The sequence below is a fragment of the Rutidosis leptorrhynchoides genome, chromosome 8, assembly GCF_046630445.1.
Source record: "Rutidosis leptorrhynchoides isolate AG116_Rl617_1_P2 chromosome 8, CSIRO_AGI_Rlap_v1, whole genome shotgun sequence".
NCBI classification, from domain to species: domain Eukaryota; kingdom Viridiplantae; phylum Streptophyta; class Magnoliopsida; order Asterales; family Asteraceae; genus Rutidosis; species Rutidosis leptorrhynchoides.
In genome coordinates this window covers 259406346-259475581 of record NC_092340.1, presented here as the reverse complement: position 1 = coordinate 259475581, position 69236 = coordinate 259406346, and the positions used below count along the sequence as shown (strand labels likewise).

Here is a 69236-nt window from a genome sequence, read left to right as displayed (position 1 = left end):
AACATTTAATTTATCGCAATTTACATTCTCGCAATTTTAATTTCTGCACTGTTCATACTGTCGGGACACATGTATAACAACACGTCGGATTAATTCTGAGACAACACGTTGTATAATGGGTCATGATATATATTTATTTATTTTACGCATTTTAAATAACTGGACACGTATACAAGGTTTCAACTTATCATATCGACCCATCTAAATATATATTTCGGAACGACCATAGACACTCTATAGTTGACTATACAGGGTTGAGGTGGATTCCAAAATATATATATGGTTTGAGTTGTGATCGACACTGAGACCGGTACACGGGTCACGATACGTATTAATTAATTATATATATATATTATATTAAATATGAATATATTGAACTATTGAAACCTTGGACCATTGAACTATTGAACGATTGAACTATTGGACTGCTAACTTTGGACAATTAAAATGAATTAAAATATTGATTATAATATATGAAACTAAACAATTCTTCAAGTTTGCCACTTAATTCTATCATAAACCTCATTCGTATCTTGGCGATTACAATTCGCATTCACAACTTTTCATGATTCTTGAAAACATCTCGATCGGAAAGATGAACCAACCGCACTTCATCTATGGAAGAAAAGATTTACGCACCTGAAAAACTTTCGAATCCAAATTCATAATTTAACACCTATCGTGTTGAATCCTTTGCCATTTATTAGCAAAAACAACTCTACAATTTCTTTTCAGGAAGCTAATTTTGTCACAGCTCCACTTCGACTTCTCAGTGAGACTACTCCTATTATAATCTCGATATTTATACCTTGTCCTTTCGCCGTCGTTACCGGAAAACCTTTTATATTTCACAACATCATCAGCAGATGTACCAGCAACTCGTTATCTCTTTGGCGAAATCCGCAATCAGTATTTTGAAAATCTCGTAACACTTCTCCAGTTATACCTATAATATTTATCCCTAAGAAATTCATACTCCGAATGTGTAGTTTCTGAAAACACCCTGAACTATGAAGTAGTTCTTAAAATGCTGATGAAGCAGCAAAAACTGTAAACGAATTTAGCAATCAAAAGTTGACAATAAAGTATCATGTGTTGGTAAAGCTCAGAAAAAGAGGAAATTTGGAACTGAAAAACGGATTGAGCAAAGTATGAAGGAAGGTGTGGATAAATCACAAGAACTGAATCTGCTTTCAAAGAATCCAAACGATTCAGAACCTGCTGAAAACATTAATAAGAACCCTACTCGATATCCTAAACCTTTCCAGATAATATTCTTCATCATCATCTTATCTTAGATATTATAAGATATCTTCATACCTTCCGTCATGCATATCCACCATATTTCTGGAGATATTTTCACAACTATTCTTATCTGAGATCATGTATCTCTCCGTAATATCTGCGTTACAACATAAAAGAAACTGTGTTAGTTTCTAAATTCTAAAACCTTCGAGTTTCAAATAGGAATGTTCTGAAGCAGTGTTGAGAACTGATGCATGAATTAGTATAATATAATGAAACTTGATCAACTTCATTATATTATAGTAAGACATGTTGAGTTTCTAATGGAATGTGATGATTCACAGTACCATCATCATATGCTATGTTACACGGCTCTTACATTCTATTTAATTTCTAAAAATATCAAGAAAATATTTCTTGATGATTCGGTCTTTTCCAGGATATTCTGTTAAATTGGCAAATCAAAATCGAGCCGTTACCATTTCTTTCTAAGAGCATTAGTTATGTTCATTTCGAATTTCATACCTACGAATTCTGGATCATTACTCGCTTGACTCGAGGACGGGAAGAAGAAACGAAGGGAGTAGTTTTATAGTGAAATATCCGACAAAGAAATCGAAACAGATTGGCGCATAAAATCAAAGAAGATCATAATTCCCATATTCGCCGAAGAATCAAATCTTTTAGATTTTCAAGATTTTCTTTTAAATTCCGAAAATTCACTGTGACTACGTCAAAAAATTAAATCTTTATCTCAATCTCTTGTGACGGCTTCACTTGTACGCTTCATATAATCGAATTGTTTTACCACTATTACTAAATGGTGATAAAACTCTAGCTATCAATTCATATTCGTCATAAAAACATTTTATTGTTAGTCATGACGATCTCGATCAAATTTCGGGGACGAAATTTCTTTAACGGGTGGGTACTGTAACGACCCGGAAATTTCCGACCAAATTTAAACCCTAATCTCTATAGGTTTCCGACACGATAAGCAAAAACCTTATTGTTGAGTCTAGAAAGTCTGAAATCTTTATTTGGATAATTAAGTTACCCTTTGACCATGCCTGACGATTCACGAACAACAATTTATAAATAAATACTTTTATATTTAAATGTATGTTTATATGTATATATAATGATTAGAAATATATCTGGAAATAATATATGACTTAATTATCGGAAATAAATATGTAAAATATTATAAGATAATAAAATATATTATTAAAATTAATTATATAAACAAATACTTATGCGAAATCTATTCTCTAACAACTTTTATCTCGACTTTCTGTTCACTTGTGAATTCATGTCGACAAAAGAGAAAATATCTATATGTTTGACTGTTTGAGATTCATTTCATCACCATTTGCATAATATAAATGCATACATGTACATAATGAAAATTATCACCACACACATCTTCAACAACCACTTTCTCTTTTATTATTGAACCCAATTATTATCTTTGTACTCCTAGTTTCTTGCAACAAGAAACACCTACGACTATCTAACTATTTCACTCTCTCCTAAATTTTACAAGCGTAATTCACCTTCAAACATCGCTAGTTCCTTTTTCTCCTTCCGATGGCGACCATCAAAAACTCGAAGTCCTCTTTTGGTTTATTTTAATACTCTACAACCTCCATCATCGAACCACCTCCCTCACTCTTTCATTTCGGATTATAACCAAGAACGTCATGAAACCATTTGATTTGCTACCGATACATACCATTTTATTTCTATTAATCCGAGAACAACACAAGAATAGCATGACATTCGATCACTCATAAATCACTGTAATTGTTCGTTACTTGCAACCCAAAAACCACCTCCCTCTTTTCCTCGCTTCCATTCTCTTCTTTTTCGGTTTTGAAACCGAGACAACCAACCACAACTTGCTACGAATTTGTTTCTATTTGAAATGAAGTCGCCATCACCGATCACCACAGTACTTTCATCACTTTGATAACAACACCACCATCACCCCCACTTCAATCCACTACCTTTCTATTTATTGTTCGAACCACGACCCAAACCCATTTAACACCACCATCTTCGAACTCTCCAACAAACCACCATCCGTCACCCTGCAGTCCACAACTATCGTACGAAACCACTACCACCATCGGAATATCTCTGTCTCTCTCTTCCATTCCTACTCAAAACCCATTTAACTCATCACCCTTACTCCTAATTGATTTCTGTCTCATCTTGAATAAAACCCAAAACTATCATATGCTTGATATAACTGCATACTATTGCTGCTACGGTATTGATTACCTGCAGAACTCTACGAAACTTACAACTTCTTCTATCTACATATACTATTGCCTTCTTATTTAAAACCCTAAAAATCTCTTCTCTCGACGGTAATAGCCACGAAACCAAATACCTCATCAACCATCAATTTGTTTCCCTCCTGTATGTTTTTATTAGTTGAAAACCCCCACCGTCGCCACTTGAATCTTTGATTAAACTGCTATAACAGTTTCTGTTGTGTTCTATTCGAATATTTTGGAAGAGTGAGATAAAAGGATGATGATAAAGATAACCCAATAATAAAGGAGATGTATTTATGATCCTATTTAATTATTATCTAAACGTACAAAGCACTATCACCTAATATGTCGGTAATCTGTCTGTTTTTGCTAGTGGAACATGACGTGGTGATGATGGAACAAGGAAGAAATCAAAAACCTTTGTTTTTTTACTCCACTGTACGACTTCTTTTGAGTTGGATTGGTTAAAGACTTCACCTATGGATACTAATGGACATATATCCACTGGATTGTATGTTTGGGCTTAGATGTTTGGATCACGAGTTGCAAATCCATCGAAGTGTTTTATTAAAATGATGAATACCGGAACTAACGGTTTAAATAAAATTTCAATTGAATTAAAGCAGAAAAGATATAATAGATGGATGGTTTGGAGTGTTGGGGATAAACGAGAGGTCCTAGGTTCGAAACTCGACCTAGGCGAATTTGTATATTTTTTTTTTTATAAAAAGCTGGGCTGTGGTGAATTGCCTGAGTCTGTTAAGCCAATAAAACACTTGGGCCGAATATTATGATGGCCTAGGGGCATACTAAAACAGAAAGCAGATTAATTAAATTCGAGTGCAAGATTAAATCCCAAAGAGAACATACTGTGGAATGGTTTATGATGTTTTGTATAAGCGAGAGGTCGTGGGTTCAAGTCCCGTCTATGGCATTTATTTTTGGGAAAACCCTTTAAGGTAGTCTTCTTGATTTTAATTATTATTATTATTATTATTATTATTATTATTATTATTATTATTATTATTATTATCATATTATTATCATTATTATTATTAATATGTAATAAGTATTATTAACAAAAATATTATTTTCATTATTATTATTATAAAACTTTTTGTTATTATTATTATTATTATCATTAAGAGTATACTATTATTAAAATTATCATTGTTAAAATTTATGATTATTATTATCATTTCCATTAGAGGTATCATTATAACTAAAATTTTCGAAGTTATCATTTTATCAAAACTATCACTTTTATCAAAACTTAACATTATTAGTAAAGATATTATCTTATCCTTTATTAAAATTTATTTTTTTATATATAAATATTATCATTAATAAAATGATTAGTAACATCATTATTATTACTACAAATAAATATTACAAATGTATTAATATAAAGTTTTAATACATAAATTGTTAAGTATCCAAAGTATATAAATAAATATAGTAAACAAATTATTAATATAAGAAGTATGTTAATAATATAAATGTAAGAACTGGTTAATTGTCATCATGAATTTTAATATAAATACAATTGTTATAGGTTCGTGAATCCGAGGCCAACCCTGCATTGTTCAATGATGTTATATGTATTTTTACTACAAAATACAGTATTGTGAGTATATAGTTCCCTTTTAACTCTAAATATTTCGGGCTGAGAATACATGTGCTGTTTTTATAAATGATTTACGTTATGGACACAAGTGATCAAAAATATAAATTATACGTTGAGTTGTACCATGGCATATCTCTTTATACTTGGTAGCTAATATTTACGTGAGGAGCGTAAACGCTAATCCTGTTGATAGATCTATCGGGCCTGAAAACCCCAACCGGGCTGGACGACCAGCATTTAACGGTTGCACAGTACTTCGTTTCGTTACTACACTTGGTATGGTGTAGGGTTTATTTAAGAGTATGCTGCTGTGATTTAAATGTTAAGTATGGTTACCAAGTGCTCAACGTCTTTTCTATACACGAGGAGTGTATTATGTATAAACTTTAAATCTTGTGGTCCATAGTTATAACGCTGCTAGCATCAAACCTATATATCTCACCAACTTTATGTTGACGTTTTAAAGCATGTTATTCTCAGGTACGAATTAAGTCTTCCGCTGTGCATTTGCTTATATTAAGGACGTTACTTGGAGTCGATCATGGCAATGGGACCAACTGTTGAAGACTTCGTCCGGGAGGATTAGTCGCGGACATTTCATTATATGCCTGACTATATGTATTAAGGGTTGTTATATACAATTAAATATTGACCGAATAGTAATTTTTAGTCAACAATGTACGCTTAAATAAATAATATATTATTAATTTATATAATTTGACATAATTTAACTAAGTATATAAACTTTGTATCACTTTTATTATTTAGTTAATGTATTATATATTTAACTATATAATAAATCCAATTATATATAAATGTAATAATATTTACAAACTTACTAAAACTATAGTTTAATAATTAAAATCATAATTATTATTAAAAATACAAAATACCGAATTATTTATTATTTTTATGCAAAATTTGTATTTATAAATTAAAAAAAAAATATTGACAAATATTCTTGGAAAAGCACTAAATCAATTTGTTTATTTATATAAAAAAATCCTTAAAATAAATTAATTAAAAAAATAAATAAATAAATTACTTTTTAATTAAAAAAATTATAATGGAAAAACTACTTTTATTATTTTATTTTGTGCATTATCCCATGACCTAACATTTAATACTTTTAAATTTTAAAATCCCATTAAAAATTAAAATATTTCTTTTTTTTAATTATTTTATTCTTTTTACCTAATTTTTTAAAGTATAAATACCCCTCATTTCTTATTCAAACTCACACCAAAATTTCTCTCATTCTCTCTTTGAAGAATTACTACTAGTAAGTATTCTTTTCTTACTTTTTACTTTTTACTTTTTACTTTTTACTTTTTACTTTTTACTTTTTACTTTTTACTTCAGTTTATTATTATTATTTTTTTACCAAAACATGTAAATAATTTTATAAATTATATGCAATTAAAAATAAAATAAATAACATGTTATAATTAGTAATATATGTTACTAAAAGTTATAAAAGTATTTTTATGAATTAATATATAGGAATTATAATTAAAATCAAATTAATGAATATATATGTATATACACACCTAACGTGAAGGTTATAATTAAATATAGCGTACAAAGACTATAAACATCACCGCTACTTGTGGCCTAGAGTGATCCTTGTTATCATTATAGGACGCTTGTGGATCTCGGATGCAAAGACTTAGATTCTGGTCAAGAAATCCTGGGCCACTCGGTAACAATAGATCATTCGAGTAACTTGCATGTTAGCAACGAAGTTTGGGCGAGATTGTACAACATCTTTGTTAAGAATTATAACCTGAACATTCTTAAACTAGAAGCTTACTATAAGTGGAAGCTTTCCATAAATAGTAAGTTTCCAAAAATAGAAACTTTTGAGAAATAGGAACTTTTCTCGAAAACCGTCACTGTCAATATAGTTGCTATATTAATAAACATACTTTATGTCAGTTAGACATTAACTAATCAAACGTTACACCTCTAGGTTGATATCTAGATCACTTACTTGCTTTACTTTCCTTCTTGCGTGGAATACTTCAACTGCTATTTAAGGTGAATTCATAGCCCCTCTTTATTGCTAGCAAACTTACTTACTTTACTTGGGGTGAGACACATGCGGTTTTTACTTTTTACAATTTAGACACAAGTACTAAACTGCTAAACTATGCTATACCCGGCTATGTCCGACTAAGTCCCTACAGTGATATTTTTAATTGCTGCTGCATGCTTAATTATTGGGGGTAGGCCTATCGGGAGTAACGTCCCCGATACATTTGACTAAGTCTTTGTATTACTTAATAATGAAATTAAACCGACAAGGACAGACACAACTTGTCATGGGGCAAACTTGAACGTTTAGTCTAAATATCACGCATTGGCATAACTTTTTGATCCTGCGGGAGATCAACTTTTCAAACTAAATCTTGTGGTCTAAAACAACGACAACCTTTTTGTTAAACCTATGAACTTCACTCAACCTTTTTGGTTGACACTTTAGCATGTTTTGTCTCAGGTGCTGTTTGATTCAAGCTCTTATACTTACTGCTTATGTGATGCTACTTGAACATAGGATCAAGAGATATCGCATTTATTACTTCTGCATGTGAACATTTACGTTATTGTTATTCCTGTCATTGTAACGATATTTCATTTTCCGCTGCGTACTCATTAAAGTTAAATTCATCATTTAGTATTGTTCTCGTTTATTATAATATGTTGGTATATTTTGATATTAGTGACGTTCCTTCCCGACCCTATTGGGAGGACGTTACAGCAGCACAGATCGAAGAAATGATCACTGAACGAGTAGCCGTAGCTTTAGCAGAAATGAACCCCCAAGCCCCACCAGTTAACCAGCCCATTCGTAATGGGTGTACTTATAAGGAATTCCAAAGCTGCAAGCCCCACAACTTTAGTGGTACTGAGGGGCCAGTTGGTCTCACTAGGTGGTTTGAGAAATTAGAATCTGTGTTCCGTGTAAGCAACTGCTCAGAGATGAACAAAACAAAGTATGCCTCATGTACACTGTCAGACAGCGCACTAACCTGGTGGAACACACTTGCTCAGGCCAAGGGTATTGACGAGGCTTATGCCACTCCGTGGGAAGAATTTAAAGGGGCCATGATTGAGGAGTATTGCCCCAGGACAGAGATACAGAAAATGGAGGCCGAGTTTTGGCAGTTGAAGGTTGTGGGAAACGATCTTGATGGTTACAACTGTAGGTATCTGGAATTAGCTCTGATGTGTCCCACGATGGTTACCCCGGAGTTTAAGCGGATGGAAAGGTACTTATGGGGACTTCCTAAGACCATTAAGGGAAATGTCACCTCTTCTAAGCTACCTAATGTCCCGAAAGCAATGCGCATGGCGCACACCTTAATGAACCAAATTATCAGCGATGAACCAGAAAAGGCAAAATCCAAATCGGGGGTTAGCAGTGAGAAGCGTAAGTGGGAAAACAACAAGGGAGAGCATATGATCAAACCCCCACTAAGAGGCACAACGATGGGAGGAACCCCAACTCGAACACTAGCTCGAACTCTAACTACAAGGGTAGTCTGTCGCAGTACAAGAGATGCTACAAGCATCACACTGGGTACTGCAACGTGGTCTGCGAAAAATGCAAAAGGACTGAGCATATTGGTAAAGACTGCAAGATCACCACCCTGAATGTGAAGACAAATCCTACTGGACCGAGAAAGTGTTATGAGTGTGGACAACCGGGCCTCTTCAGAAATGAGTGTCCCAACAAGCGAAAGGATGGCGGACCACCGTGTGGCAGAGCTTTCAACGTAAACGCAAGGGATGCCCGTGAGAAACCCGACTTGGTCACAGGTATATTCACTATCAACAATCTATTAGCTTCTGTCCTATTTGATACTGGTGCCGATAGAAGTTATGTATGTAGAAACTTTTTCTCTAAGATAAATTGGTAGATAGTTCCTTTAAAGGAGAGTATGCTTGTAGAGGTAGCCAATGGAAAACTTGAGAAAGTTGACCAAGTTAGCCGAGGAGCTATTATCAACATAGCTGGTGTGGATTTCGAGATTGATTTGATACCCATTAAATTGGGAAGCTTTGATGTTATCGTCGTTATGGACTGGTTGACAAGATAAGGGCCGACATTATCTGTGGAGATAAAGCTCTTCGTATACCACACGGAGATGGTGAGCCACTGATTATTTACGGAGAGAGATGTAGCTCGAAACTGAATCTCATTAGTTGCATGAAAGCACAAAAGATCATGAAGAAAGGACGTCTTGCTGTTTTAGCATATGTGAAAACGTTAGAAACTGAGGTGAAGAACGTGGATGACGTACGAATTGTGAACGAATTTTCCGATGTCTTTCCGGAAGAATTGCCTGGATTACCGCCACCGAGAGCAGTAGAGTTTCAGATCGATTTAGTGCCAGGAGCTGCACCTGTAGCTCGCGCACCTTATCAACTCGCACCTTCAGAAATGCAAGAGTTGCAGAGTCAACTACAAGAACTGCTAGACCGTGAATTTATCCAACCAAGTTTTTCGCCTTTGGGCGCACCTGTTTTGTTTGTGAAGACGAAGGATGGATCATTCCGCATGTGTATCGACTACCGTGAACTCAACAAATTGACAATCAAGAATCGGTATCCTCTTCCCCGAATTGACGATATTTTTGATCAACTACAAGGATCGAGCATTTACTCTAAGATCGATTTGCGATCCGGTTATCACCAGTTGAGGGTGAAAGAGAGCGACGTGATGAAATCTGCATTCAGGACTCGTTATGGTCATTATGAGTTTCTCGTGATGCCATTCGGTTTAACCAACACACCTCCCGTGTTTATGGATCTCATGAATCGTGTCTGCAAGCCATACCTGGATAAGTTCATTATCGTCTTCATAGATGATATCCTCATCTACTTCAAAAGCGAAGAAGAACATGAGCAACATCTTCGTCTAGTGTTGGAACTCTTGAGACAAGAGCAACTTTATGCAAAATTCTCCAAGTGTGAGTTTTGGTTGAAGGAAGTCCAATTTCTGGGTCACGTTGTGAGTGATCAAGGTATCAAGGTTGATCCCGCAAAGATCGAAGCTATCAGCAAGTGGGAAACCCCCACTACTCCGACTCATATCCGCCAATTTTTAGGCCTCACCGGTTACTACTGAAGATTTATTGAAGGTTTCTCTCTGATTGCGCGTCCTTTGACCTCGCTGACTCACAAAGGGAAGAAGTTCATTTGGGAACCCGAACAGGAATCAGCATTTCAAACTTTAAAAAAGAAGTTAACCACCGCTCCTATCTTATCACTTCCTGAAGGCAGTGAAGATTTCGTCGTTTATTGCGATGCTTCGAAAAGTGGATTTGGCTGTGTACTGATGCAACGAACAAAGGTTATCGCTTACGCCTCTCGTCAACTGAAGATTCATGAGTGAAATTACACAACACACGATCTCGAGCTTGGAGCCGTTGTCTTTGCATTAAAGCTATGGAGACACTATCTTTATGGAACTAAGAGCACTATTTTCACCGATCATAAAAGCCTCCAGCACATCTTCGATCAGAAGCAACTGAATATGAGACAGCGTCGATGGATCGAGATGCTGAACTACTATGATTGTGAACTTCGTTATCACCCTGGCAAGGCCAATGTTATAGCAGACGCTTTGAGCCGAAAGGAGAGGATGGCACCTCTTCGTGTTCGGGCGATGAACATCACCATTCATTCGAACCTCAATAGCCAGATCCGAGCAGCCCAAGATGAGGCTCTCAAGGAGAAGAATATATCTCATGAATACTTGAACATTCTCGTTTCTTGATTTGAAGTTAAGGAAACTGGACTCCGATGCTATGCCGGAAGAATCTGGGTACCCCGTTATGGAGATCTACGGAGCCTTATACTTGATGAAGCCCACAAGTCGAGATATTCTATTCATCCTGGAGCGGGCAAAATGTACCACGATCTTAAGGAACAATATTGGTGGCCTAATATTAAGAAGGACGTTGCAACTTATGTTGGGAAGTGTTTGACTTGCTCGAAAGTTAAGGCCAAACATCAGAGGCCTTCTGGGTTACTTCAACAACCGAAAATCCCGCAATGGAAGTGGGAAAGGATAACAATGAATTTCATTACGAAACTACCAAAGACGGTGGGCGGATACGATACCATCTGGGTTATCGTTGATCGTCTTACCAAATCTGCACACTTTTTAGCCATGAAGGAAACTGATACGATGGAGAGACTCGCTCAACTATACATAAAAGAGGTTATATCTCGTCATGGTGTGCCTTTATCGATCATCTCAGATCGCGATCCCCGTTTTGCTTCCAGATTTTGGCATTCTTTGCAAGAAGCCTTGGGAACCCGTCTCGACATGAGTACTGCGTATCACCCACAGACCGATGAACAAAGCAAACGCACAATTCAGACTTTGGAAGATATGTTGCGTGCATGTGTCATTGATTTCAGGAAGGCTTGGGAAAGGCATTTGCCGCTAGCCGAGTTCTCTTACAACAACAGTTATCATTCGAGTATTAATGCCGCACCTTTTGAAGCGCTGTATGGCCGTAAATGCTGATCTCCTATTTGTTGGGCTGAAGTAGGCGAAACGCAAATCACCGGACCCGAGATAGTCCATGAAACAACTGAGAAGATTGTCCAAATTCAAGCGAGACTCAAGACGGCCCGTGATCGTCAAAAGAGTTATGCCGACCTTAAACGTAAAGACTTCGAATTCAACGTGGGTGACCGTGTAATGTTGAAGGTCGCACCTTGGAAAGGTGTCATCCGTTTTGGAAAACGTGGGAAGCTCAACCCGCGATACATTGGTCCTTTTGAAATCTTGGAGCGTGTTGGACCCGTTGCTTACCGTCTGGATCTTCTGACTCAAATGAGCTCAGTTCATCCTACCTTTGATGTATCGAATTTGAAGAAATGTCTTGCTGAACTGGAACATGTCATACCATTGGAGGAACTTACGATTGATGAAAAACTCTACTTCGCGGAAGAGCCTGTCGAAATTATGGACCGTGAGGTCAAAACTTTGAAAGACAACAGGATTCCGATCGTCCGAGTCCGATGAAATGCCAAACGAGGGCCTGAGTTTACCTGGGAATGAGAGGATCAAATGATGCAGAAGTATCCTCACCTTTTCCCAACTCCTCCATCTATCTCAGCTTAAAATTTCGGGACGAAATTTTCTTTAATAGGTGGGTAATGTAACGACCCTGGATTTTCCAACGTATAATTATTAATATTTGCTATTATACTTGCGCTTTATTAAATGTATTTTTATACATTTACTTGTTATCGTAATTGACTTTACATGTCCCGACTTGTCTTTGTGACACGCGTACTTATCACGAATAATATTTTGAATATTATTTACATTTATGATTAATTATTATTAATTATTTTTAATTAACTAATGTTAGTAGTTAATTACTTGGGCTTATTTATTTAATTTGTTAATTACTTAGGCTTTTATTAATGGACATGGACTTGGAAGCCCACCCTACTTTCTTAATGGACTAATTAGCCCATTTTTATGCAAGTATTTCATTAATGATAAACAAGATTAGTTAGTGATATGAGGAGACTAGTTACATGTATACTTACACCTCTTTCCCATGCCATTTAGCTTTATTACTACTTCTAGCTCGCACCATCTCCCCATGCTTGAAAGATTGCTTTTGACCTTCCCATTTTGTTGCTAAAACCGTCGGCCACCTTGGTACTAGGGAGGAGTTCAAATTTTTTTTGGTTACTTATTCACTAGTATTACTTCACTTCTTTCACACACATACTTGCACCACTTCTCTTACTACTCTTTTCTCTCATTTTTCTCTCAAAATATTGTAAGTAACAAGCTTTACTTTCTCTTCTTTTTCTTCCTTAAAACTGCCATCCATCATCATTTACTAGTTGTAGTTTGTTGTTACTTGTTGTTGTTTCTTGTTTATGTTAAAGATCAAGTTTTCTAACTTGTATCTTCATGTAATCTTGGTTACTTCCATCTTTAGTTTGATGAAGAACCAAGAACAAGAATCTAAACTTGTTAGTTTATGGTTCTACACTTAAATGTTAAAAGATTTAAAGTTCATAAACTTTATAATCATACTTGTGTTCATGTTTTGTAGACTTAAATTCTTAAGATCCAAGCTTGACTTGAATCTTCTTAAGTATGAAATAAACATGAACATAATACTAGTAACTTTAGTTTATTTCTTTCTTTTGTAAGTACTTTAAGTTGTGATGTTGTTAAATTTGGTCAAGTATTACTAGTTAAGCTTGATCTCATATTTCTTGAAACTAAAGTTAACTTTATAAGTTCAAGAACATGGAAGTATAACTTTCTAGTTATAACTTCATATACATATGTTGGATCTAAGTTTATATAACTTATGATCTTCTAATTTTGTTGTAAATAAGAGCTTACAAGCTTACATACATTTTTCAAGATGAAAATCTAAGTTTCATAACTTATGGTTTCATTAAAGTGAAGATCCAAGTTCTATAACTAAGGATCTAACTTAAGAACACTAGATCTAGACTTTCTATTCTAGGATCTTTAAGATCTAGCTAAGATCTAAGTTCTATAACTTAAAATCTTGTTTATTTAGTTTACTTTCAAGTTTGTAGCTTAATATTACTATTAGAACTCATGTATGTGTCGGATCTAAGATCTTGATGTAACTTTGCTTCATCAAACTACTTACAACTCTTAAGTGAGTTGTGCTACATATCTTAGACTTACACTAGTGTTATGATGGTCAAAACTTGGTTAAGATGATGCAAACACATCAACGAGTTGTACACTTGAAGCTATACGCATCAAGGATGAGAACCGTGATGAGCATCAAGCACCAAGAACCCACTGAAACACCTTTACTTACTGTTTTTGGAACTGATAAATAACCTAGGCTACTAGAAAATTTGATTTCCAGCTATTTCGGTTCGAGTAGATGATTTTCCGTTTAGACCTCGTCTTAATCCGAGTTACGGTTTAGGATTTATGGCCATCCGAAAGTCACTACACCCTTTTAACGTTGTGCTGAAATTTCTGACCTACTCGCACTTAAAACGTCGCCACGGTCAAACGAAGGCGAGTTTTGTTCTAGAAATTGGTCAAACTCTAGGGGACTCATATACGGATCCATTCCACTGGTCTCACCTCATTTCAGTTTGTATAGAGGTCGTGGCGACTGAACGAAGTCAGCCTTTATTTCAAACTCTATTCTTGATTGAAACTTACTTTACCCTTTTTGATAAATGATGAATGATGATGATACTTAAGACCTAATTTACGTACTTTTAATCCTTTGGAAACAATTTACTGACTTAGTAACTTTTGACTTAGGTTGAGGACCTTCCGGACCAACCACTTGCTTACTATTCCCGCGTATCGACTTTTATTACTTTCCACTGTGAGTTATAGCATCCCTTTTTACTTTAACTATTTTGGGAACTGAGAATACATGCGTATTTTACATTTTACATACTAGGCACGAGTACTTAAACTTTATATATGTGTGGGTTATACAACGGCATAAACTTTCCCCTTAGCTCGGTAACTTTAGTCATTGGTCTTTGAACCGGTGAACGCGAATCTTAGATATGGATCCATAGGGTTTGACATCCCCACTTGGGCTAGTAGCGCTAGCATTTAACGGGTGTTTAATACTTCGTAAACTTACGCACTCGCTAAGTGTACTTTTAGGGGGTGTTATTTACGTTAAGTTAGTTACCAAGTGCCCACGGTTATACATATACTTTTCATACTGTTTTGAAACACTGAAATCTCGTGGCCTACCTTACATTACTGTTATACTTAAACTATAGCTTACCAACATTCGTGTTGACGTTTTAAGCATGTTTTTCTGATGCTTAAGGTTTGGTTGCTTCCGCTGTAGTTGTCATGCTTTGTAGACTCCCGCTGCGCTTATTAGAGATGTCTTCGCATGAAACGTTTATTTTGCATTCAAACTTTATTACTTTTGAACAATGAATTTGTAACGACCATTGGGTCACGTACTTTTATTATCGTCTTCTATTCATAGAGGCACCTTATCGTATGTTAAACATTTGGCGTTGGTTATGACGTCATCTTTTCTTATGAATGCAAACTTATTTTAAAACATCATATAGTGTTTGACCTTGTAATGATCCTGTTGTTGATGATCCGTACACGATGGTCTTGTACGGGGCGTCACAATATTCTTCAGCAACCCGCACGAGCTTACGAAGTGAATATAATGAGACAACTAATGTACACGTGCATCGTGATACACAACATCATTATCGAAGATAATGGATACAATCTTGCTGAGAATGATTGGGTAGTTGAGCCCGTCCAACATATACAACGTACGTGGATCGATAGGTGTGACGCTCGTGCAAGAAGAACAAGGGAGTTACGTGATAGAGAAGTGCATGAAGGCATACGATCTGATTTGGTTGAACATTTGTGGGATCTTCGTGACGACTTATGAATTTTATTACGTACTAGTTTAGTTTATTTTATGAATTTTAATAAATGTAATGGTTTATTTTATGAATTTTAATAAATGTAACAGTTTATTTTATGAATTTTAATCAATTATTTTGTTTTTATATTAAATTAGTTAAATACAATATTTAAAAATCAATTTAAAAAAAATGACACTGAAATTGACACTGTGGACACATCCACCTTACACACTGTCAGTCAATTTCAGTGTCAAAAATGGACACTGAAATTGACACTGAAAAATCGACACGGACACCTCGTGCTCTTACTCACTTCAATTCTACTTATGGGGCTCAAACTCATGAATTTTACCGTCTTTTATTTCGTTAAGTCACTACTCATGTATTCATGCATTTTAATTCCTCAGCCTATTGTAGTTTGTTCTTGTTTTTTTGCTAAAAATGAGTTGTAATCAGGAGAAAACAAGAAAAAGGTTGAGATCACAGGAACACTCCTCAGCCCTTGGATCATTTTTGATCAATGAACCAGATTAAACTACCAAATTATACAGGGAGGGTATTGTCATCATTTTGTAAATACACATCTACGTACGTAGCAAAACCATGAATGTTATCGAGCAAAACCTTCAAAAACCCTAAACAGCTCCTGGCGATGGCGATTAAGGTTTCTCCGGCGAAAAATTCAGTCATCTTCAACCTCGTTAACACCGTTAATTCACTCCAATTTCTGATTATACGATTCCGTAATGTATTTAACTTCGATTCGTAAACAGTCGTTCACTCCAAATTGAAAGGATATACGAATTCGTTCTCAAAATCAATTGATATTCACCTTCAATTTAAGCAAATGGAACCAGAAATCGATATCAGTGATGAAGAACTAAATGAAATCCAGAATGCTGAAGGTATGTGTATTTTTCTTCTTCAATCACATGTGATTAGATATGATGAAACTGTGTTTACTGTGAATTTAAGTAATTTCTTCGTCAATCACATGTAATTTCTTGTAAAAATCACATGTAAGTGTTTTATGATAATGCATTACTGTGATATAAAGTGATAATGATCAATACAATGAAGATAGAAACCGAACTATTGTAAATTTTCAGTTAGTCAATCACATGTGATTGAGTTTTATGATAATACATTATGTGATGTATTTTGTTGTTAAGTAATCTTTGATATGAATGATAATCACATGTGACTTACGATGCAATAAGTTATTCAGTCACTATAACTTATGCAATTTGTTTGTTGTAAATGACTATAACTATATGCAATTTGTTTGTGAATGTTTTGTTGTTCAATAACATGTGATTGTTTTCTTATTCAATCGCATGTGACTTATTATGCAATAACTTATGCAACCACTACAGAACGAACAAGTATGTTATTTGGCTTATTACAGTTTCTAATCACATGTGATTGACTGTTTCTAATCACATGTGATTGCCATGTTATTTGATATATTGGAGTTTCTAATCACATATGATTGTCTTCTTTGACATGTTATTTGGTATATTTGTGTTTCTAATCGCATGTGATTGAAATGTTATTTGGTATATTGAATTTTCTAATACATGTGATAGTCTTTTTTGACATGTTATTTAGTATATTTGAGTTTCTAATCACATGTGATTTACATGTTATTTGGTATATTTGAGTTTCTAATCACATGTGATTGTCTTTTTGGACAGGTACAACATCAAGTTTGTACCATTTACTGGCATAGATAACCACCGTAGGTGTGTCACAGTTACTGCGAGATTGATCAGGGATGAAACAACCGAGCGTTACACATGGATTCTTAATTGCTTCATGAATACATTCGAGAAAGAGCCAAACAACTCATTCTAAACCCAAATTCCTAAACCCTAAACCCTAAACTCTAAATCGTTATGGGGTTCCACATCAGGTCTCAGGCTGCCAAAGTGTTTATTACCAACCTAAACATGGTAATAAGTGAGTCCTACATCAGTTCTGGGGCCCACATAGTCTAGGATCAGAGGTCCGTGTCAAATCTTCACTGGGTTGGCCCATTTTGGTTTGGGATTTGGTGATTGGTGAATTAGGTTTACAGCTGTTGCACCTGTATGATCTAGTTTTGGGAAATTTGACCTTGCCGGGTCAACCTTATAACTCTGATGATACTCCATGTTATAATGTGATGATTTTATGGAGTAATGATGATTTACATATGATTTATTATGATTATGAGAGGATTAGAGTTTTAGGTGTGAATCTGATGGAATATTTAGGGTTTTTAGTAAAGGTTGACTTTTTGAGTCAAAGGGTATTTTGGGAACATAAATGGTGCTTAAAGTTTACTTTGTGGCTTATGATGAAATGCAAACGGAAATTTGGTCAATGTATGCTTATTTCTCAAAATGTTGACCAAGTTGGACTCTCAGTCAAAACTGCAGGTTTAATGAGTTTTGACTTTTTGAGCCAAGGGTTTTTATGGGTTCCTAGGTGGTACTTAAAGTTTATTCTATGGCTAAGGATGCATAGCAGGTGGCAGGGTGTTCAAAGTATATGTAATTTCCAAATTGTTGACCAAATTAGACCTGCAGTCAAAGTTGCTGACCTAATGGAATATAGAAGGTACTCTGATGTGCTTAGGTGCTTATTCAAGATGGTTTTTGGTTTTCTCATTGGCAATTTGGTGACAAAATGCACTAGTATTTCTCCAAAGTGTGCAACTGAGCTCATTAATTTTATTTTGCCCTCACCTCAGTCTGGGATTGTAGTGATGTGTTTTAAAATTATTTGGTATGATTATTGTGTTCTAATTGGTATGGTGCAACAGCAAATCAAGATTAGGATCGTGATTATGGGTTTTGATGTTAATTTTGAAGGACATGGTCAATGGTTATAAGTGTTTCAAGTGAGGTTCAATGGTAATATGAGAATGCAGAGTCAAATGGTAATTTTTTGGTTTTTTGGACTGCAGGGACCAACAGAGTATATATGATGCATCTTCAGATTTTTTGCAGCGCCAGTCCTATGCAGTTTCAAATGATTTGCAGCTCTAGTCCTTTGTTAGTTACTTTTGTTTAGAAATTTGACATTGTTAGTACTTGGGATGTACATTAAAAACTTTTTTAGGTTTTGTCATCTTTGTATGGCGTTTGTAAGTGTTTTGGAGGTCACAAATCTCCCCTCGGGTATACCCGTTGTAATTGTACCTCTTTATTTTCATCTATTGGATTTTTCCGAGGCAAAGTCCCCTTATCCAAAAAAACAAAAAAAACTCATGCTAAACCCTAAATCAAAATGTAGAATGGTTGAATGACCATGTGAGTTCTCAGGGTTCTCAATCCACAAAAGTTCTCATTTGATCCCTGGACTGTTATATAATCATAAAGTTATAGTGATTTACAATTACTTGTAATTCGGGATTGTACAATCACATGTGATTACATTAATTACAATATACACAATCACAAGTTATTGGCAGAATCACAAGTGATTGGCAATGCCTAATCACAAGTGATTGGCCATGCAAAATCACAAGTGATTGGCATAATCACAAGTGATTGGCCATGCAAAATCAAAAGTGATTGACATAATCACAAGTGATTGGTATGCATAATCACAAGTGATTGTCAAATGCAAAATCACAAGTGATTGGCTAACAAACATAACCTGTAGTACCTGTTTAATAAAAATTAATAAACATTCAACAATGAAAACCATCAACAATAGTATATAGAAAAGAAATACAGAAATTAAGATCTAAACTATTACTGTCATTTACCATCCAACAATAACAAGTGATTGGCTAACAAACATAACCTGATCTAAATCATTACTCTCATTTACCATCCAACAATAGTAGATAGAAAAGAAATACACAAGTGACTAGCTAACAAAATAACACAATCTGGAATTATTTTTCACAAAACACTACACTTTTCTAACAACTCCTTTGATTTTTCAACACGGTCAACTCTTGATTTTTGTGCATAAAGAACAACCATCATGTAGTCTTCTTTCGCATGAGATTTCTTGAATTCTTCTCATCATCTTCCTTCTTCTCATCATCGGCACCATTCATCGGTACCTTCACCTCATCACCCTCAACCATTCTAAAAACTTTATTCATTTTACTTTGATAAGATATCAAAGTCTTCTCGTTGGGATAATTCGTCAAACCTTCGGTTATTTTTTTTACAAAAACATCTTCAAGTCATCAACCAGTTTGAACTTCTCCTTGATAACTCAACAATAGTCCTACATATAACATATAAGGCACAAACGTTAGATTATAAGGTGATGCAGTAAATTAAAGCACAATCACATGTGATTGGAAAAGCATAATCACATGTGATTGGAAAAGCAGAAGCACATGTGATTGGAAAAGCAGAATCACATGTGATTGGCAAAACCAGAATCAAAACATAGTAGATAAAAGAAAAATACATATAATACCTCAACTGAACCAATGTTATCCTGTTCATCTTCAATTCGTATAAAACCCTCTCCACCTTCTTCTTTAGGATCAAACTTTGGTGCAAGTTCAAGAATCCCGATGCACGAATACCCAGTTCAGTTTCCAACTGATCAAACCAACTTTGAACAAATTCGCTGTCAGGAATAACATCTAAGGTATCTAAATCAACCCCGGCATATTCAAAGCCAAACACATCTTTGACCACTTCAGAGTCAACCTTGATATCACCCTTCGAAGTCCTAATCACCATATCATCACAATCAAATTGTCTACGCAAAAAGTAGGCAATGTTACCAGGCAATTGTTCAATGTTAAAGTTTAACAAAGAACGAAACCCAAGCTTGCTCACGCATTCCTTTTTAGCAGGAGTAAGTGAATCCATAACATTAGCAAACGGCATAGGAGTGTTCCTAAGCCTAGGAGAAGGTAACTCCTTCAAAACAACTTTTGCTTTAGTTTTAGGCTTCGAATCAGCCTTGTCAACCGGAGCCTTGCGTTTGTGAGTTTGTTTAACTGTAAAACATGTAAAATATTAAATATTAAAACAACGAAAAACTGCATGTTAACATCTAATTGTGACTTTGAAGTAATTTCACTAAATTGCACATTAAAACAAAGAACAATCACATGTGATGGCATTACTTCAATCACATGTGATTTCTGTAAAAATCACATGTGATTGAAAACCTAACAATTACATTCTTATGACAAAAATTACAATCTGATTACAGAACCCCTAAATTGCACATTAAAACAAAAAACAATCACTTGTGATGGCATTTGGTAAACATTAAAACAATAAAAAACTGATTACAGATGATTCTGCTTAAATTGTACATTAAAACAAAAACATCACATGTGATTCTACTTTGGTCAATCACATTTTGCTTTGTCAATCACATGTGATTAAAACATTAAAACTATGAAAAACTGATTACAAAAACCCTAAAAGGTACATTAAAACAGAAACATCACATGTGATTAAAAACACTAACAATTACAATCTGTTGGAATTTGGTATTTCTGTAAAAATCACATGTGATTATAAACCTAACAATTACGTTCTGATGACAAAAATTGTGTAATACTGGTAAATAACACACATAAGATAATCACAAACAAATCACATGAACACGAAGCACTATATCTCTAAAAACCCTAAAAATTAAGAAAACAATGAAAATAGAACAAACACTTGATTGATTGCTAAATAAAACATAGTAAAATTACCTAGAGCTTTGGCCGAAGCATTTGTTTAGCCGGAGCTTTAGTTTTCGCCGGAGCTTGTATTTTGGCCGGAGCTTCTATTTTAGCCGGAACTTGTGCTTTAGCCGGAGCTTGTGCTTTACCCGAAGCTTGTGTTTTAGCCGGAGTTTTAGTCGGAGCTCGTTTTGTAGCAGAACTTTGTTTTTTAGAAGAAGAAGGTTTCGAAATTGGAGATTCGCTTGATTTCGCCATTCGTTATAGATGGATTACTGAAGATGAAACGTTTGATTGTTGATGAAATCGAAGAAACCGAAGATAATTGATGGCGATGAAGAAATTCGAGAGATGAAAACCCTAGAATGGAGATAGAGAGGGAGAGAAAAACGTATCAGATGTGTGTGCAAAGTGAGGAATGAACCAGATGGGTGGAGTGTGTGTACAAAATATTTGAGTAAATTGACGAAATTGCCCCTCCGCCCAAAATTACATATACTTGATCAAGTTAATCTCAGCCATTGATGAGCATCAATCTAAGGGCTAAAATTAATTCCCTCAAACCCAAGATAAAACTTGGACTCAAATGAATATCATTCTGCTAAAAATATATAAATAAATAAACATCCCGTCACACTTTTTTTTAATTCATGCATTTTAATCTGTTCCTTGTTTTTTTTATAAATAAATAAATAAACATCACATCACATTTTTTTAATTATACACGTCAGCAATTGACATTGATCTATTAGTTAATTAATGTATTTCCGCACCCACACTGCCAAATTTTATTTTATTATTACACAAAAATTGCACGTTTGATTTCCTTTAAGTAAAACATATTTTTTTAATCCAACTAGTGATTTTTCGTGCATAAATAATTTTTTTTGGATGTTCTAGCATGCTTATAATAATTGAATAACCGAAGGTTTTTGGTGCAACGATAATTAACTTGATTAATTCACTAACATAAGAATTCTAGCTAATAATGAGCAGAGAAGAAAAGGTAGTTTGCGTTACGGGGGCTTCGGGTTTTATAGCGTCATGGCTCGTTGAGCTCTTGTTAGCTCGTGGCTATTTCGTTCATGCCACTGTACGCTCCCTCGGTGAGTGTCTCTTTTCTAATTTTGGCTGTTTCCAACTCAGCTAATTACCTTATTACTCATTGTCTACTTGAAATAAGAGAGTTTATGAATAAAAACATATTTTACAAGTTGACTATCACTTTTAATTGTTTGTAGAAGAATTAAGTATTTAAAATGCTCAATCGATCGAGCCAACAAAAGCTTAACGACCCACTGCCTACTCAATCATTATATTTTGAAAAAAAAAAAATATATATTGATTTTTAGGATAAAGTTAACTAATGCATAAATAAATGAAGAAGTTTCTATTTTGAACGTTGACGGGTACAAACGCGATGTCGGAACCCACCCACCTGATCATTTCCTTGGACGAACTATTATAATCCTACCGCCTCTCAAGAGAAACTCCACGACGAATTCATACGAACACCGCGTGTGGTAAAACCCCCTCGGGTGAGCCTCGAACGCATAAACGTATGAGACCTCCGAGGCTCATGAAGTTGACTAAGTACTACAAGGGAAATATTTTTGCAGCTCTTGGGAGTCGAGCCCTGACCTCCCTAATCGAAAGTTAGGTCATCACTAATACGTCAACACCTTGCGGTTAAATTAATGAAAATGTGAAATTTGAAAGGAAAAAAAAAAAGTTAACCAACCCAACCCAAACTAAACCAATGTAGCTAATAACACTTATATCAATGCCTTTCAAAAAAAAAAAAATAAAATAAAATAATAATAATAATAATAATAATAATAATAATAATAATAATAATAATAATAATAATAATAATAATAATAATAATAATAATAATAATAATAATAATAATAAATAAATAAATAAATAAAACAAAACAAAACAAAAACTTATATCAAGTAGTTTTTTCTGACAGTACCGTGACCCTTCATTTTTTTTCATGCTACAAAAGTTCAAAAGGTTAATAAATCAAAGTATTACAACGTCTTGGTTGATAAGTCATTGTACAGTTAGTAATATTTAGTTTATGATTTGTAATCATACACATAACACATGAGCTAGAATGAGAAAGTTATTATTACTAGTATCTTATTATAGAGAAATAAAGATTTTTAATTTGTATTCAGGCTGTTTAACAACTTAATTGGTGATGGTACTGATATTCAAGCTTGACTTGTTAGTATCAACATTTAGGAACACTCAGGCTTGCCTGAGTGGCCACCGAGTTGCCCAATGAAGCACACCACCCGGGTTCAATCCTTGGCTATGCTAAATTGTTCAAAAAGGGAGTGTGACAAGAGGGTGCGCATAATGCGCAATTCACCCGGTACCAGGTCTTGCGCTCGGGGGCTTGATTACCCAAGGTTTTACCTTCTATGGGGGCGCCAATGTGCTCATTCATAGGAGAGTTTCCTTGCTTACCAAAAAAAAAAAAAAAAATATATCAACATTTAGGGTTTGCTTATTTTTGTTTTCGTTAAGAAGGTGTTTGTGTAGATATATAATGTTTGTTTTGAATAAGCTATATATAAATAATAAAATAAATAGCATAGTGTTATTTTTATATTTTTATTGTGTTTATAAGTCGAACGAAAAACTAGAATTCATCAATTTTCCCCTCTACATAAGGCATTTGAATGAGTTATTATATAAGTTATTTTAAAAAAGTCACTTATTTCTTTCTAACTTATCAAAGAGGTTCAATCTTTATTATAAAATAGTATTACTCTATTGCGGATAGATGGGTTTGGAATGGTTCTACATGGGGCGGCTTTTGGGAATGGGTCCGTACACCGAGAGGACGAACAGGGGCTGATCTCGCGTCATTATTATGCGACCTCAGCTCGTGTACTTTAGTTCAAGATAAACAAGACTCATGGCGATGGCAAGGTTCGAATAATGGCTTCTTCACTACAAAGCGTCTTTCTTGGTTGATTGATTCGAAAGTATTAAAGGTTGGTACTAATATTGTGGAAACATTGAGAAATAATTTCATCCCAAAGAAAGTTGAAATCTTCATTTGGAGGTCAAGGAAAAAGCGTATTCCCACTTTGGTAGAGCTAGATAAGCGTGGGATCGATCTTCACTCCGTTCGTTACCCTTTTTGTGACGACGATGTGGAATCGGTTGATCATGCCTTGCTCTTTTGCAAAAAAGTCTTTGGAATTTGGGAAAAGGTGTTCAAATGGTGGGGATTTAATGTATTTTCTTCGGCTAGTTTGTGCGAGATTCTTCAAGGTTCTTCAATCGGGAATATGACGGCTTTAGGCTCCAAGATTTGGCAAGCGGTTCTTTGGTCGTGTTGTTATCACATATGGTGGAACCAGAACCAAATGGTCTTTAATAAAAAAATGTTGGACCACCCCGGTAGCACTATGTGAGATCCAACTCAAAGCATTCGAGTGGATTGGGAAAAGATGCAAGTCACTTCACCTCGATTGGCATTCTTGGCTACACAACCCTCAATCTTTTATTATGTAAATTTTTGTGAGTTTTTTTTATGTATGTTGGCTTAACGGCTTGTTTAGTTAGCATATATTATCGAGTTGTACAATTTGGTTGATCAATAAAATTTGTTGCCTTTCAAAAAAAAAAAAAAAAAAAAAAAATAGTATAACTCTAGATTCTAACATTTCAAATAGACTAGTTTGGCATCACCTTCCGGGTCATTTTTCCTCTCCTTCCTATTGGCATTTTTCCAGACTTACTATGTAAATTTATATTTTCATTACTTAAATTATGTAATATATATACTATCAGACGCGTCTTTGGACATAGGCAAGATAGAAAACCGTCTAAGGCCCAAAAAGTTTGAAGGGCTCAAAATTTTAAATATATATATTATATAAAAAATTGTCAATTAAAGTTGTAATATTGTTATTTTAAATAGTCAAATGCAATGTAATTATATACAAATTGATAAATTTAAGTATTATCTTTTTATATATATTAAAAAAATAAACGTGTGTGAGAGCCCATTTTTCTTTTCGCCTAGGGCCTTCGAATTGTTGAGATGGCTCTGTATACTATATCTTATTTCTTATTTAATAAGTCACACACACACACACACACACACACACACACACATATTGTGACGCCCCGTACAAAACCATCGTGTACGGATCATCAACAACATGATCATTACAAGGTCATACACTATATGCTGTTTGAAAACCAGTTCTGCATTCATGAAAATATAGCGTTTTACAAAAGATGACGTGCTTCCTTTGAATAGAAGCATAAACATAAGTACGTGGCCCAAAGGTCGTTACAAAGCCATTGTTTAAAAATAACATAAGTTACGAATGCAAATTAAAAGTTCTATGATTGAGACATCTCTAAGTAGTGCAACGGAAGTCTAACACAGCAAGTCTGTAACACCAAGACAGCAGATCTAACAGCGGAAGCAACAACGTTTAAGCACCTGAGAAAAACATGCTTAAAAAGTCAACACGAATGTTGGTGAGCTATAGTTTGTTTGTAATCAGTAATGTAATGTAGGCCACGAGATTTCAGTGCTTCAACCAGCAGTTTAAATCAGTAATTCAAATCAGTATGATAAAGTATATGTTTAACCGTGGGCACTTGGTAACTAACTTAACGTAATCATCACCCCCTAAAAGTACACTTGGCGAGTGCGTAAGTTTACGAAGTATTAAACACCCGTTAAATGCTAGCGCTACTAGCCCGAGTGGGGATGTCAAACCCTATGGATCCATATCTAAGATTCGCGTTCACCGGTTCAAAGACCATTGACTAAACGTTACCGAGCTAAGGGGAAAGTTTATGTCATTGTATAACCCACACATATATAAAGTTTAAGTACTCGTGACTAGTATGTAAAACGTAAAATGCGCATGTATTCTCAGTCCCAAAATAGTTAAAGTAAAAAGGGATGCTATAACTCACAGTGAAAAGTAGTTAAGTCGATATGAGATAAGTAGGCAAGTAGTTGGTCCGAAAAGTCCTCAACCTAAGTCAAAAGTTACTAAGTCAGTAAATCGTTCCCAAAGGTTTAGAAGTATGTAAATTAGGTCTTAAGTATGATCATCATTCATCATCAAACAAAAGAGTAAAGTAAGTTTTCAATTAATAATAGATATCGAAACAAAGGCTGATTTTGATCAGCTGCTACGACCTCTACGTAAATCAAAAAGATGCGTAATCAGTGGCTATGGCTCCGTATGTGAGTCCACTAGTTTCTGACCAAAATTTAGAACCAAACTCGTCTTCGTTTGACCGTGGCGACGGTTTAAGTGCAAGTAGGTCAGAAATTTCAGCACAACGTTAAAAGGGTGTAGTGACTTTCGGATGGCTATAAATCCTAAACCGTAAATAGGATTAAGATGAGTCTTAAACGAAAAGTCATCTACTCGAACCGAACATTCTGTAAATTAACTTTTTCAGTAGCCCAGGTTATTGATCAGTTCCAGAAAACAGTAAGTAAAGTGTTCCGGTGGGTTCTTGGTGCTTGATGCTCATCACGATTCTCATCCTTGATACTTGTAGCTTCAAGTGTACAACTCGTTGATGTGTTTGCATCACCTTAACAAAATTTTGACGGTAATGACACTAGTGTATGTCTAAGATAAGTAGCACAACTCATTTTAGGGTTGTAAGTAGGTTGATGAACCAAAGTTACATCAAGATCTTAGATCCGACACATACTTGAGTTCTAATAGTAATATTAAGCTATAAACTTGAAAGTAAACTAAATAAACAAGATCTTAAGTTGTAGAACTTAGATCTTAGCTAGATCTTAAAGATCCTAGACTAGAAAGTCTAGATCTAGTGTTCTTAAGTTAGATCCTAAATTGTAGAACTTGGATTTTCACTTTAATAAAACTATAAGTTATGAAACTTAGATTTTTATCTTGTAAAATGTATATAAGCTTATAAGCTCTTGTTTACAACAAATTCGGAAGACCATAAGCTATAGAAACTTAGATCCAACATAAGTGTATGAAGTTATAACTAGAAAGTTATACTTCCATGTTCTTGAACTTACAAAGTTTAACTTTAGTTTCAAGAAAAAAATGAGATCAAGATTAACTAGTAACACTTGACCAAATAAATACAAACACGAAATTAAATACTTACAAAACAAAGAATTAAACTAAATCTACAAGTAACAAGTTCATGTTTGTTTCTAACTTAAGAAGATTCAAGCCAAAGCTTGGATCTTTAAGAAATTAAACCTTAAGTTAACAAAACATGAACACAAGTATGATTATAAAGCTTATGAACTTTAAATCTTTATAATACTTAAGTGTAGAACCATAAGTTATAGAAACTTAGATCATTGTTCTTGATTTCTCATCAAACAAAGATGGAAGAAATAAGATTCATGAAGATACAAATTATAAAGTTTGATCTTTAACAACAAACAACAAAACAAGCAAATTGATGATGATGGTTTCAGTTTTTCAAAGGAAAAAGAGAGGAAAGAAGAAGATGTAATACTTACAAATTTAGAGAGAAAGTTGAAAGAAAATAAGTGTAAGTATGTTGTGTGTGTGTGTGAAGTGAAGTAAAGGCTAGTAAATAAGTAACAAAAAAAGAAAATTGGAGCTCCCTCCCCACCCATGAATGCCAACGGTTTTGGAGGCTCAAAGAGGAAGGTCAAAAGCTAACTTTCAAGTGTTGGTGTGACGACCCGGAATTTCCGATCAAATTTAAACTTAATCTGAATATGATTTCAACACGATAAGCAAAGTCTGTAATGTTGAGTCTTGAAATTTTTGAACTGTTTACCAGGATTCAGTTAACCTTTGACTAGGTACGGCGATTCATGAACAATTGTTTGTAAATAAATATGTATATGTATATAAATGTAACTGTACATAATAATTTGAAATTATAAAATATAATTTGAACATTAGAATTAAATATGTAACATAAGATACAAAATAATTAAGGGTAAATTAAGATGAATCTATAAATAAATATATATGAATTCTAGGTACAATTATTATTATAAGTATATTGTAATATATATAAAATTTATAAGTAATAAATATACAATAAAATTTATTATATAATGTATTATATGATATTACATAATTAATTCTACAAATTAAAATTTAGTTATATTCTTTCTTTTAGTATTACTATTGGTATCAGTATTATTAATATTATTAATTTAATATATAATATATAGATAGGAATCTGATACATTTAAATTGTTATATTATTATTGTTATTATTATTATTACCAATGCTATTAATGTCATGGACATTAGAGTTAGTAGTAAAATTATAATTTTTGATAACTATGATTGATATTATTATTATTATAAAATAATACAAATTATTATCTGTTATTATTAATAATATTATTATTATTACCATTTTTATAATAATTATATTCATTATAATTATTTATTATTATTAATATAGTTATAACTTTGATTATCAATATTATTATTATTATTCCTATTGTGATTATTTGTAATATTATTAATTGTATTATTATTAATATATTTATATTTAATTATTATTAATATTAAAAATGCTATATAAAAATAAATGAGTACGTGTAATATGTTGTACACATCTGCTTCAACCCTATTTTTTTTCTTTTTCACCCTGTACGCCCGTGAGATTATGTCGATCTCTTCTTCCCTTATAGATTCGATCAGCACATGATCTTGGAGAAAAATCATTCCATTATCTATCACCATTCAAATGTTTGTCAATCCTAATTCCCAATATCTAACTCCAAATTCATCAATTTTTTTTACGTTCATCGCTACCACTGATATTCACACCGAGCTAGTCTCGGGAATAATTCAATCTAGTTCTGGTTCAATTGAAACTCATTTCAGGTTCCTATTCTTCAACTAAAGCTTTCTGAAGCAACAACTCAGATTGAATAACAACAATTCGGTCTAAAACTCAAAGTTAACTTTACAGCTACTTCGGTCAACAAATCAATTGGATCGAATTGACGATTTCCAGGTGTTAATTCTGTTGATCGTGCATTCGGTGAAGGTTTTTGCGCAACTTCTATGTTTAGATTTTGGCCTGAAACGACCTATTTAGATGAATCAATTTAAGGTGTTTTCATTCCTGTTCTGTTACATAAAAATATATATAAATATATATTTTTCATTTCTCACAGGATGATTAAACACATTGCTAAAATTTTGAGAACATGTGATACCGATATCATTCGAAGTTAACCGTTAAAAAAAACTATTTGCTACAGCTACTGTTAGCTGTTTCTTTTATTTATGTTTTTGCTGTTTACTACTACTGTCGATCAAGCCACTACCTGTTATGATTTGATGATGCCATTGATGATGTTTATAATGATAACCGAGTATGGTAGATTGTGATGCCCCGTACAAAACTATCGTGTACGAATCATCAACAACAGGATCATTACAAGGTTAAGTACTATATGCTGTAATTATAGAAGTTGCATTCACGATAAAAAGGTGATGTCATAACCGACATCAAATGTTTTACATTTCAAAAGCATGCTTCACTAAGTAGAAGCAAATAAATAAGTGTACGTGACCCCAAAGGTCGTTACATAACATAGTTTCAAAAGTAAATAAGTTTGAATGCAAGATAAGTAGTCATGCGATAACAACTCTAAGCAGCGGGTTCTACAGCACGACAAGTAAGACAGCGGAAGCAACCTCAAGCACCTGAGAAATACATGCTTAAAAAAGTCAACACAACGGTTGGTGAGCTATAGTTTAAGTATAACAGTATGTAAGGTAGGCCACGAGATTTCAGTGCTACAAAGAGCGTTTCAAAACAGTATGATAAAGTATATGTTAACCGTGGGCACTTGGTAACTAACTTAACGTTTAAAATACCCCCTGAAAGTACACTTGGCGAGTGCGTATGTTTACGAAGTATTAAACACTCGTTGACTGCTAGCGCGACTAGCCCGAGTGGGGATGTCAAACCCTATGGATCCATATCTAAGATTCGCGTTCACCGGTTCATAAACCAATGATTAAACGTTACCGAGCTAAAGGGAATGTTTCTGCCGTTATATAACCCACACATATATAAGTTTAAGTACTCGTGCCTAGTATGTAAAACATAAAATCCGCATGTATTCTCAGGTCCCAAAATAAGTTAAAGTAAAAAGGGAATGCTATAACTCACAATGATATGTAGCAGTAAAGTAGTAGTCGGGAAAGGTGTGCAAGTAAAAGGTCCGAAGTCCTCAACCTAAGTCAAATAGTACTAAGTCAGTAAATCGTATTAATAGGTTTAAAAGTATGTATTTAAGGTCTTAAGGGTCATCATCAATCATCATCAAACACAAGGCGTAAAGTAAGTTTCGTTTATGAAAGTAGTTTTCAACAAAGTCTGACTTCAGTCAGTCACCACGGCCTCTACCCTTACTGAATTAAGGTGAGACCAGTGGCCATGGCTCCGTCTATGAGTCCCTTAAGTTTGGTAAAATTTACAGAAGTAAACTCGTCTTGGTTTGACCGTGGCGACGGTCTAAGTGCGAGTAGGTCAGAAATTTCTGCACAACGTTAAAGGACATAGTGACGATCGGAGGGCCATAAATCCTAAACCGTAACTCGGATTAAGACGAGTCCTATATGAAAAGTTATCTACACGAACTGAGCTATCTGAAAATCAAGGTTACGGTAGCCTAGGTGTACTGGTCTGTTACAGAAACCAGAAAAACAGAAACTGTACACAGAAAACAGAAAAGTAAATGGACATAGTGACGCTCGGAGGGCCGTAGACTCTAAACCGTAACTCGGATTAAGACGAGTCTTATATGAAAAGTTATCTACTCGAAAAGTTCTATCTAAAAATCAAGGTTAGAACAGCCCAGGTCTACTGGTCTGTTCCAGAAGCATCAGGTCAGTAGGTTTTGGACAGAACAGTGAGTTTTTAAGGGTTCCGGTGGTCTTGGTGCTTGATGTTCATCATGGCTCTCATCCTTGATGCATATAGCTTCAAGTGTACAACTCATTGATGTATCTACATCATCTTAACCAAGTCTTGACCATCATAACCCATGTGCAAGTCTAAGACATGAAGCACAACTCACTTAAGAGTTGTATGAAGTTTGATGAACCAAAGTTGCATCAAAGTCTTAGATCTAACACATACATGGACTTTAAAGCTAATAACAAGTTACAAACTTGAAAGTAAACTAACTAATCAAGATCATAAGTAGTAGAACACAGTTCTTAGTTTGATCTTGAAGATCCAAGACTCAAAAGTCTAGATCCAAAGTTACATTTAAAGAAAACTTGTTTGTGTGTTCTTGAACTTTCAAAGTTAACTTAATTTGTTCAAGAGATATGAGATCAAGACTAACTTGTAGTACTTGACCATATAAACTAACTACATGAAATTAAAGTGTATAAAATAAAGAAACAAGTTAATTAAACAAGTAATTAGTTCAAGGGTTGCTCATACTTTAAAGATTCAACCAAAGTTGATCTTTAAGTAAAGTAAACTTTAAGTTTACTTCCATGACTTACAAGCATGATTTCAACAACAATGAACTTATAATCTTTGAAACATTATATGTAGAACCTAAACTAGAGAGTTTAGTTCTTGATTGTTCTTGTTAAAACAAGATAAAGGATGAATCAAACTAGAAAGTTAGATTCTTGAAACATGTAAGTAAATAACAACAAGTAATTAACTAATCAAAGACTAGTAACAATAAACAAAAGATGATGATGATTATGTTCATGTAGAAATCAGTTTTTACCAACAAAAGAAAAGAAGAAAAGAAGTTGTTTCAAACACTTACAAGTATGAGAGAAAAAGAGAAGAAAGTTTGAGGGAATTTGCAAGTGAAGTGTGTGTGTTTTTGAGAGAGCATACAAGTGAGAGTAATGAAGGAAAAATGAAATCAAAACACCACTAAATGGTCTTCATGGATTCGGCATTCAGCAGAAAAAGGGAGGGGGAGAGGTTTGTTCTTTGGTTACTAGCTTGTAAAGATGACAAAAGTTGGATATTAAGGTGTTAGTGCATGGGGATGATGTGTAACAAGATTCCAAGTCTTCCTAAACTAACTAGTTGCATATTAAATGGTATTTACAAGTTGCAAGAGTGGGCTAAAGGTTCATTAATAAATGTAGGGTGGGCTTATAAGCCCAAGTTCAAGAGTCCATTAGCTTAAAACAAGCCCAAGTTCCAATTATAACAAGTTAAGCCAAATAAAGCCCAAGTAACTAACTAATAGCCTTAGTTAATTAAAATGATTAATAAATTTAATCATGAATGTAAATAATATCTAAAAATATTATTCGTGAAAGTTCCGGGTGTCACAAAGACGTTTCGGGCCCTTAAAAGTCAAGTACGGGCAATCAAGGCAACATGTAAATGTAATAACGTACATTCGTTTAAACACGCGTATTAATAATAGTAATTATTAATAAATAAATGTTCGAAATTCCAGGGTCGTTACATTACCCACCTGTTAAAGAAAATTTCGTCCCGAAATTTAAGCTGAGGTAGATGGAGGACTCGGGAAAAGGTGAGGATACTTTCGCATCATTTGATCCTCTCATTCCCAAGTAAACTTAGGTCCTCGTTTGGCATTCCATCGTACCCGTACAATCGGAATCTTGTTGCGTTTCAAAGTTTTGATCTCACGATCCATAATTTCAACAGGTTCTTCCACAAAGTGGAGTTTGTTGTCAATAGTAAATTCTTCCAATGGTATGATAAGTTCGGGTGCAGCAAGACACTTCTTCAAGTTCGATACATGGAAGGTAGGATGAACTGAGCTCAATTGTGCTGGTAGATCCAAACGGTATGCAACGGGTCCAACACGTTCCAATATTTCAAAAGGACCAATGTATCGTGGGTTTAACTTTCCACGTTTTCCAAAACGTATCACACCCTTCCAAGGTGCAACCTTCAACATTACACGATCACCAACGTTGAATTCAAAGTCTTTACGTTTAAGATCGGCATAACTCTTTTGGCGATCACGGGCAGTCTTAAGTCTAGCTTAGATCTGAGCAATCTTCTCCGTGGTTTCGTGGACTACCTCGGGTCCGGTGATTTGCTTTTCGCTTACTTCGGCCCAACAAATAGGAGATCGGCACTTACGACCATACAATGCTTCAAAAGGTTCAGCATTAATGCTAGAGTGATAACTGTTGTTGTACGAGAATTCGGCGAGTGGCAAATGCCTTTCCCAGGCCTTTCCAAAATCAATGACACATGCACGCAGCATGTCCTCCAAGGTCTGAATCGTTCGTTCACTTTGCCCGTCAGTCTGAGGATGATAAGCAGTACTCATGTCAAGACGAGTTCCCATGGCTTCTTGCAAAGAACGCCAAAATCTGGATGTAAAACGGGGATCGCGATCGGAGATGATCGATAAAGGTACACCATGACGAGATACAACCTCTTTGATGTACAGCTGAGCAAGTCTTTCCATTGTATCAGTTTTCTTCATTGCTAGGAAGTGTGCAGATTTGGTGAGGCGGTCAACAATAACCCAAATAGTATCGCATCCGCCCACCGTCTTCGGCAGCTTAGTAATGAAATCCATTGTGATCCTTTCCCACTTCCATTGTGGGATTTCCGGCTGTTGAATTAACCCAGAAGGTCTCTGATGTTCGGCCTTAACTTTCGAACAAGTCAAACACTTCCCAATATAAGTTGCAACGTCCTTCTTAAGATTCGGCCACCAATACTGTTCTTTAAGGTCGTGGTACATTTTACCCGCTCCAGGATGAATCGAATATCTCGACTTGTGTGCTTCATCAAGTATCAGGTTCCGTAGATCTCCATAAAGAGGTACCCAAATTCTTCTGGCATAACATCGGAGTCCAGACTCCCTAACCTCGAATCGAGAGACAAGTATGTTCAAATGTTCGTGAGATATGTTCTCCTCTTTCAGAGCCTCATCTTGGGCTACTCTGATCTGGCTGTTGAGGTTCGAATGGATGGTGATGTTCAGAGCCCTAACACGGAGAGGTGCCGTCCTCTCCTTTCGGCTTAAAGCGTCAGCTACAACATTGGCCTTGCCAGGGTGATAACGGAGTTCACAATCATAGTCGTTGAGTGTCTCGATCCATCGATGATGTCTCATATTCAGTTGCTTCTGATCAAAGATGTGCTGGAGACTCTTGTGGTCGGTGAAGATAGTGCTCTTAGTTCCATACAAATAATGTATCCACAATTTGAGTGCAAAGACAACGGCTCCAAGTTCAAGATCATGTGTAGTGTAGTTCCACTCGTGAATCTTCAATTGGCGAGAGGCATAGGCAATAACCTTTGATCGTTGCATCAGTACACAACCAAAACCACTCTTCGATGCATCGCAATAAACAACAAAGTCGTCACTGCCTTCAGGAAGTGATAGGATAGGTGCGGAGGTTAACTTCTTCTTCAAAGTTTGGAATGATGATTCGTGTGCGGGTTCCCAAATGAACTTCTTGCCCTTGTGAGTCAGTGCGGTCAAAGGACGCGCAATCAGAGAAAATCCTTCGATAAACCTTCGATAATAACCGGCGAGACCTAGGAATTGGCGAATATGCGTTGGAGTAGTGGGGGTCTCCCACTTGCTGATGGCTTCAATCTTGGCGGGATCAACTTTGATACCCTGGTCGCTCACAACATGACCCAAAAACTGTACTTCCTTCAACCAAAATTCGTACTTGGAGAATTTGGCGTAAAGTTTCTCTTGTCTTAAGAGTTCAAGCACTAATCGGAGGTGTTGCTCATGTTCTTCTTCACTCTTAGAGTAGATGAGGATATCATCTATGAAGACGATAACAAACTTGTCCAAGTAAGGCTTGCAGACACGATTCATGAGGTCCATGAACACGGCAGGTGCATTTGTCAAACCGAATGGCATCACGAGAAACTCATAATGACCATAACGGGTTCTGAATGCAGTTTTCATCACGTCACTTTCCTTCACCCTCAACTGGTGATAACCGGATGGCAAATCGATCTTTGAGTAGACACTCGATCCTTGTAGTTGGTCAAAAAGATCGTCAATTCGTGGAAGAGGATACCGATTCTTGATAGTCAGTTTGTTGAGTTCACGGTAGTCGATACACATACGAAAGGATCCATCCTTCTTCTTCACAAACAGAACACGTGCGCCCCAAGGCAAGAAACTTGGTTGGATAAATCCTCGGTCAAGTAGCTCTTGTAGTTGACTCTGTAATTCTTGCATCTCGGAAGGTGCAAGTCTATAAGGTGCGCGAGCTACAGGTGCAGCTCCTGGCACTAAGTTAATCTGAAACTCTACGGCTCTCTGCGGCGGCAATCCAGGCAATTCCTCTGGGAAGACATCGGAAAATTCGTTCACAATTCGAATGTCGTTCACGCTCTTCATCTCAGTTTCTACCGCTTTCACATGTGCTAGGACAGCAAAGCGTCCCTTCTTCATAATCTTTTGTGCTTTCACACAACTAATGAGGTTCAACTTCGAGGTACATCTCTCTCCATAGATAACCAGTGGTTCGCCATCTCCTTATGGTATGCGAAGTGCTTTATCTCCACAGATAACATCGGCCTTTATCTTGCTCAACCAATCCATACCGACGATCACGTCAAAACTTCCCAGTTTGATAGGTATCAAATCAATTTCGAAATCTACACCAGCTATGTTGATAATAGCTCCACGACTAATATGGTCAACCTTTTCAAGTTTTCCATTGGCGACCTCGACAAGCATACTCTCTTTTAACGGGACTAATGACCAATTAATCTTATCGCAAAAATGTCTACATACATAACTTCTATCCGCACCAGTATCAAACAAGACAGAAGCTAAAAGATTGTTGATTGTGAATATACCTGTCACCAAGTCGGGGTTATCGCGTGCATCCCTTGCATTAACATTAAAAGCTCTAGCACGCGGTGGTCCGCCATCCTTTCGTTTGTTCGGGCACTCGTTTCTGAAATGGCCCGTCTGCCCGCATTCGTAACACTTTTTCGGCCCGTTGGTGTTTGGCCTCCCTGTCATCGTGGTAGTCTTGCAGTCTCTACCGATGTGCCCGCTCTTCTTGCACTTCTCACAAACAGCATTACAATACCCGGTGTGGTGCTTGTAGCACCTCTTGCATTGTGGTAGCGTGCCCTTGTAGTTCGGGTTGGAGTTGTTGTTGTTGGGGTTGGGGTTGTTGTTGTTTTGCCTGAACCCTTCATGTCGCTTCGCCGGGTTTTGATCATAGTTTCTACCCCTGTTGTTGTTATTGTTGTTGTGGTTGTTGTGGTTGTTGTGGTTGTTATCCCATTTCCTCTTTTCGCTACTACCAGCTTCAAACTTAGCCTTCTCCGGCTCATCAATAAGGATCTGATTCATGAGAGTATGCGCCATGCGCATTGCTTCGGGAACATTCGGTGGTTTGGATGAGGTGACATTTCCTTTGATGGACTTAGGAAGTCCCGAGAAGTATTTCTCCATGCGCTTGAATTCGGGGGTGACCATGGTCGGACACATAAGTGCCAACTCTAAAAACCTACGGTTGTAACTGTTAAGGTCATTCCCTACGGCCTTTAACTGCATAAATTCGATTTCCATTTTCTGAATTTCAGTTCTTGGACAATACTCATCAATCATAGCACACTTAAACTCTTCCCAAGGCATAGCATATGCCTCATCAATCCCTTTTGCTTGAGCTAACGTGTTCCACCACGTTAGCGCGCCGTCAGATAGCGTGCAAGATGCAAATTTGGTCTTATTATCCTCCGAACAGTTGCTAACTCGAAATACTGATTCAAGTTTCTCGAACCATCTGGTGAGACCAACTGGTCCCTCGGTGCCGCTGAAGTTATGCGGTTTGCAGCTCTGGAATTCCTTGTATGTACACCCATTTCGAACGGGTGGGATAACTGGCGGTGGTGGCGGTGGAGCTTGGAGATTTCTTTCTGCTAGGGCTGCAGCGACCCGTTCGCTGATCATGTCCTCAATCTGGGCGGCGGTAGGTGTGGTTCTTCCGTTAGCCATGGTATTCTAAACAAAAATTTTGACCCAAGTCAAAATCCAGCATGCAAGTAGTAATAATACAGTATATAGTGACCAATCATGGAATCAAAACATCACATGTTATTAAATAATGCATCTAGGTACAAATATCACAGAATCATCGTACAACAATGTAAATAGAACATCGTGCAAGAATTAAATAACGCAAAGTTCCATTTGTTAATAATAATAAGTTTCATACATCTGAATAAGTTCGTACAATACATATGAAATACATGAAACTATAACTAGATTACATCATGAAATCTAAATACAAAGTCCTACGGTGAAGGTGGGTGAACTGCTCCTCGAGCCAACTGCTCCTCGAGCTCAGTGACTCGAGCTCGGAGAGTCTCAATCTCCCTCATCAGTTCCTCGTTAGAGGGAGCTGGTGGGGCAGGCGGTGCAGGTGGGGCGGGTGGTGCGGGTGGTGCCAGTGGTGCTGATGTAGATGGTCCGGCTCCGGATGTAGACGGTATGTCCCTAGATGTAAGTGGTGCGTATCTGAATCTAGGTGGTACGGTTCCAGGAATGGTCAATACATAGCGGGGAACCTTACGTATCTGTGGTTCGGCAGGGTATGGCACAACTCGTTTACGAGCAGTAACCCTACGACGATGGCCAAAAGCGTCAGTAAAAGCACGACCTCCATTCACCCCTGGAATGACGGTGCCGTCGAACCGGTACCGCTTCCTCGGCGGGGTGGAGGGTGCCTGAATAGGTCTATCAGCAGGATCCTCATCATCGCTGGAGTCGTCTGATGATGAAGAATAGGCGGATGATGAGTCATCCGAATCGTGTGGTGGTGACACTGGTGGCTGAGCTGGTAATCCGAAGCGTCCGAAGGCGGCCAACATCTGTCGGTGTCTGCCTGGTGGAATCACGACTAAACGTCCGTCGGGAGTGCGTCGGCAAGGCGTGCGCATGTGGTTACGAAACGGCCCTTCCCCGAACTCCGCGGGGATCTCAATACCACCAATGCGGGGCTGTGACCTCGAGGGTCCGGGAGCAGAAATTGGGGCAGGTGCACTTGTACCATCTCCGGAAGTGGAAGCGCCGGGATCACTAGTGGGTGTCGGGGCCGGTGTATCGGCAGTAGCAGTAGCAGGTGTAGCAGTAGGTAGGGCGACGGGGTCTGAGTCTGTACTGCCCGAAATGCCAGCAGGTGGAACATCCGACATCTGAACAAGGAAAAATAAATTTTCCATGTCAGTATGTCATAAAGCAAGCAAATAATAGGCCAACAGTTTAAATCATGCATAACAATAAGTAGCATGGCAATATCAGTAATCGTATGAAACTAGCATGCAATCGAAAGCAAGTAATAGCATGCAGTAGTGAAATCACGTAGTAGCATACGGCATATAGCAGTAACAGTAAGCAGCAGCATGCAGTAAGTTTAGCGGAAACAAGTAAACTAGCAAGTTGTAGATTAGTCCTATTAGTGAATCCTACTCGGGTCGGTCTTAGACTCACTAATGCAACCTAATTCCCTACAACCAATGCTCTGATACCAAATGTGATGCCCCGTACAAAACCATCGTGTACGAATCATCAACAACAGGATCATTACAAGGTTAAGTACTATATGCTGTAATTATAGAAGTTGCATTCACGATAAAAAGGTGATGTCATAACCGACATCAAATGTTTTACATTTCAAAAGCATGCTTCACTAAGTAGAAGCAAATAAATAAGTGTACGTGACCCCAAAGGTCGTTACATAACATAGTTTCAAAAGTAAATAAGTTTGAATGCAAGATAAGTAGTCATGCGATAACAACTCTAAGCAGCGGGTTCTACAGTACGACAAGTAAGACAGCGAAAGCAACCTCAAGCACCTGAGAAATACATGCTTAAAAACGTCAACACAACGGTTGGTGAGCTATAGTTTAAGTATAACAGTATGTAAGGTAGGCCACGAGATTTCAGTGCTACAAAGAGCGTTTCAAAACAGTATGATAAAGTATATGTTAACCGTGGGCACTTGGTAACTAACTTAACGTTTAAAATACCCCCTAAAAGTACACTTGGCGAGTGCGTATGTTTACGAAGTATTAAACACTCATTGACTGCTAGCGCGACTAGCCCGAGTGGGGATGTAAAACCCTATGGATCCATATCTAAGATTCGCGTTCACCGGTTCATAAACCAATGATTAAACGTTACCGAGCTAAAGGGAATGTTTCTGCCATTATATAACCCACACATATATAAGTTTAAGTACTCGTGCCTAGTATGTAAAACATAAAATCCGCATGTATTCTCAGTTCCCAAAATAAGTTAAAGTAAAAAGGGAATGCTATAACTCACAATGATATGTAGCGGTAAAGTAGTAGTCGGGAAAGGTGTGCAAGTAAAAGGTCCGAAGTCCTCAACCTAAGTCAAATAGTACTAAGTAAGTAAATCGTCTTAATAGGTTTAAAAGTATGTATTTAAGGTCTTAAGGGTCATCATCATTCATCATCAAACACAAGGCGTAAAGTAAGTTTCGTTTATGAAAGTAGTTTTCAACAAAGTCTGACTTCAGTCAGTCACCACGGCCTCTACCCTTACTGAATTAAGGTGAGACCAGTGGCCATGGCTCCGTATATGAGTCCCTTAAGTGTGGTAAAGTTTACAGAAGCAAACTCGCCTTGGTTTGACCGTGGCGACGGTCTAAGTGCGAGTAGGTCAGAAATTTCTGCACAACGTTAAAGGACATAGTGACGATCGGAGGGCCATAAATCCTAAACCGTAACTCGGATTAAGACGAGTCCTATATGAAAAGTTATCTACACGAACTGAGCTATATGAAAATCAAGGTTAAGGTAGCCCAGGTGTACTGGTCTGTTACAGAAACCAGAAAAACAGAAACTGTACACAGAAAACAGAAAAGTAAATGGACATAGTGACGCTCGGAGGGCCGTAGACTCTAAACCGTAACTCGGATTAAGACGAGTATTATATGAAAAGTTATATACTCGAAAAGTTCTATCTAAAAATCAAGGTTAGAACAGCCCAGGTCTACTGGTCTGTTCCAGAAGCATCAGGTCAGTAGGTTTTGGACAGAACAGTGAGTTTTTAAGGGTTCCGGTGGTCTTGGTGCTTGATGTTCATCATGGCTCTCATCCTTGATTCATATAGCTTCAAGTGTACAACTCATTGATGTATCTACATCATCTTAACCAAGTCTTGACCATAATAACCCATGTGCAAGTCTAAGACATGAAGCACAACTCACTTAAGAGTTGTATGAAGTTTGATGAACCAAAGTTGCATCAAAGTCTTAGATCTAACACATACATGGACTTTAAAGCTAATAACAAGTTACAAACTTGAAAGTAAACTAACTAATCAAGATCATAAGTAGTAGAACACAGTTCTTAGTTTGATCTTGAAGATCTAAGACTCAAAAGTCTAGATCCAAAGTTACATTTAAAGAAAACTTGTTTGTGTGTTCTTGAACTTTCAAAGTTAACTTAATTTGTTCAAGAGATATGAGATCAAGACTAACTTGTAGTACTTGACCATATAAACTAACTACATGAAATTAAAGTGTATAAAATAAAGAAACAAGTTAATTAAACAAGTAATTAGTTCAAGGGTTGCTCATACTTTAAAGATTCAACCAAAGTTGATCTTTAAGTAAAGTAAACTTTAAGTTTACTTCCATGACTTACAAGCATGATTTCAACAACAATGAACTTATAATCTTTGAAACGTTATATGTAGAACCTAAACTAGAGAGTTTAGTTCTTGATTGTTCTTGTTAAAACAAGATAAAGGATGAATCAAACTAGAAAGTTAGATTCTTGAAACATGTAAGTAAATAACAACAAGTAATTAACTAATCAAAGACTAGTAACAATAAACAAAAGATGATGATGATTATGTTCATGTAGAAATCAGTTTTTACCAACAAAAGAAAAGAAGAAAAGAAGTTGTTTCAAACACTTACAAGTATGAGAGAAAAAGAGAAGAAAGTTTGAGGGAATTTGCAAGTAAAGTGTGTGTGTTTTTGAGAGAGCATACAAGTGAGAGTAATGAAGGAAAAATGAAATCAAAACACCACTAAATGGTCTTCATGGATTCAGCATTCAGCAGAAAAAGGGAGGGGGAGAGGTTTGTTCTTTGGTTACTAGCTTGTAAAGATGACAAAAGTTGGATATTAAGGTGTTAGTGCATGGGGATGATGTGTAACAAGATTCCAAGTCTTCCTAAACTAACTAGTTGCATGTTAAATGGTATTTACAAGTTGCAAGAGTGGGCTAAAGGTTCATTAATAAATGTAGGGTGGGCTTATAAGCCCAAGTTCAAGAGTCCATTAGCTTAAAACAAGCCCAAGTTCCAATTATAACAAGTTAAGCCAAATAAAGCCCAAGTAACTAACTAATAGCCTTAGTTAATTAAAATGATTAATAAATTTAATCATGAATGTAAATAATATCTAAAAATATTATTCGTGAAAGTTTCGGGTGTCACAAAGACGTTTCGGGCCCTTAAAAGTCAAGTACGGGCAATCATGGCAACATGTAAATGTAATAACGTACATTCGTTTAAACACGCATATTAATAATAGTAATTATTAATAAATAAATGTTGGAAATTCCAGGGTCGTTACATAGATGATGATATGATATGTTGATGTTAAAGATAAACATAAATGATAGGTGTATGATGATGATGATGATGAGTATTATAATGATTATAACAAATGGAAAAGACTTATGATGATAAATAGATTATAATTAGGAATAATGATAGGATGTGATAATATTGATGATGATATACGAGATATATGATGAAGGTAGTAAAGCTGATGTACATGGTGGAAACAAGTATGGTTTAGTGATATTTTAATCGATCATGAGTAGTTGATGATAAAGATGATGGTCACGATTATGATTATGATTATGATATAATTTTGATTATGTTATAATTTTGATTATGAATTATTATGTTGATGAATAAATGATGATGACGGTTGATCGTATGATAATGATGTATGATGAAGAAAAGGATGAAATGGTGATGGTAGATGTTCGATGATGTTATGATGATGATGTTGGGCGATGAGATTGATGATGATTATGGTTAGATGATGGAAAGATGATGATAATGATACGAAGGTTGCTACTAGTTTTAATCATGAGCGACAGAAACAAAAAAAAAAAAAACCAAACTTGTAGGCTTCTATTTGTTAAAAAGGCTAACAAGGGAATTTGAGTTAGGCTAATTGTTTCTCGGGCTTGAACATGGATTGAAAATTATGGACTTCAATATTAGTGAATATGAAAGATGTGAAAAGAAGCCCATCTAATTAAAATATGGACTTATGATGGTGGGCTTATGATCTTAAAAAGGGTGGAATGGACAATAAAGATAAGAATATTGGGTTGAGTTGTCTTAAGGCCCATTTTTCTTAATCTAGATTTGGTACATCACGACTCGGATACTGTTATCAGACCGGCTACTACCGCTGTCGAGCTTCACTTCTGAACATTTCCCGCCTCTCTCGTTCGATCTAACTCGAGGGTATAAACTATAAACTTAAGTTTGGTATAATCTCTAAGTATATAATATTTTATTATGTTATAATATAATATGAATTGTTGATAATATATGAACATAATATTTAATTAAGTATAATTAGTATACAAGTAAACTTGATTTGAGTATAACAGATTTATAGTGAAGATTATCATAACAGTTAGTAAAATGAAAATTACTATTATTATTATTATTATTATTATTATTATTATTATTATTATTATTATTATTATTATTATTATTATTATTATTATTATTATCATAAGTATTAGTATTACTATTAGTAGTATTATTATCATTATAGTTATTAATATAAATATTAGTATTATTTTTATTAGTAAAATCATTATTTTTATAGCTATTATTATTAATATCCATTATTATTAAAAGTATCATTTTTATAAAAATTTCATTTTCATTATTATAACTATTATTATTATTATAGGATGAAACAACTTTTTATTTATTATTATCAATATTATTTTATTAAATAACTATTAGTTATATAAAGTCATATTTACTACATATAACATAACTATATTAATATTTTTATAATAAATATTAATAAATGTAATTAATTAGGTTATTAATGAAACACATAATTAAAATAACAATTAATTTCCTAACAATACATAAATTTATTCGATTACCATTATATGTGTTAATATATATAAATGATATAGGTTCATGAATCCAAGGCCAACCCTACACTTATTCAATGTCGTTATATGTATTTTTACTACAAAATACATTAGGTGAGTTTCATTTGCCTTTTTACCCTTTATATTTTTCGGCTGAGAATACATGCGCAATTTTTATAAATGTTTTACGAAATAGACACAAGTAATTGAAACTACATTATATGGTTGAATGATCGAAGCCGAATATGCCCCTTTTGCTTGGTAACCTAAGAATTAGTAAACCGATCTACTAATTGACGCGAATCCTAAAGATAGATCTATTGGGCCTAACGAATCCCATCCAAAGTACCGGATGCTTTAGTACTTCGATGTTATTTTATCATGTCTGAAGGATTTCCCGGAATGATAGGGGATATTCTTATATGCATCTTGTTAATGTCGGTTAGCAGGTGTTCACCATATGAATGATTTTTGTCTCTATGCATGAGACGTATATTTATGAGAACTGGAAATGAAATTCTTGTGGTCTATTAAAATGATGAAAATAAATGATTATGATAAACTAATGAACTCACCAACCTCTTGGTTGACACTTTAAAGCATGTTTATTCTCAGGTTTGAAAGAAATCTTCCGCTATGCATTAGCTCATTTTATAGATATTACTTGGAGTCATTCATGGCATATTTCAAAAAACTTGCATTCGAGTCGTCGAGTTCATCAAGATTATTATCAAGTCAGTTATAGTTGGATATATTATGAAATGGTATGCATGCCTGTCAACTTTCGATGTAATGAAAGATTGTCTATTTAAAAATGAATGCAATGTTTGTAAAATGTATCATATAGAGGTCAAGTACCTCGCGATGTAACCAAATGTAATGTATTCGTCCAGATGGATTAGGACGGGTCACGACAGTTGGGAGATGGTGTAAGCTTAAAATGGATTAAAGTTAAATGCATGGAAAGTTGGTGCTAGCATGCTTGTGACAAGTCTCCTCATAAACTTAATTAATCCTTGTTTAGTATTAAAGCATCATTAGCATAATAGTGGGCTTACTAGTAGTCCATTAAGAAAAGTAGGGTGGGCTTCCAAGTCCAAATCCATTAACAAAAGCCCATGTGTAAGTATGTAACAAATAGCCCAAGTAATTAACTACTTGCATTAATTAATTAAAAATGATTAATATTAATTAATCATGAATGTAAATAATATTCTAAATATTATTCGTGAAAAGCGTGTGTCACAAAGACAAGTCGGGACATGTAAAGTCAATCACGGTGACAAGTAAATGTATAAAAATACATTTATTAAAATGCAAGTATTAATAATAAATATTATTAATAAAAGTTAGAAAATCCAGGGTCGTTACATTACCCACCTGTTAAAGAAAATTTCGTCCCGAAATTTTAAGGAGTGACCAACAATGGTACCGTATTTGAATAAGAAGGAGTGTATCAAAGTTCTGTGAGACTCGTGGGCTCAGAAGTGAGTTATTTACCTCGAAAGGTACTTCGACGTATAAAAGTAAGAATAGGTGTATGCCATTGATTAAGTCTCTTGTCCTAAGAGATCAACAAATTGATTTCGTTTCTGATTAACATGAGTATGTCATCTGAATATATATCCACAAAAGGAAAGATGGTGTGCTTAGCCTTACAGGCATCTTCAGTAAACTGGATGCTTGAAATGCATCATGAATGTTTCTAAGCTCATCTAAAACATTGAGCGCTTATGTCGCAATACAAAGCTGACAGGTAGAATGGAAAACATGGTGATCGCAACCATGCGATTTGATGTTTGGATAGTGTTAGCCATGGATTTTACTAGCCCCTTGATTTCGGAGGGAGACCATAGGCATGAAGAACCCGATTCTTAAGAATGTTTGTAATCCATAATTATTTATAGTGCCTTCAAAATGGTCTGAACGAACAATGAAAGATATCACCCAGTTTAACATACAGCGTGTGAACTTATCCCTGGGATGGAATAAAAACACAGTTCCATAATGTAACTTTATCCTTTCAGTTACATGTTGAAGTTAGGGTTAACGTTAACTAAAGCAACATATAGTTGCAACCAACGAAGGAAGGAATGTGTAGAGTAACTACATCAGTGTCGTAAATGTTTTAAGCAGTCCCCTCCCGAAATAGATAATAAGATTAATAGGTTCTCAAAGTATCTTATATTACATTTCTGAAAGAAAGGTGCACGAAAGGTGTGATCTTTGAACGAGAGTGAACTCTTCGAGCGGTTCATTCTGAATTTATCCGTGTACTTAAGGGGATGTGCGGATGAGAAGATACGTGAACCATTGGTCATAAAGAATGGTTTACTCTAAGTGAAAAGAATCTCAAAAATGGTTTCTTGTACCTCTACATACAGATTCATAGAGATGAGGTTTACGAGGGTGTTGCGATTTTCCGTGAAGTATTGAGAACAGAAACTCACCTAGTGCCTTTCCTACAATAGGGTGACCACTGAGTGTACCTCAGAAAACTGATTTATTGGCCCGTATTTTTGTCATGTCTAACCTTAAAAGGAACATTTTATGGGTGCAAAGATTTTCTAACAAATTTTATAAAACTGCCATCCAAAGTGGCTCAAGAGTTTTTAACAAAAATCTTAATGGTAAGTTTCATCCCTAACGGAGGGCAAGAGAAAGTGTGGTCCATACATGGTGTAGTCTAATACGAAAACCTTTAATAAAATCAATCAAGAAAGTTTTGAAAAACCTTTAAACGTTTGACGTGACAGCATAAGCGGAACGAAGTTTTTAGTAAATTTAGAAGTATGTACAACGTGTACCATTCTGCATAAAACTATTTGACTTAAGTTAAAAAAACTCAGTAATGGAGCGATTTTTTTGAATAATTTGAAGGTATAACTTAGTATGTACTAACCAAAATAAGTAAGGATAAATTTATTAATTTAATTACATACATACATATATGATTTTATAAATCGCATAAGTGACAGAAAATCTTATTACATTCATTTGTCCATAAATCCCGTGAGGACCGCACGAATAATCAACGTGTAAAAATTTTGATAACATAGCTTTTCGTATTTCAGAGGTTGCGATTTGAAAAAGATTGAGTGGTAAATCTTTAAATCATCGGGTGACAAGTTACTAGGTAATGAAAACTAATGAATTAAATGTAGTTTTGATAATTATCAGGACATAAGTCTTTGGGCCAAAAATGTTCACGTGCGAAACCGTTGCTAAAAAGTGAGGTATGAAGGATAGAGCATGAGGATGAGAAGTTAATCGCTTCTTGACTTTGCAAAATGCCAAACAGGTTATGACTAATAATAAAATCGGAATACTGATGGTGGTAGTATCACTAAATGAGAGTCTCTTGGAATAAGTCAGGACTTAGAGTTATGTAAGAAAGAGCATTGTTCCAACAGGTGTGGCGAATAAGATCCCTGGGGTAACGCAATAATTTTAAATGGTTTAAGTGTTAGTGGATGCCCAAAGGCTCTGAATGACGTGGCAGTAAGTGTCTTCAACACATACACACATGAATCTCTCGATTTCGACGGTTGTAAAGTCTTCATGATGACTTAGATACGAATAACACGAAAAAAAATTTATATAGCAAGCAATGAAAATTTTATCGAAATCGTTTAAGGTGACAATGTAAGAAAAGAAACGAAGTTCTTAGTAAATATAGACTACTTTAAGTAAAATATCTTTTGATTAAAAGAATGGATTTGTAAAATGAAAGTAAAATTCTCACATGTACTAGTCAAAATAAGTAATTATTTACTTTAACATATACGGTTTCTAAAATTTGCACGTATGGCAAATATAATAAATTTATTTATTTTATTTTTTTTACAAAACTTTGAGAGGATCGCACAGTAAAACAGTGTATGTAAAATTTTGGCAAACAACATTTTCATATTTCGGAGGTTACAAGTTGGAAAAAGATTGATGAGAACTGAGTAAAAGACTTTTGAAAATCTCGAGTGATATTTGAGCAAAAATGTTACGAGGTAATGAAAACTGTTGGATTTAAATGTGGTTGATGACTATTAGTAGGGCACAAGTCCTTTGACCAAAAATGCTTAAGTGTGAAGTTGTTGCTTATAAGTGAGATACGAATGGGGGAGTATGAGGATGAGAATTAACCACTCATTAATTTTAGGAAAATTTCGAACTGGTATGACTAATATCGAAGTAAGAAGGATGATGTTGTGATTATCATCGAATAAGTAATTTCTCGTAATAAGTTAGGATTTAGAGTCGCGTAAGGATGAGTATCAAATAAGATTCTTGAGTAATCTTTAATATAGAATTTGAATCGCTGAAGTGACGGGATACAATTTCCTTTCGGTATCGTTGTGCAAGTTTGTCCATTGTATCGGTCTCTCTAATGGCTAGAAAGTGAGCAGATTTGGTAAGATGGTCAATAATAACCCAGATGATATCCTAACCGCCTACCGTTTTCGGTAACTTCGTGAGGAAATTCATCGTTATTATTTACCATTTCCATTGTGGGATTTCGGGCTGTTGAAGTAACCCAGATGGATTTTAGCTTACCATTCTCGCGAGGTATACGAAAAATTTTCTCACTATAAATAACTTTCACTTTCATCCTTGAAAGCCAGTTTGTTCCAACTATTTCATCAAAGCTTCCTAACTTGTGGGTGTTAGGTAATTCTTAAAGTTCATTCCAATCAAATCTTATTATACTATCGCGAAAAATTCTATCAACCTTCACAAATGTCATTTGTTTGTGCGTAGGTAACTAATCCTTTTCAACTACTACATTAAAACTTCCAAGTTTTATTAATATGAGGTCATCTCCAAATGACCCACCTGTTAATTTTAAGGTACTACCTTAAATTATTCCTCTATCTCCGCCAGCTGACCATTTGCTTGTCCTATAGAATACTTAACCCTCATGGTTGTTAATGGCTTATTATTCATAACGCTAAGGTTCTTAGGTATAAGGTTTCTATCGTTCTGGTATTAAACAACTCCGAAACAATAAAACGTTGTGACGAAACGTACCCTAGCTAAAATCAGGATTCCATGCGAGTCTCCATAATGATTGCTTTACCGCAGGTAAGTTTAAAGTTTTTCCTATATGGGAACTTTTTCCTTAAATGTCCAGGGTGTCGATATCTATAAAAAAAATTCGGATTATCAATTCTGCAATCAAGGCCCTTCTGCTACAGTATCTGGGCTACGTGGTTATTCCTTCCCTACCTTTAACAGACTACAATGCGTATGCTCAAGTGATCCCTGCCAAAATTTTTCCCTGGATCACCTCATATTCCTCATGTAGTAACATTGGAACTTCTGTATGATTTACCTCAATATAATCACGCTGGCCTGGCGTCATTATATTGTACTAAATCGTACGTTCATTCCTATATCATTCCATATGGTCAATGTAACATGATCATTTCCAGTTCTACTCAACTTCATCTAACGGTGCTTTATCTATGCTATCTCAAAACAGAATCTACGTAATTAATCTCACGATTTCTTGGTGCGGGCGCGTAGGTTCCGTAGGTCATGCATCAATGCCTAAATGTCCCAAAATTTCTTCAAAATGTTCGGGTTCAAGTAACGTCATTAGGTTCCTTTCTAGAAATTCAATCTGGGTCTCGTGTCGAGTTGTACGTGTAGCAAGTAGTGATACGATATGTCTCGAAGCGACTCTCAAGTCTTTGGGTATGGCTGAGCATCTGTAGAAGGCACTCTGTCCTTGTGAAAGGAGATGTCTTCCCGACTTCTCCAATGCCTAGGAATGTCAGGGACCTAAGTCCAGAGGTGTCGTTAGATCGTCGAGCAGTGAAAGAGATAAGTGAGGGTCATGAAAGCGTACGGGATACGAGTCAACTCGCGAAACTGAACAGCCTTCTAATGTTCATACGTTATACGTGGCTAATTAGAGTGAGCTCGGGGTGCGGTTACTCCGACAAGTCCTTGCATATGTCCTACTCCGAGGATCAACTTTAGTGGGCATGTAATCCTAGGGGTACTCCTTCTAGATTGCGTGAAGTAATGTTTCGATCTCTGAAACGATGGAACAGCAGTAACAGGTGGATTACATTTCTAGTTCTTAGGGTTAGACGAGTGGGAAAAGTAGTTCAAAAAATATCTGAACTGGGAAGGATAAGTTCTCCAAGTCGGTATAGCGAATAGTAGGCATGTAGCAAGAGCGTAATCAGACATATCGACTACAGCAGCCTAGATCTTCTACAGCAGTACGTAGCATGGCAACAGTGACAGTATCATACCAAGGTAACATGCTAAGAGCAGATAGTAGTATGCAGTAGCGAGAATAAGCAAAAGCATACAGCGAGTTTACATAGCAGTAAAAGGAAACGGTAGCATGCAACAAGTTCATACAGCAGTAGAAGTAAGTAGTGGCATGCAGTAGTAGTAAGCAGTAACATGCAGTAATATAACACAGTAGCATGCAGCAGGTTCCGCATAAACAAGTAAACGAGCAAGTTGTAGATTAGTCCTATTAGCGAATCCTACTCGACTCGTTCAAGACTCACTAATGCAACCTAATTCCCTACAACCAATGCTCTGATACCAAATGTGACGCCCCGTACAAAACCATCGTGTACGGATCATCAACAACAGGATCATTACAAGGTCATACACTATATGCTGTTTGAAAACCAGTTTTGCATTCATGAAAATATAGCGTTTTACAAAAGATGACGTGCTTCCTTTGAATAGAAGCATAAACATAAGTACGTGGCCCAAAGGTCGTTACAAAGCCATTGTTTAAAAATAACATAAGTTACGAATGCAAATTAAAAGTTCTATGATTGAGACATCTCTAAGTAGTGCAGCGGAAGTCTAACACAGCAAGTCTGTAACACCAAGACAGCAGATCTAACAGCGGAAGCAACAACGTTTAAGCACCTGAGAAAAACATGCTTAAAAAGTCAACACGAATGTTGGTGAGCTATAGTTTATTTGTAATCAGTAATGTAATGTAGGCCACGAGATTTCAGTGCTTCAACCAGCAGTTTAAATCAGTAATTCAAATCAGTATGATAAAGTATATGTTTAACCGTGGGCACTTGGTAACTAACTTAACGTAATCATCACCCCCTAAAAGTACACTTGGCGAGTGCGTAAGTTTACGAAGTATTAAACACCCGTTAAATGCTAGCGCTACTAGCCCGAGTGGGGATGTCAAACCCTATGGATCCATATCTAAGATTCGCGTTCACCGGTTCAAAGACCATTGACTAAACGTTACCGAGCTAAGGGGAAAGTTTATGCCGTTGTATAACCCACACATATATAAAGTTTAAGTACTCGTGACTAGTATGTAAAACGTAAAATGCGCATGTATTCTCAGTCCCAAAATAGTTAACGTAAAAAGGGATGCTATAACTCACAGTGAAAAGTAGTTAAGTCGATATGAGATAAGTAGGCAAGTAGTTGGTCCGAAAAGTCCTCAACCTAAGTCAAAAGTTACTAAGTCAGTAAATCGTTCCCAAAGGTTTAGAAGTATGTAAATTAGGTCTTAAGTATCATCATCATTCATCATCAAACAAAAGAGTAAAGTAAGTTTTCAATCAAGAATAGAGATCGAAACAAAGGCTGACTTTGATCAGCTGCTACGACCTCTAAGTAAATCGAAAAGATGTGTAATCAGTGGCTATGGCTACGTATGTGAGTCCACTAGTTTCTGACCAAAATTCAGAACCAAACTCGTCTTCGTTTGACCGTGGCGACGGTTTAAGTACGAGTAGGTCAGAAATTTCAGCACAACGTTAAAAGGGTGTAGTGACTTTCGGATGGCTATAAATCCTAAACCATAAATCGGATTAAGACGAGTCTTAAACGAAAAGTCATCTACTAGAACCGAACATTCTGGAAATTAACTTTTCAAGTAGCCCAGGTTATTGATCAGTTCCAGAAAACAGTAAGTAAAGTGTTCCGGTGGGTTCTTGGTGCTTGATGCTCATCACTATTCTCATCCTTGATGCTTGTAGCTTCAAGTGTACAACTCGTTGATGTGTTTGCATCACCTTAACCAAATTTTGACCGTCATGACACTAGTGTATGTCTAAGATAAGTAGCACAACTCATTTTAGGGTTGTAAGTAGGTTGATGAACCAAAGTTACATCAAGATCTTAGATCCGACACATACATGAGTTCTAATAGTAATATTAAGCTATAAACTTGAAAGTAAACTAAATAAACAAGATCTTAAGTTGTAGAACTTAAATCTTAGCTAGATCTTAAAGATCCTAGACTAGAAAGTCTAGATCTAGTGTTCTTAAGTTAGATCCTAAATTGTAGAACTTGGATCTTCACTTTAATAAAACCATAAGTTATGAAACTTAGATTTTTATCTTGTAAAATGTATATAAGCTTATAAGCTCTTGTTTACAACAAATTCGGAAGACCATAAGCTATAGAAACTTAGATCCAACATAAGTGTATGAAGTTATAACTAGAAAGTTATACTTCCATGTTCTTGAACTTACAAAGTTTAACTTTAGTTTCAAGAAAAAATGAGATCAAGATTAACTAGTAACACTTGACCAAAATAAATACAAACACGAAATTAAATACTTACAAAAGAAAGAATTAAACTAAATCTACAAGTAAAAAGTTCATGTTTGTTTCTAACTTAAGAAGATTCAAGCCAAAGCTTGGATAAGAAATTAAACCTTAAGTTAACAAAACATGAACACAAGTATGATTATAAAGCTTATGAACTTTAAATCTTTATAATACTTAAGTGTAGAACCATAAGTTATAGAAACTTAGATCCTTGTTCTTGATTTCTCATCAAACAAAGATGGAAGAAATAAGATTCATGAAGATACAAACTATAAAGTTTGATCTTTAACAACAAACAACAAAACAAGCAAATTGATGATGATGGTTTTGGTTTTTCAAAGGAAAAAGAGAGGAAAGAAGAAGATGTAATACTTACAAATTTAGAGAGAAAGTTGAGAGAAAATAAGTGTAAGTATGTTGTGTGTGTGAAGTGAAGTAAAGGCTAGTAAATAAGTAACAAAAAAAGAAAATTGGAGCTCCCTCCCCACCCATGAATGCCAACGGTTTTGGAGGCTCAAAGAGGAAGGTCAAAAGCTAACTTTCAAGTGTTGGGAGATGGTATAAGCTTAAAATGGATTAAAGTTAAATGCATGGAAAGTTGGTGCTAGCATGCTTGTAACAAGTCTCTTCATAAACTTAATTAATCCTTGTTTAGTCTTAAAGCATCATTAGCATAATAGTGGGCTTACTAGTAGTCCATTAAGAAAAGTAGGGTGGGATTCCAAGTCCAAATCCATTAACAAAAGCCCATGTGTAAGTATGTAACAAATAGCCCAAGTAATTAACTACTTGCATTAATTAATTAAAAATGATTAATAATAATTAATCATGAATGTAAATAATATTCTAAATATTATTCGTGAAAAGCGTGTGTCACAAAGACAAGTCAGGACATGTAAAGTCAATCACGGTGACAAGTAAATGTAGAAAAATACATTTATTAAAACGCAAGTATTAATAATAAATATTATTAATAAAAGTTGGAAAAACCAGGGTCGTTACATATATATATATATATATATATATATATATATATATATATATATATATATATATATATATATATATATATATATATATATATATATATATATATATATAGTAGTTTTATGAGTTTATGAATTGCACGACAGTTGTATAAATTTGTATTCGATAACGTTAATTCTGATACTTATCAATGTCTAATACAATTATGATAAAAAAACCCTTTATTAAAAATATCATTTGTGTTCAAAGCATTACTACTGAATACTAATGCATTGATTATGGGTCCGTCCGTTGAAACCATTTTAATTTCAGTTGAAAATTAATCGATTAAACACCAAACATGAGCTCGTAAAAAGTTGCTATAAACTGATCGTTAATAATAGCTTTTATGTACATCTCAAATTGTATATGCTTTTAGTACAAACCAATTTTCTTGTGTCAAAATCTCAAACGAATGAGAGGAGACATAGATTTAAATATATATAAGGATTACCAAAGAATCATATTAACTTCAATTGAAAATAATCGATAAAACACCAAACAGTAGCCCGTAAAAAAATATTTTTAAAATCGATCATTAATCATAATTTTGATATTAGATAATTAATAATTAGTCAGTAAGCTATAGTAAATAGTTAATAATTTAAAATATTTAAGAGAAAAAAAAAGTAGAAGGGGGTATATAGAAAGTAGGTACAAAGTGAAAGGGTTGTAGAGAAAAAAGAATCGGCAAAGATCACCAAATATTGTCGAGTTGCTTTATTTTCTATTAATCCGTGTATATTATGATTATACTCCGTATTTTTTGTTAAAATAATAATTTTCTTAATTAATACGTTTATTTAATAATTATTTTTATTTACTTCAGTTTAATTAAGAAAATGACACGTAAGATTATTTAATTTAAATTAATTGAGAAAATGACACATATGATTTATGTAACATCCGTGTTACATCCGTCCCACATCGGTTGAAGAGGGGAGCGAAGCATGCCTTATAAGGGTGTTGAGACCTTTCCTAGCATTACGCGTTTTGGGACCACAAGCGCAGCAGATCCCATGAGAACTATGCAGTTAAGCGTGCTCAGGCGAGAGCACTACCAGGATGAGTGACCTCCTGGGAAAGTGCTCGTCGTGTGTGGTTGCCAAGAAAAATTCGTGCGCATACGTGCAAAGCGGACAATATCATGCTACGGGGAACGTGTTACCTGGGATGTTACAGATGGTATCAGAGCCAGGCCCCGGACCAAACGTGCACAGCGAGGACACTGTGTCCCATTAGGGGGAGGATTGTAACATCCGTGTTACATCCGTCCCACATCGGTTGGAGAGGGGAACGAAGCATGCCTTATAAGGGTGTGGAGACCTTTCCTAGCATGACACGTTTTGGGACCACAAGCGCAGCAGATCCAATGAGAACTGTGTTACCTGGGATGTTACAATTTATAGCACGAGTTTTATTATAATGTATAGATAATTTACCTACTAAATTGTTAATATATATTAATTAAGTAAATAAATAAATAAGTTTTTAAAAAATTATAATTTTCTAATCAAGAACACTCCTTTACTTTTTAATTTTCAACAAGATCGCCAAAAATTTCAGTAAGCACTTTGTGTTCTCTAATAGCCATATATGTTGCAGATGATCCAAAAAAGACAGAACACCTACTTGCTCTTGAAGGAGCTAAAGAAAGACTATCTTTGTTTGAAGCAAACTTATTGAAAGAAGGATCTTTTGAGGCTGCAGTTAATGGCTGCCAATGCGTCTTCCATACCGCTTCTCCAGTTCTTTTTTCAGTTTCTGATCCACAGGTATGTTTTCTTTTTTTGATTAATAGCAAGCAGGTGGTCTGCCACGCGTTTACAGTAGCCACCGCTCCGACAACTTTTTGTAATACATAACTATATTTTTTAATACAAATATTTAAACGTTAGTGAGCCTAACATAACCAAGAAACAATAATTTGTTTCAACAAACTAAACATCTCTTACAATAGTAGACAAAACATATAGTAGTTTTTTTTTTTTTCATTTGATTATATATTAACTAATTATATATTATATATATGATGATATAATATAGGTACAGAAATAATGTTCAAAAAAAATATAGGTACAGAAATAAAAAAGTTAAGGAAAAAGTTATTAAATAAAAAGGTTGAAGGGCTTAAAATAAATAATATAATGAGGTGAGAAATTAGGACTTATAATTAATATGATAAAATTGGGAAGGAGGAAATTGAAAATTTGTGGGGCTAAAATCAGTAAAAGAATTCTGGAGGGTTCAAAGTGTAAAAATTAGGAAGAGGGAACAGCAAAAATTGGCAAGGGCTAGAATCGGAAAAACAAAACCTCAAGGGTGCAAGTGTAAATTTTCGATTAGAAAAAAAGTAGGTTTGGAGTGTACTAAAATCAAAGCTAGAGGCTCAATCCGAGCCTACCACGTCATCCCGAGCCTAGATCCATGTCTTTTAAAATTAATTATATGTATAACTTTACGAGTAGGATCTGCTTTGCATCAAGCCTTTGATCTAATAGTTAGTCAAAAGTCAATGATAGCTCAAAGGTGCAACTACAATGTGTAAACCTATAATGTTTTACATGTACAGGCTATTTGGCGTAGGGAAAGATTTTTAGTTAGATGTACTTGACCAAATGTCCTAACTAGTTATACCGTGACTGTTTCGACCCCTTTTCCTGACCACACCAAGATATGTTGGAGAGAGATTTGAATCTTAAACCTCTTGAACAACTAGGCTATTTTGAGATGGTTCAAAATTATAGCCACAACAATTTATCTAAAGTAACTTATTTATAGGATACTCAGTTACTTTTTTCCGTATTTGACCATAGGTACAGTTGCTAGATCCTGCATTGAAAGGAACACTCAATGTACTCAATTCAGCTGCAAAAGTTTCGTCCATTAAGCGAGTGATCTTGACGTCTTCCATTGCTACTATTTTGTATGGCACCAAGCCTTTAGAATCTGGTGTCATGGTGGATGAAACGTGGTTTTCTGATCCAGTAATTTGTGAACAAACAAAGGTTTAATTAGTTGAATTGTATAATTACTTATCTGAACTCATTTAAATGTCATAATTGATAATTGATGAAACTTTTTAATACCTTTCAGTCGTGGTATTCCCTTGCGAAGACGTTGGCTGAGAATGCTGCTGTGAAATTTTCAGAAGACAAAGGTTTCGAATTGGTGGTTATAAATCCTGGTTACGTGATTGGTCCTGTTTTGCAGCCCACTCTCAACTTTACTTCAGAAGGCATTATGAGTTTGATTAAACATGGTATTATTCAAATACAATCAACTTTCATATGCCAAGATTATTGCGCTGTTGAAACTTGCCTATTAATTTTTTGGTGTATATGTAGGAAAGGAAGTATACACAGATGGAATATATAGACTCGTGGATGTGAGAGATGTTGCTAATGCTCATATATTAGCCTTTGAGAACCCTGAAGCCAATGGTAGATACATAATGATAGGGAATGTGGTTCGATCACCGGAGATCATGACGATCGTAAATAAACTCTACCCAAATTTTAGCCACTCTGAAAGGTGCGCATCATACTTTATGTATAAATGGCTTCTGGCCTATCGGTATCAAGGGAATTCATCGTCGTGAACAAAAAGGATGTGTGTGTTTGCTGTTCAAAAAATAAATAAATAAAATTGTGCAACCAAACATTTCAGGATTCAATTTCCTTTGTTACTCAAACTATGGTTTATTGTTTAAATTTTACCAGATATAGATATGAAGACGGCATGTGTGCTGAGCTACTACCTTACAATGTATCACGAGTAAGGGCCGAAGGGCTAGGTGTTGAGTTCACTCCGATAGAGACAAGCATCAAGGACACTATTGAAAGCTTGAAAGAAAACAACTTTATGAGCTTTTAAGGCTAGGAAAGTTTGTACCGTTTGATATGCAGCAATGATAGGTGAAGTAGAATTGACCACTCAAATGGATTAAATTAAATGAATAAAATAAAATAAACCATGCCTGTGTATCACTTGAATGAATATAATCACCTCCTATCGATTACTCGGTACCAAACCATTACGAAATTTTGAACATATTCTTGATTTAACTTTTTAACTGATTTATTAAATCAGTTATTGAATGAAGGATAGACAATTTTCAGTAGTGGTAAGTTGCATGGAGTTGGTGTCTTAGATCTCTCAGCCACACAATGGAGTGAATATGTTTTGTGTGTGTATTTGTGGGTTGGGTCTGTCCTGCTGTTACAATTGGTATGCTTCAATTAAATTAGTCTTTCAGTCTTAGTGTTGATATGACACTAATATGTCACACAAAGTCACAAATTCATGATAATGAGTTGTCTAATCTCCTTAGTTATTTCTAGTGAAGGCTCTTATCCATTTTGTCATCTGTGAAAACTCTCCCTAACAATGCGAATGGGTTGATGCTCTGAAGCCTGAAGGTATGCATCAAAGAATAAGTTAAACGATTAAAAAGACGAAGTTGAGCTTCTAATTCACCAGATGGGTTGGTTTGAACATACCAGCTTTAACTCTTTGGTATGAAAAAAAAAAAAATGCCATTGAGGGAAGTGTAATGTTGGATGTCAAGTAATAGAATGTGTACTAAAGTACAACTGTTTGCAACATTTACTACTAAACAGAATCTCAAACTAATAAAGTGTTTCTCAAATTGATAGGATTTTAACAGTTACAATTTTGTAGTTTGTAGAAAACAATGACCCTTAAAAAAAGGTACAAAATAAAAGGAAAAAAGAACGAGATGAAACAAAGGGTTTTTTTTTTTTTTGTCACAATGGCAGACCACCTAAAGTATGCAGTTTATAAAACCATCATGTACGCCTTAATATACATACATTACTACGTAAGTAACAGTGTATGATCGTTTAGCCCATCCAAAGTTTCAAAACTCTATCCCTACCACCCGATGCTACTTTCTCACCATCTGGACTCCAATCGACAGCAAAAACCTTACACAATTGAAAATAATTATCACTTTCTTGTTCAAATGACTACTATTCACATTCATCTTAAACTAAAATAAAAAATAAAAATAAAAACCTCAAACATTTACCTCATCTGCATGACCCGGAAGGTCTTGCTTCAATTTACCTGTCCGGATGTCCCAAACCTAAAAACACAACACATTTGACAGCATAAATATTTATAAAGCAGATACAAAAAACACAAAGGGCTCGATTTTACCTTTAATGTAGAGTCCTTGCTACCACTCAATAGAAGCCTACAATCAGCAGACCAGCTGCATAAAAAACATACAGCTTTTAATAAACTGGACAATTATTATATTTATATTAAATCCATAAGAGAGAAACAAAATAATTAATAATTAAACTCAAACCTTATCTGATAAACAGGCCCCACATGACCCCGGAAGACTTTAACAAATTTCCCAGTAATTCCATTCCATAATTTCACAGATTTGTCAAATGAAGCACTAGCAATCCATTGCCCATCAGGTGAAAAGTAAACATGGTTTACCAGCTGTCAAAAACATAATTATAAGTGTAATGTAAACCTTCAAACATTTTCTTATTTAACTTTTATGTGTATATATTAAAAAAATTGATACCTGCTGATGACCTGTCATCCTAGCTTTCGGGTGCTTGCTAACAGAAGGTTCCCAGAGAAACATGGTAAAATCGTCACTACCAGAGACCAACCTTTCGGGAGCATTACCCTTCGTCTTGTTGTATCTTTCTAAAGCTGCCTGTTGAATTTATTTCGGGACATTTCAAAATAAAATTCCGTCACGTGCATTTTAAAAGGAACGGTATATACACACGTTTGATTAAACCTAATTATCTCATGTATCAATTTGACTTAAAAAAATGAGGTTGTCAACTTACCTCCTGCATCTCTTCTGGAGACGAATAATGTTTATGTGTATGATCAAAAGCACCAGTTCGAAGAACATACTCGGTACTTAATGCCAGTGAATTCACCCAATGCCCATGACCCTACATTCAAACTAGAATACATAAGAAAAAATAAACAATCCAACTAAATTAAAAAATTATGTGAATTCTAGAATGTTCCAGAAACATATGATGCCCATTCTTTAATCATACCTTCAGTTCACGAATCAGTTTTCCCTGAGTAGTTTCCCACACTTTAATTGTACAGTCTTGAGATCTGTATCGTGTTTAAATGTGATACTTAAAATATGTTCTGTAATTTAGATTCATTCAGATTCACATAAAATGTGGAAGAAACTAGAAAACATATACATATAATTTGGAACAGAATATACCCAGTATATATGAATCCATCTCCACCCCATTTTACACAAGTAACTGCAAGAGTGTGTCCGCTAAGAATTATAACGCTTTTCCTCAATGTAACGTCCCATATTCGTGCATCACCATCTTTACTAGACGTAACAAACCGACGAGATGGAGATTTTAAATGTACTGGCTCCCACGATATACCAGTAATCCACTTTTTGTGTCCCTGATATATCACAATATTTACATCAGTGACTGCTACATCATCATACAAAATGAAAACTTAATGAAAGAACATAATTTGGTTAAAGTTAGTTAAGAGGATACAGTAAGCAGATTGCCGGATGATTTGCCAGTCCGTGGGTCCCAACATTGAAGTTCTCCAGACTTGCTCCCACTAACAAGATGCTTACCATCTGGTGACCATGCAATACAAAGAACCCAATTCTTGTGCCCTGAGAAAATGTAAAATATGATATTATTACAAACATGGCACAACAACTGTTTCCTATGTTTCTTTAAGCAATGTAAAGTTGAAATTATGGTCTCTAACCTGTACAAGTAAACATAGGCGTTTGGGTATTCAAGTCCCACAGCCGAACAGTTGTGTCACCTGAACCACTAGCCAACTGTTGTCCATCAGGACTAAAAGCAACTGAAAGTACAGCCTCTGTGTGACCTGCAATAATAAAATAACAGTAATAACTAATTTTAAATGGGGAAACATAATAAAAATAAGATTTTTCTGTTAGATTTTATAGTGATATAATACATGCATGCACAGGACTTTACTCGCCGGGATATAAATCATTAACCTTTGCAGTTGATTGAAAGAACAATGAACATCGACTTTACCGCGGTTGCTCGTTTTCGTGTTAAAGGGAAAAAAGTTCCTCCTTCGATCAAAAGTCATTTTATTAATCATGTATGGGGTAGGAATAATATGAAGCGTAACCGACGTCGAGATAATTTTCGATGGCACGAAAGATATTTTATCGACAATGTGATGAATAAATCGGAGGAGGATATTGGTTGTTGCTCATGTTGCTCTTCTTGCGCGTCATCGGACTCGGATACATCATCGGACTCGGAAACTTAGTTTTCTCAGTTGTCGTATCGTGTTATCTATAATGTCCTCGTGATTGTGTGTCCTAAATAGTTTTCGAGTGTGTGTGTCCTAATTTTGTGGTTGCGTGTTGTTTCGTGTTTTGTCTAGCTCCTTGCTAGTTTTTATCTTGTGTATTTGGTTCTTTTTAATAATAAAAAATTTACTTGCCTTTCAAAAAAAAAAAAAAAAAAAAAAACTACCTAAAAAGATATTACACAATACTAATTCTTCAACCATAAAAATTATTCAGAAACACTCAAATGAGAAGAAAATAGACGTCATGATAACGAGACTGTCATCAGGTTTGAAGGAAAAAAAAACAAGTAAAAGCTCAACAAATTTAACAAATAGTGTCATCAGTTTGCTAATGGTTTGATTTTTCAAGTTAAATTATTGTTTAGGTTGTTCTATCTTGTCCTTATTCACATTCGATGTGTTAGCTTTCCTTTTGTGCTATAATGGCTCTATCTATCTTATAGTGTAATTTAGGTTATCTGATACCGTATACACCACCTGGATTGCCTTTTACAAATCCAATTAAAACAATTAGATACTAATAGTCTTAATTGGCTGACCAGCTCTCATAAACATCACCAAAACCAAGCTATAACATTTATCAGAAACATAAGCAAACCCTTGTATTCATCACTATCTTAACCATGACATTCATCATCCTACGCATTACAAACCATGGCCATATAAGTTAACCATTGCTCAATCTTTTAAGGCTAAGAGACATGACATCTTTGTAAAGCCAACTCTTATTAATTAATTAACTTAAAATAAAAGATAAAAATCCAACCAACCATTTTTAAAACAAAAGGCGGCTGAAGTGTCACACTACATATCTAACGAAATAGTATCCCTGGTGCTCAACTTCAGTGTTTCAAGTTTCTAAGGTAACCAGGTGTTCTAAAGGTGAATAAACTAAATGTTGCATGGTATAACAAGTACGATAAAAAAAAAGTGCTATCATGAGTTAAAAAAGAGCTTAAGATGTCCTTTTATTCTATTAACAGAAATTATACTAATCTACATCTACCAAATAAAGTGCGGTTAAAGTATCTACACATCAGAGTAACCATAACAGTTAACAAGATGTTGAAAATGTACCAGCGATTGTAGAAGAACAACGATTAACTGGACGAATCCGAAAAACTGCCTGAGGCTGATACACTATCGTAATTACCTTCTCCACAGAAACTGAAACAAATACAAAACAATGTTAAGCTCATTTCATAAACCACATAATACAATAAATAAAAAAAGTCTTTACAATATCATACTCCAAAAACTCACCTTTATTTTTCTGTAAGTAATCTCCTAATTGTACAACAAGCTCCTGGTCAGATATATAAAACGCATATGGCAGTTTTTCCTCCTGAAACAACCAAAAGTAGTACACTTTGCGTTGATCATTTTGTATGCTGAACAAATTATACTACAGAAGAGCAAAACTATTACCACAAAACAGCAATAAAAAACTCTTTAACAACAGCACCAGTTCCCTAAAACTCATAAAACGAGTAACATATTTCGCGCGCATCATGCACAAATTCCTTCTGATATTTTTCATATACTAAATGCATAAACTCCTGAAGTAAAATAAACAAAATCCTCTTATATCTACCAAACTTCAAAGCTAGATAACTAAACTTACTTAAAATCAAGACCAAATAGCACTACTTTTATAACAAAATGGAAAAATTATAGCCTAATTAAAACGGAGTACCTAGCAATCAAATTCACTATGATTCTAATTTCACCTGTCTGCTAATCAATAACTTAAAAAGTATTAGATACAGAAAATTATATTATATATATATGTACAAATTTAAAAATAACAAATATTTAAATATTTTAAATGAGGCGAATTAGGGTTTACATTGTTAAGCAACTTGTTAACCATCTGTTGAAGCTCTTTAGGGCCAACGATTTGAGGAAGATACATAGAAGCACCAAGACTATTTCCTTGAGGATCTGATAATTGACACATGACGCTGTTGTTCACCTCTCTTGATTCTTCCCCTCCGTCTATCTCCATTTTAGTATTTTAGGGTTTTGAATTGAGAAAAAAAATGAAGGTAGGAGGATGATAAAACAGGGGTTAGTTTTTCTAGGGTTTTGGCGGGGGTTTATAAGTCCCCAATCGAAAGCATTGTACTGTATTTAGTAAGTGGTGACAGGCCCGATAGATTTGACCCGTTTGAATTAGATTTGGGTCGATCTGTATTGTTTATGTAAGTTGGGCCACGTTATGAATATCAACGAGTTTTGTTGGCCCAGTTCCAATGTAATATTAGGCTACTACTAGTAGGAATGACAGTTGATATATGGATAACTGATATGATATGGAATATGAATGAGATGATCCTGTATTCATATTTATATATATTTTTATTTATTGAATTTATATTCATATTTATTTAAATATAATTTTATCCATTCATATTTATATTCGTTGAATTTAGTGGGTTAACAGATAGTTATTGTATGTTATGTTTTCTTTTAATATATTCATATTATTATAAAATGAAATCAAGATATTCCTATTATGAAATAAAATCATCAAAATATTTATAACGTAGTTTACTAAAATATAAACACAAAAATCTGTAACTCTTGTCGTCATATATATTTGTATTAACTAATGTTAAGTGTAATCTTTAAGATTATTATCACCGGAGCTTGGCTGGAGTGGTATGGTATGAGATCCAACTTAAGGTACTGCCAACGCAGGTTCGATTCTCACTCTAAGCAGGGAGTTTTCAACTTGATGGCACTGCCAACATCAATGCGATTTGGGAAGGTCTCTGAGGATTTTCCCAACCTTCGAAGGTACTGTCAATATCGTCGCGAATTTGGGTTTCCTCCTAACACGTGTGTGGGTGACAAATGAGAGCATTCGATGTCGATATCACCGTTCAAAAAAATCTTTAAGATTATTAAATTGCTCGCAAATATTTTGAATTGTTTTTGATTCTATAGTTGATTAAGATTTTTGTGTGCGTTTTGATTTGTTAGATGTCGATAATAAAACAAACATGAAATCAAATAAAATCATATATGCATATATTTAACTAAATATGTATATATTACACTACCCCCATCTCATTCCAATAGAGCAGTATTCTATTTTGGGTTTTCCCATTCTAATAGTCCACTTCCATAAATAGGAAGGAAAGAAGATATTTCATTGGTGGATCTGGAGAGAGAAGATATTTCATTGGTGGAGAAATGAAGTTAGTGAGATTTCCTAAAACTGCGTGTCTTTTGTCTGTGGACTATTGGAATGAGACGGAGGGAGTATGTACATATGTATTTCGGGTGATAAATGGATATATATGTGAATGTTTAATTGTTATTCATTCTGATCTACTAATTTTTCACATCATCCATACATTTATATCAGATTATCATCCATTTAGATAACAAATATTAATATTAATTGATCGGATCGGATAGATATCCGATGGATCAAACATCCATTAACATTCCTAACTACTACCACTCATGACATATTTTTCTTCGAATACTGAACCACAAATTTAATGGGAGTTGTGATTAAAACCATGCAAAAGCACGATGATGTTTTTATATATTTTCATAACTCAACCACAAATTTTGATTTTGTTGAAAATGTAAACCAAATTCGTTGTTATATGTTCAATTTAACTAATTTTTGTTTGTTCTTTTCGGGCTCGATTTCAATCGCTTTGCCAGTAGACTAATTTCAAGGCGACAACATGCGTTGCAAGCTGCCCGAAGTCATGCATGGTGAACCTATGTGGCCATAAGAGATTTTTTTGATGTTCCTTGAATTCGAACTCCTAACCTCCACTAGAGTGTAACTAATTCGGTCCGATTTCATTAATTCGAATCCATTTTCACGATTGATATTGTTATGATTTGGTTAATACTTACTAATAAGAGTTTAGGTTTGCACCAACATTTTCCATATTACACGTACAAAAAGAGAGAACATTTGTTATGTAGCCCGCTAACACGGACTATAGGTACTTTTAACCAATCAACTTTAAAATATGCATTTTCTGACTTTTTTATATGGACGATTGGACGCAATTATCCTCTTTTTAACTTTAACATATTGTTAATATAGGAGTAGCATGTACGATTTCCATCTGTATATATAGTGACAAGTTAACCACTCGACCATCTTTTTGTTCCGATCATTTATTCATTTTTATCGTCACTTCTTGATCACCATTACCAAAAACTTAATGAAAAAACCGATAACCACCTCTGCTACCACCCCGATCGCTGCTTTTCGCCGCCCGGGCTTCACCAGACTAACATCCTACTTTCTCACTTTCATCCTCGCTTATTACATCGGATACTTATCCTCTCTTTCAAACCCTCCATCTAATAATCAAAACCGCCATAACCTTACCGCCCCCACCACCTCAATTAAACAACCATTAGAAATCTCAATTATTACCTATGATCACAACAAGTTCCAAACACGTTGTATCGAACCAATTCCACATCAACTCGTCCGCCAAACGATCATCAACCGCGTTTTCAATGGGACATCCCCTTATAAAAGTTTCCCACAACCATACATCAAACCGCTATTACGGTCCAAAAGAATCAAAGGGTGGGGATCAACCGGGGTGGTTTTCAAGAAACTCATTCATAAAGTCAAACCCAAGATTATTATAGAAATTGGCACGTTTCTTGGTGCCTCAGCTATTCACATGGCCGAGCTGACTAGTTAGCTCGGCCTGAACACTCAAATTATATGCATAGACGATTTTCGTGGTTGGCCTGGTTTACCAAAGAAGCTAGGGGACTTCAGAATGATAAATGGTGACACTACTTTGTTGTACCAATTTATTCAAAATGTAGTTTATGTAAATGCAACAGATAATATTACATTTTTGCCCTTTTCGACTACTTCAGCTCTAGAGAAGCTATGCGAGTGGGGTGTGTTTGGAGACTTGATTGAAGTCGATGCGGGCCATGATTTTCATTCGGCTTGGTCGGATATTAATCGTGCTTATAAGTTACTGAGGCCGGGTGGGGTGATATTCGGGCATGATTATTTTACGGTTGCGGACAGTAGAGGCGTTAGAAGGGCAGTAGATATGTTTGCTCGAGTCAACGGTCTTCGAGTCAAGGCGGATGGGCAACACTGGGTACTTGAGTCGATGTAGTAAAGTTCACTTCAATGTAGAGCTTTAATGTAAATGTACGTAAAGGTTGATTCTTGCATATCAAGGCTCCTTGTTGATTTCTATAATAAAGTTTGCAAGTCAAACAAGAAATAACGACCTTTTAGAGAGGAGTGTAGACGTGTAGTCCTATTTCAGTATTTTCAGTATAGAATTATAGAAATTAGGAAAGATATATCATCTATATATCTAACAGTACATTATATTATATTATATCTATTATAATTATATTTTTGATGAGAACGTGCTCTTAGCATTGTATTTTATTGGGTCTATTGTTAACCCGTTAGTGTAGATCCATATGAATTAAATGTCATTGTAAGGGCTTCTTCACCCGTATAGTTTTTAATATATGTATGTATCATGTTTTGGTTTTGGAACGTGAAAACAATAGAATACTCCTTTTCAATTCACTGGAGAAAGATGGGTAACGCACTAACGCTGATCATCTTAGACCATATATAAGACCATCAATAACCCTGCCTCGTGACGTCACAGGCGGATTATACATTTTTGGCCAAAAAGTACAATATGCCTGTGACGTGGCAGATGTCAGTTTCTGACACAAAATAATCTTGACGCTCATTTATAATGTCATCCAACTGTGGGTCCTATCAGTTTTAGTTTTTCTTTTTTATTTAATATTAAATATGAATACAAAGTATATTTTATAAAATAAAATGCATATAAAATATAAAAAACATCACAAAATAATATTTCATAACATTCAACCATTACATAAATTAATATAATTTAACAATACTTAAAATCTAACCATTACATAAATTAAATTGTAAAATAAACTAGTTCGTAGTGCGAAATGTGGGCGGAATGTTCCAAATATGCTCAACAAGATCATCGGTTAGTTGGTCGTGCACCGTCCTATCTCTATTCTCTCTGATGATAACGTCTTGATCACGTCCTCTATTCGGTATACGCTCTGGACGATTCTCCATCGGTTCGGTAATGAAATCTTCCTCCCAATCACTTAACGCAAATCCTTGATTTTCTAAAATCATATTATGTAATATGATACAACAATCCATAACCCTTCGCATCTTGTTCACCGACATAGTGCGTGCCGCTAACCTTAAAATATGAAATCGACCTTGAAGAACTCCAAATGCCCTCTCAACATCCTTTCGGGCACTAGCTTAAAACCGCGTAAACTTAATCCTTGGGTCATCTGTCGGCGCCGCAGAACCTTTGACTAGGGTAGCCCAGTCAGGATATATACCATCAGCAAGGTAATAGCATTTTGTGTAATGATTACCATTTACCTCAAACGGTGCGGTTGGAGTTGTTCCGTTTATTAGTTTATCAAAAACGGTGATTGATTCAAAACATTTATATCATTGTTGGAACCTGTCATCCCAAAAAATGCATGCCAAATCCACAAGTCATACGAAGCAACTGTTTCTAGCATAATGGTGGGTTTCTTGTGATCATCCCGAGTGTATTGTCCCTTTAAAGCAACTGAACAATTCTTCCACTCCCGATGTATACAATCAATACTTCCGAGCATACCCTTAAAACCATGTTTCTCCTTAATGATATGCATAATGATCCGTCTCAGAAAGGCACACTATTAGTAGCGTTCCGACTAGAGCGTACCCGGCGTGAAGCACCTTGGGTAAAGGAAGATCTCCGCAGTTCCACTTTAGTAACCTAATCAGAAGATTACTTAGGCAGGCATCCGAGAACAAGCATACCGGACAAAGGTTATGTAGTGACCCGAACTTTTCCATGTTTATATATATTAATTGAGATTGATATTTACATGATTAAATGTTTCCAACATGTTAAGCAATCAAACTTGTTAAGACTTGATTAATTGAAATATGTTTCATATAGACAATTGACCACCCAAGTTGACCGGCGATTCACGAACGTTAAAACTTGTAAAAACGACATGACGATATATATATGGATATACATATGGTTAACATGAGATTATGATAATTAAGTATCTCCATAAGTATATTAACAATGAGTTATATACATATAAACAAGACTACTAGCTTAAGGATTTCGAAACGAGACATATATGTAACGATTATCGTTGTAACGACATTTAAATGTATATATATCATATTAAGATATATTAATATATCATAATATCATGATAATATAATAATTTAACATCTCATTAGCTATAATAGACAATGGGTTAACAACATTAATTGAGATCGTTAACTTAAAGGTTTCAAAACAACACTTACATGTAACGACTAACGATGACTTAACGACTCAGTTAAAATGTATATACATGTAGTGTATTTAGATGTATTAAAATACTTTTGGAAGACTTCAAGACATATATCAAAACACTCATACTTAACGAAAATGGTTACAGTTACTTTCCCATTCTTTTCTTTCATCAAGAATTCTAGTCGTATTCTTACCCGTATTATACACAGCTTCAAAACGTACTTACTATGGGTATATACCAATAGGAACTAGCATGGGATTCCACTCTTGATTATGTCATGTATGACTAATCAATTTTAACTTCTACCATGAGCTAGTCAACTAACTAGAACTCCTTTTAACCCCACTCACCACTCACCAATTACCACTCATCATTCACTCCATTTCACTTCCAATTTTCTTTCTAATTCTCTCTCAACACACACACACACACACTATTATGAACGTATTTTTTCAGTAGTTAATCATCATCTTCATCAAAAATCACTTCAAGAATCAAGCTATAATCATCATAGGAAGAACACTTCAAGAACACTTCAAAAATCCCTTCATGTTTACTAATTTACTTCCAAGCTTTCTAATCCATTCCATGTAATCATCTAAGATCAAGAAACCTTTGTTATATACAGTAGGTTATCTTTCTTATTCAAGGTAATATTCATATTCAAACTTTGATTCAATTTCTATAACTATAAACTATCTTAATTCGAGTAAAAATCTCACTTGAACTTGTTTTTGTGTCATGATCCTACTTCAAGAACTTTCAAGCCATCCAAGATCCTTTGAAGCTAGATCATTTCTTGTCACTTCCAGTAGGTTTACCTACTAAACTTGAGGTAGTAATGATGTTCATAACATCATTCGATTCATATATATAAAACTATCTTATTCGAAGGTTCAAACTCGTAATCACTAGAACATAGTTTAGTTAATTCTAAACTTGTTCGTAAACAAAAGTTAATCCTTCTAACTTGACTTTTAAAATCAACTAAACACATTTTCTATATCTATATGATATGCTAACTTAATGATTTAAAACCTGGAAACACGAAAAACACCGTAAAACCGGATTTACGCCGTCGTAGTAACACCGCGGGCTGTTTTGGGTTAGTTAATTAAAAACTATGATAAACTTTGATTTAAAAGTTGTTATTCTGAGAAAATGATTTTTTATTATGAACATGAAACTATATCCAAAAATTATGGTTAAACTCAAAGTGGAAGTATGTTTTCTAAAATGGTCATCTAGACGTCGTTCTTTCGACTGAAATGACTACCTTTACAAAAACGACTTGTAACTTATTTTTCCGACTATAAACCTATACTTTTTCTGTTTAGATTCATAAAATAGAGTTCAATATGAAACCATCGCAATTTGATTCACTCAAAACGGATTTAAAATGAAGAAGTTATGGGTAAAACAAGATTGGATAATTTTTCTCATTTTAGCTACGTGAAAATTGGTAACAAA

The 69236-nt window shown here is 35.1% G+C and overlaps 3 protein-coding genes across 3 annotated transcripts; 2 read left to right on the top strand and 1 right to left on the bottom strand.

Annotated features, from left to right (window-relative positions):
* The first annotated feature begins 22235 nt into the window (after positions 1-22235).
* Positions 22236-56903, top strand: LOC139861941 (phenylacetaldehyde reductase-like). The gene is made up of 6 exons (XM_071850464.1): positions 22236-22353; positions 54633-54802; positions 55844-56035; positions 56124-56289; positions 56375-56561; positions 56756-56903. Exons 1-6 carry the CDS (start codon positions 22236-22238, stop codon positions 56901-56903), a joined length of 981 nt encoding a protein of 326 aa, XP_071706565.1.
* Positions 56904-57659: 756 nt separating this feature from the next.
* On the bottom strand, positions 57660-62448 carry LOC139862424 (notchless protein homolog). Its single transcript, XM_071851023.1, has 13 exons — positions 62245-62448; positions 61659-61740; positions 61473-61562; positions 59805-59930; positions 59579-59706; positions 59278-59477; positions 59096-59159; positions 58874-58984; positions 58597-58734; positions 58366-58508; positions 58212-58266; positions 58081-58137; positions 57660-57976 (listed from the first exon to the last, which is right to left on the bottom strand). The coding sequence occupies exons 1-13, from the start codon at positions 62401-62403 to the stop codon at positions 57893-57895; spliced, it is 1437 nt and encodes a 478-aa protein (XP_071707124.1). The 5' UTR covers positions 62404-62448; the 3' UTR covers positions 57660-57892.
* A 2152-nt stretch (positions 62449-64600) lies between these two features.
* On the top strand, positions 64601-65666 carry LOC139864151 (uncharacterized). Its single transcript, XM_071852738.1, is given in 1 exon segment — positions 64601-65666. A coding segment is annotated over 1 exon segment (936 nt). The 3' UTR covers positions 65537-65666.
* Positions 65667-69236: the final 3570 nt, after the last annotated feature.

Coding starts and splice junctions, on each gene's coding strand:
- LOC139861941 (XM_071850464.1), top strand. CDS start 22,236: ATGAGCAGAGAAGAAAAGGTAGTTTGCGTTACGGGGGCTTCGGGTTTT. Junction 56,036..56,123: donor TAATTTGTGAACAAACAAAG/GTTTAATTAGTT, acceptor AATACCTTTCAG/TCGTGGTATTCCCTTGCGAA. Junction 56,562..56,755: donor AATTTTAGCCACTCTGAAAG/GTGCGCATCATA, acceptor TACCAGATATAG/ATATGAAGACGGCATGTGTG.
- LOC139862424 (XM_071851023.1), bottom strand. CDS start 62,403: ATGGAGATAGACGGAGGGGAAGAATCAAGAGAGGTGAACAACAGCGTC. Junction 59,478..59,578: donor CATCCGGCAATCTGCTTACT/GTATCCTCTTAA, acceptor GTGATATATCAG/GGACACAAAAAGTGGATTAC. Junction 58,138..58,211: donor GCAAGGACTCTACATTAAAG/GTAAAATCGAGC, acceptor TTGTGTTTTTAG/GTTTGGGACATCCGGACAGG.